The sequence below is a fragment of the Anas platyrhynchos genome, chromosome 3 (assembly GCF_047663525.1).
Source record: "Anas platyrhynchos isolate ZD024472 breed Pekin duck chromosome 3, IASCAAS_PekinDuck_T2T, whole genome shotgun sequence".
In the NCBI taxonomy this organism is placed as follows: Eukaryota; Metazoa; Chordata; class Aves; order Anseriformes; family Anatidae; genus Anas; species Anas platyrhynchos.
The window spans coordinates 48,284,622-48,356,710 of NC_092589.1; the positions used below are offsets into that span (position 1 = coordinate 48,284,622).

Consider the following 72,089-nt stretch of genomic DNA (forward strand, 5'->3'; position numbering starts at 1 on the left):
GGCTGTGAGGCTGATTGTGTGAAAAAGTCCCTCTGCATCTGTCTGATGCTTACATTAATGCTTACATTTGTTGCTGTTTCTTAGCCCCCTTCCAGCACTTTGTAGCTCTCTGGAAACTGAAAAATTGCTCTTTACAAGTGTTGCGGACTCTTTGTGGGGTCTCAAAAATAAGAGCCAAATGCACTTCTCAACAGTGTGGTGAAAAAGGGAACCATCATTGCAAAGCTTCTTTGTGCTTTTTCTGATTTCTAATAAGTATAGCCAAATATTTTGAAAATATTTTTCCGTAATTTCTTTCGTATAGATAGAAAATCCTATAGATGACTGAATTAACTTAATAGGGGTGGGGTGACTGTGTGACTAGAGTTTGGCTTCTTGAGTGTATGAAGCAGGTTGACTGTTTATTGTATCAATAATTCATTTTACAATGTTGTGTTTGGTATTTTTGTTGTTGTTGTTGTCAAATCATATATTTTCCCACATTCTTCCACCCTTGCTAATGACAAGCAGTGCATGGTCTATAATTCATGTTGGCTTGTCCTCATGAGATATTTTCTCTCTTTCACTCCCAAAAGGAATTGTTAAGATAACACGTTACTACGGAGTGTTAAAGATTTAAATTTACTAGGAGGCATGGTTTTAAATATTTCTTTTTTGTCTGTGTGTGTGCTCATCATAGAGTTGTTATAGAAGTACAGAGTTTACAGAGTTTTCTATCACTACAACATTAAAAAAAAAAAAAAAAAACCTCTGCCTGAACTAGACCAAGAAAAGTCCATCTCTAGACTACTTCAAGTCCCTTGAGGCTATATCATGGTTTCATTCATCTGCACTGTATCTGTAGTAGCATCAACTCAGCTCTAAAGCACGCAGCATATGTCAACCGCCCTAATTCTGTCTCTCTTGAGAAAATGTACTACTGAAACTGTGTCCAGTTTCATTTTAAAAGGAATTCTGTTGAAACCTTTGTAGGAGTAGAAGATGCAGTTGATGATTTCTCATTGACTCCTGTAACCTCAGTTTCCTTTTTACTAGATGGCACGAAGTGAACACAGGCTGTCTGTGATATTTACTCCTGCAAAAACAGTATGTGCACATCTCTTTTCCTCATGCACATTTATCTGGATGTCCTAAGCTTGCTATTGCTTAATGGTGATGGGAGTAAGTCCAATTTGTATAGGGCAAACGCAGAAGGCTCACTACAGGCTTTTCTCAAAACTGCCTCTAAGAGATCCTTGCTCCAATGTCTCCAAATATAGGAAATCTCAGTCTTTTGACATTACCATGAAATGTGGATGGCCTGTGATGTCAGTGAGGAACAGTATGCTCCAGCTGGATTAGGATAGTCTTGGTTAGCTCCCCGGAAAGGAAACTGGACTATCCAAAGATGGTATGGGCTTTTCTTATGAAGCAAAGTAGATATTGGAGGGTTGTAGCTCCCTTTGGCTTGCTGATGCTCCTTGGGCTTCATGTGGAGTGCTGCAGCTTTGTTTTGGTACCAGTGTGGACCTTACTGTTGCCAGAAATAAGGCTGAGTGAACAACATAAATGACCTGAGCATGTAGTAAATCCTCTAACTTGAGGATAGTGGTTTTGCTCTTGTTTTTCTCTTTGTTTTTCTCTTCTCCAAATCCCCAAACTCAGCTAGCAATAATGACTTGAAAAAGGAGCCACTAAGTAGAAGTCTGTGGACTGTGGTAAGTGGCCACCATGAACTATTTTGGCCTTAAATTCCAAAGAATTAGTTGATTGTATGCATCCAATTTATAATGCCACTCATCTGCAAAAAGAGTTCATTGCCACCCCTGCCTACCCTTTCATAATGGTCCTGATGGGTTAAATGGTTGAAGAAACCGGTTTATTTCATGAGTTCTGTAAGTGTCTACGTATTTTTACATTCATCCAAGGGAAGAATGGTTGAATAAAAGTATTGTGTTTAGAAATACATTCCTGTTTTCTCTCTTACTCTATTTAATGGCCATAACTTTGCATTAAGCTATGTTTAAGGTCTGGTATGTATCCTCCCTATTTCACACTCTCAAAAGACAGCAATCTGTATTGTTCCTTTGATTTCAGTGGAGTATGCCAATTTATATATCAATTGTATAGGGGAAGTATAATGAAGGGTATGTTCATTCAAAATCAAAATTGAATACCTTTCATTCTGTCCTTACCCTCTGTCCTCTAGAATAAACTGGAACTAATTGCATTGATTCATTTTTTTGTTTTTGTTTTTGCAGGATACTGAAAATGTACATTACTCTGGGATATATTATTTGGACTTAGCATAAATTTTGCACTGTCTGTTTGTCATTCTTCCTCATGCCTGCTGTCGGAAATGCGTCAGGAGACAAAAGCAAGCCTAATTGACAGCTCTGGGGAGGCTGAAGGTAGGCTGTGACCTGAAATGAGGACTGTTCTCATAATGAGAGACAGCTGAAAGATTATGTATAAAGAGCCACTAAAATAGATTCCCTGGCTCTTATTCATAAACCAGCAGATGGTAGCAGAGTCTACAGATCTCAGAGAAGGCAAATGTATATTAAATACTGTAACTGCCCTCATTCATTTGCCATTCATCTTTACTTGTCAGCCTCTTCGTAAGTTCCTTCTCTAGTGCTGACCCTGAAATTGCATCATTTAATCTGGAACCATATATCGCCAACATTTCCCCTTTCTATCGCATATCAACTGCATTGATTCTGCTGCACTGTGGACCACTGATAGCTGTAGGTACGTCTCTGTAGAAAAGAGAGATTCATAAAATGGAATAGAGGCAAGAGGAATGGCTGACTTGCTGGTTTGAAGGAGGTGGGGAGAAGAGGAAGCGAGAGGAAAGAGGCATTTGTCAGTCTTTTCACCCTTCTTTCATGTGTACCTCGAATTATAAATGGCCTATTACTTATACTTAGGAGTTGCCAGAGTGCTGAGCCTCTAGCATAAGAAAGCACAGAGAAGACACAGGTCCTCCTTACGGAGTCTAGTATTTCAACAGAGGTGCTCTGTATAGAAATGAGCCAGAAGAATATGTTTTCTGAGTTGAGACCAGCCAGTATAATGAATGTGTGAGAGCATTTCTAATTAAATGGGTTTCATGGTGTGTTTTTGAGATGGGATTTGAAAGGGGAGGTGGAAGGCTTTAGTTTGTGAAGGGGGGGGGGGCGGGGCGGGGAGGGTAGTATCCTTGAAGTGAAGACTCATGTATTTTTGCCTGCTCTTGAGTCTGTGCCCAAGGATGGCAGGGCTCAAAAGTTCTAATATTGTCAACAGTTAGTCATGTTGAAACTGCTGTTGAGATGGGAGCTACATGCTGTGAGCCTGTCTGCAGTGACTGGTGAAAAATGTGCTTTCAGGAGACACTGACAGACCAAAGAACCCAACATGCCAAAATGATTAAGTCAAATATACCATTTTATCTCTTGATCTGCTTTTCCTCTGAAGGGTCAGCCACAAGATAATAATAAAGCATCCTGAAAACAGTATGCATGAAAAGACAGCGTTATAAACTGCATGTCTACATAAAGGATGCAAAATGCTCAGTTCGATGTCTGTTTCCATTATATTGGACAATCACCTCTGAGGCCCTGGAAAAAATACAGGAGTGTGTTTTTTTTAGCCCATGGCCCCTAGCAAGAGTCTGGGAAGTGCTTTCTTTTTAGAGGTGTTATAACAGTCACAAGCTCTAGATGGTACTATGGAATCACTATATTGTGGCCTGCCTTTTGTAATGGTCTCTTAGTGTTTTTTGGCTTCTACAAAATGTAGGGAAAACAGAGCAGCAAAATGAAGTCAGCAAGAAACCTACCAAATAAAAAATAAAAAGGTCATAGATTTTTGTTTCAGACTCCATGTTTAGATTAGCTTTCATTTTTATATAATGGGCTAGATGTTCTAACAGTGCTTAACACATTAGGTCCTAGTATTAATGAGTTATGCTGTAGTGAGCCAATGTTTTCATTACATTTACTGGCAAGAAAAGAAAAAAATAAATGATTAATGCAAGATTCCCTAAGAGAAAAACAGTTTATTTCTTGTGGTTCTGAGTTTTTTTGCTTGTGATACGTATGCAGTGTGCATGAACATCTGTGCACATGTGTAACTTCGGAGGCATTCTGTATTGTGAGGATAAAAGTTTTCTGTCAAAGTCAGCAGACAGGGACCTATGCGCAGGTGTGGGAACATTAATTCAAATAAAATAAAATAAAACAAAATAACAACAGAAGCTGCTATCCGTACACAATTGCTCATGACCTCTTGCTCCATAATTTAGTAGTAAACGGGAACCCTTCATCATTCCTGACACCAGGAGGGATCTATGCTTTCTACAAGAGAGTGTGAGTCCCCAGCCACTTGTCTGTTCTGTTCTAAGGGCTGCCATGCTGAGCTCAAAGAGACAGTAAGATCAACAACTATATCAACAACAATAAAATATCTCTAAGTATGTAATAAATGCTGTAATATGATTTTATTTTATTTTTCAGAATGCTAAAGAAAAATAAAATACAAACTCTAATGCATTTGCTTTATTCCACAGAATCACATAGTCATCTAGGTTGGAAAAGACCTTCAAGATTACCCAATCCAACCTCTGACCTTACGCTAACAAGTCCTCCACTAAACCATATCACTAAGCTCTACATCTAAACATCTTTTAAAGACCTCCAGGGATAGCGACTGAACCGCTTCCCTGGGCAGCCTATTCCTAGACATTTTAATTCAAAAGTAAGGATTTCTTTGAAAGTCTTGTGCACATAATCATGCTAGAACTCTATAAAACTCCAGTTGAGACAATAAGTGAATCACAATTAGTGCGTTTTATTTTCCAAATGTTATTTTACCATATATCTGGTACTTGCTACTGTTACACAAACTCCTAGTCTTAATCAATGGTTATTAATATACCTGAAATTCCTGACAATCAACCGAAAGTAAAATCTCTAGGCTGATCCCAGCAAAATGAAGATAACTGAATCAAAGAAGAAAAGTCAGAGTAGTCAAATTTTGTCCTTAGAAATTCCTATGAGAAATTAAGTGTATATATTATTAGGGGAGTCTTTGAATAATCAGTAAAAAGGAATGTTTATCTGAGAGGAGGAAAGGTCTAAGATAATGTAGACATTAATGTTGTCTCTAGTTGTGGATGCCTTATTTTTTTATTTTATTTATTTTTTATTGCATGATGGCCAAGAGGCAATAGTTGCTCTCTGTCACAGATTTCTGAAGTGTGGGACATACACTTTCAGCAATGGGGAAAATTCATTATATGTATCTGAAATGTAGCCTCTTCTACCTTCATCACTTGAGCTTTCACTCTATGCCTGCATGTGCTGTCTCTGTTCTACATTGATTTTATACTTATCAGTCTCATCGGTGTAGTATTTGGGAGCCTTCCAGTACCTTTTTTGACAATGTAACTAACATCTGTCATCGTTTCTCCCAGGAATAGATTCATGTTGAGTGTAATGCTTGGGTTTCTGATGTATGCAGAGCTGTAAGTATAGTATGCAAACTTGAAGATGTCTTTTTTTATCCATTGTGTTCTGTGTTGCTTCTTTTTTTTTTCTTTTTTCTTTTTTTTTTTTTTTTTAGCTCACGTGGTCCCAAGGTTATTTCTAATATTTTTGTTTGTAATTTATGTCATTCTGAAAATTGTATATGAAAAAGCTGTACTTGGAATATATATGTGTGTGTGCATGTACTAGTTTATTAAAAATATTGTTTGAATTTTATTCTGTGATTAAAAACTTGAAAAATACTAAATTCACATGAGAGAACACATAAGAAAGATGAGATGCAAAAGCTACCCAGAAACTTAGAAGCAAATGAAGATGTTGAAGCATAAAGTGGTTATAGGTGCCAGCTTTGTACAGCAGGTTCAAGACTGCATGGCTATACACTTGGGTGTGTTTGAGCCTTCCTAAATTCTTCGTCTATATCTCTATGACCAGCTAGAATATTTTCAGCTGATACAAAACAATAACAGTTTTGGCTGCCTTCTTCCTTTTCCAGTTTTTGTTGTGGAATTCATTATGTGACTGTTTTGAGTTTGAAGTGCAGCAAATGTGAAAGCTATTGATCAGAACTTCAAATGATAATCAGTGTTCAGTGGTTGCCAAACATCAGTTTATGAATTTATTTGATTCCACATGCTTAACATTGAAGGAAATAGTAAAGAAACAGGATTAATTGAGCTGAAGGTATTAAATCTGATAATTATTCTAGGGTAAAATGTAAACATTTGCAACATCTGTTAAAAGCAAGAGAGAAAAGCCTTCCAGTCACCTTAATGTGTGGGATATCAGTTTCTTCACATTCTTGGAGATCGAAAATGTCATTGAATGAAACTTTGCCTACTGAAACAGAAGAGCAGCGCATTGTTTGATCTTTCAAGGGAGACGTGTTTGATGCTGTTGTCATCAAATCCCAGCAATAACGATTAAATCTGTGTCCCAGGCCTTTGAAGTTCAATTCAGTTAATTCAGTAACAATGTTTGTTTGTATTTGATAACAAAATAACCATGCTTTTGTGCCACGCACACAGATTTTTATCTGTAAATATACATATGTTTATAGGTGTATGTATGTGCATTATGTGTGTGTGCATGTATATATGTATCTCTGTATTTGGGAAAAAGAGTAGTTTTATTGCCACTCCTATGCTTAACATACAAAATATGAATCAAGATAATGAAGTCTTTCAAAGTGGGAGAAATGTGAAGCACTCTTCTGTGTGTTAGGAAGTATGGCAATGCTTTTCTGTAAAGATTTGCAACAGTGAAGCTGTCATACCAAATCAGATGTGCAGTCTCTCTGATCTTCCTTCCCAGGGGCAGCCAATACAAGATGCTTCAGAGAGAAGTGGACAAAACTCTATCCACACCATTTTGAAAAAAATATGCATCCTTAATATTGATGCAAAACCCTGAAGCACAGAGTCTTATTCAAAACTCTGTTTAAGAATTAACTCTTAGAAACAGGAATGGTCTCATTTACCACATAAATGTATTATTTCCACAGGATCACAGAAAATAAGGCTAGAGGAGTTGAGAGATGCTATAAGTCATCCTTTCCATCCCCAATGTAGATCAGCTAAATCCTGGGCCATTCCTCATGGTTGCCTCAACGTTCCTGAAAACAAGGTTAGCAACAACGTACACTCCACAACCTCTAAGGCCAGGCCTTATTTTGGTGCTTTACTACCTCAACAGTCTCTAGATGATGATATAATAATAATAAAATGAAAATAAACAGTAGGGCTAGTGACATAGTGTTTTGTGTGGTTATTTATTTCCACGGGCACACCAAATTGTTCTTTCTTTCATCAGCAGTCGTGTCCTTTTGTGTGGTGTAGAGGAGCAGTCTAACAGATAGGGGAGCAAAACTGCTTATGGGTGCTCCATAGTAAAAGTGACTGGAGCCATTGAAAGTGGTAGTGTTGAGGTGTTGTCTCCTGCCACATGCTCGTTGCTCCTGCTCCAGTACAGGGATGGTGAAAGGGGAGATGAGTCACATCTTGCAGGTTTCATGTTGCAGCCTGGTGAATTGGCTTAGTATGGTACATTTCCGTCCTGGTTTTGGCTGAGATAGACCTCTGTGTGTCTGGCCTGTGATGGTTGCTGAGTTCATCTTTACTCAGTACCACAATGTAAAGTGTTCAGCATATTTGCCAAGTTGATTCCTGGGTTTGAGATTAGCCCTTTACTGTGCTTTGCCAACATGTTTTATTATTATTGTTTATTTATTTATTTATTTATGCTTAATCAGTACTCGTGTTAAACTAAACCATGTAGATGTTTCCACCTTGCCATGTTACTTCCTTCAAAGTGGTAGAAGAATTAAAAATGATGGGCTGAGAGTCTTTTCTTCCTGTATTTTGTCTTGTGTAGTTTTCTCTAAACCACTACCAGCTTCTCTGGGTATTTAGAAGATGATAATGCTTGGTGTAACAACAGTGAATTAAGCTTCAGAAAAACACTTAACACCGATTTCGAAATTGTGAGGGTGTACAAATGGAGCTAGGCAGCTCTGTTTATATGACTTATATGACCTGATATTAAAATTTCATGTAGTTACTTGGTTAATTGAATTTAAATAAGTGTGTGGTTTATTAAGCTGTTTATTAAACTGGGGCACTCTTTGAAATCAAGGAATCCTAAGGTCAAAATATTTTCAGACATCTACATTTAGATACGATTCCTTAAAATGAGCTACTCAGTGCTTTGAATATGTTAGTGAAGAAAAAGATGTTGGTTGGCTTGATAGACCAGTAAGGAACTGAGATTTCCCATCTAAGCAAAAGTGCCCCATTCTCCATGGACATCCTAAGGATAGAAGCAGCTCATGGAGATGTAATTGTGTATTGCTTACCTGGAAAATAAAGACTATTCATTTTGTGTGTTAGTGTGGGAAATTATTTTTTTTAATCAAGATGGAAAAAAAAGTCATATCACCCTGTTCCTGTATTAATGGGAAAGAAGATTCAAACCCAGTGACTGTTCTGCAGGTCTGCATGGAAAAAAAAAAATAAATCTCAGCAGCCCAATAAATTGTGTGTTTTATTATTTGGTATTCCTCACATAAAAAGAACACAAATGAAAAGGCCTGACCTTTTCACGGGCAGCAGCAGAGCTCTGACAATAGTCAATACTTACAGCTAATAGTTGTGCAATTTAAGATCTGCTGTATAATGATACATTTGTAAACAATTTTTTTTTTTTCTCTTTTCCTAGAGCAATGCGAGTAGCAAACTACTGGCAGTAGGTATAAAAATAAAGTATTGCTTTCCTGATGGTTGTTATCCTCAGTCCTATAATTAGAGTTGTGGTGAAATATCCAGGGAAGATGCTGATAAGGGAGCCAAAAAATGTATAAATAGAAGGGAGCAGACAGTCATAGTCTTCCTGTTGGCCTGAGCACTGCACTAAGTAACCCCTGTGCTGTTCTTCACTGATGCTCTTTTGACAAAAAATGTAATATGGAATTTTTGGAACATATTGTGGTGCTTGGGGACCATAGGGTACATTAAAAAACAAGAACAAAAAAAAAAAAAAAGGAACCGAAATGAAACATGATGTGTTGATGTAACTATGCATCTAGCAATGTCCAGATGGACTGACAAGATTGGAGAAATTCAAAACCGCATTTTAAAATAGAAATCTTCCCCTTCCCCCTGGTTAATCCATTTTTCAATGCCTTTTTTTTTTTTTCCAAATAAGTTTTTATTTCATTTCATTTATTTATTTTCTAATGATATGACTTCCAGTTTCCCTACAGGTAGAAGTCAGCAGACACTATTTCAGGACCTACACATCTGGTGCCTCATAAAGGGATGTGCCAGAACCATCCAAAATGTTTAAAAGAGTGCTTAGACCAAACACCTGCTATCAATTCAGGTGTAGAGAGTGAAAGAACCCAATTAGAAATAACTATGGGGCCAAACTCTAGCAGATGTTCAATTACCCTTGCTACCTACCTTGTGACAGACTGAGGGTGCAGTTGGTGTTGCATACATACATTGTTTCATGACTGGTTTTGAGTTTCTATGTGTAATGCCAGCTGCACTCAATGATCCTACCTCTTGCCTACAGCTATCCTGTTTGGGATGCCTTGTTGCATAAGGTGTATTTCTGTGCATTTTTGTTTGTTTTTACTCCATAAGTTAATAATGGAACATGGTAGGGCTGGGAAAAATTTAACATGATCCTTCCAGTGTTATTCAGCTGTGTAGAAATCCTTCTTTACTTTACACACAGAAAGGCTTACATTTTACCTCCTTAAGCAATGTGGAAATGTGGTTTTGGCTCCTGACACCTGTGCTGTGAGGTACAGCTCTCTGTGTGTTACACCTGACAGGTGTAACTATTGCTTTATTAAAAATAAGAAGAGATTCTGGACAATGGCTTAGTGCACTTACCTTCTCCAGTTTGACTCCAGGTCGTTGCAAGGAATGATTTCAGTATTTTGTCATTAGCTTAATCTAGTAACAAATTAAAAAGTGTGTTCTATCCTTCCGGGGTAGAAAAATGACTTTTTTATTCCTGCACAGCTGCAATTGAGGGAAACAGAAATTAATATTGCTGCTAAATGTAGATCTAGGCTGGAAAGATGCCAAAGTCTCAGGGTAAGGGTAAAAACTTGTTTGCTTTTGACAGGAGATAGGCTTTAAATTTACTTCATAAGTTGATGGGTTATGAAATGGAGTTCTGGAAAGCTAGCAGATGGGAATTAATTTTTATTGCTAAAATTGCATGTATAATGTTGGAAAAACAACCAGTGTACAAAGGAGTGCCCTGTCACTGGAGTGGAACACTTGGTGCTGAACTGGTTACAGCATTTTCATCCTCAAAAGGCTAATGAAAAGATGACTCTTTCCTCCTAAGGAAAAGCTGTAGATTTGCAAATAAGTGAAACAAATGAGAGCCTACAAACTCTCTTTTAGGAGATGTAATATTTTAAAGTAATTTTGAAAGAAAATGCTTCATTTTTGTCATATTTTAATATTCCTTAGCCCAGGGTAATAAGATGCATCAAACTCGACTCTAACTATTGTAACCTTGGAAAAGTTTCCTTTTAGTTTTGGAGAGCTGAGGAGAATTGTAAAAGCACCTTGAGGGGGTGCAGAAGTCTCTGGGAGGCTGGAAAGGATGGCAGGTTTCTTCTTCTCATGAAAGGGCCACGTTCATTAACAATGGTTGTCAGTAGCAATTCATTCCTATGGGCTTCTCTTTTCATTGCCCACCACTGAGTCCATAGGAGAACTGATGTATGAAAAGAAGTGATTCAGCTTCACAAAGGAATGAGAAAGCTGGTTCAGTTTAAATATGAACAGTACCAAATCTTCTCCTGACCTTGTCCTTGTCCTAGCCATCTGTTTTTCCCAAATTGTTGTGCATCTCTGTATCCCTTTTCTCCGAGCAGTGTGTTTAGATGTCCCAGAATTCATTTGTGGGTTTGAGGAGACAAGCACTTGTGGCACAACTTCTAAAGTACAGCCATCATTTGACCTTATGTTTCATCGATTTTCTCTGTGCTCAGTTTTGTTCAGAACAGGGTGGTGTATCATGCTTTCACATCAGCTTTTAATTTCTTTCTTGCCTTCCCATAACTTTATAAGGGCAATAATTAGAAAAGCACATTCATATGAGAAAAATATATGTACATTTCACTGTTAGCATGTATTAAAAGTTGACTTCAATTCCTGCCACCTCTGAAGGAGATTAAAAAGGAAAATATTTGTATGCTTTTCTGAGTAGTTAATATGTGCAGCATTTCAGTGCTTTAGTTACTTTCTTACTCAGCACTCTGTCACAGTGTTTATTGGTAACAGTGGTACCAAAGATGAAACTAATGCAGCAGCAGGCAGGAAAGAGCAAAGAAAGAAATGGGAGATAGTGTCTAATGTGATGCTTCTGATGTGATGCCAGTGCCAACCTGCCCTTTCCCCCCCAGAAAACAACAACAACAACAACAAAACTAAAAGCAAACTACCCAAATAATAACAGGGGCAAGGAAAATCTTCAGTGTGTTTTTAAAAGGTTAAAGAAAAATATTCAGAAGCTGCCCTATCAGAAAATGTAATTTCAAAAATGTTATTGAGAAAACAAACAAACAAACACAAAATCCTCAAACTTGGCTTTTTTGTTGTTGTCATTTTAGTCTTAGCAAAGACTGAAGCCATGTGGTTCATATTTGTCTTTGTGTATGGGGCAGTGAGCAGGAGAGGAGGGAAATATTTTTAAGAAAAAAACAAAGCTCTTTGAAATGATTTTTTTTTTCACATGAAAAAACAAAATCAGTGATAAAAGTTGTGAAGCTGATAATTCTGGCTTAATAAGTGTCAAAGATGCCCTGAAAAGGGAAGATTGGGAAGGGAAGTGGTTGCTAGTGACATTTCAGACACAGTTTTGCTACCATTCATCACTGCTTTCTTTAATTTCATGAGCTTTTCCTGGGAAGAAAAAAAAAAAAAAAAAAAAAGATTTAGCAGTTCGCATATGCTGTTTTGCAGCTGAACTTGAAATGTGCCGAGTAACCACAGCTGAAGGTGGTGGGAGTTATGCAATCTCAGCATCTTTTGGGATCTGGCTCTGTGTACACGTTCACTATGCAAACAGCTAATCAAGTTTCAAGAGTGATAGCAAAAGAAGTTTATTCTCCTTCCTCCAAAACCTGTTAATTTCCTAGGATTTATTGAGTCAAATGTTGTATTTATGATGTTCAATTCCTCACCTAATCAAAACTAAACACTTAATTTTACACTTCATACCTCCAAAAAGGAGGGTGAATAATTTATAATGAATAATTTTATGAATTTGGCCTTTTTCTCTTTATGAATTACCCACAAGAGATCATGACTTCTCAGAGCTAGTTCCAGTCTGAATGAGTCACTGAATAATTCTTGGTCTACAACAATTTGATGTGAGGTTTGATATTTATTTTTTCAGCTGTTCTGATTGGACTCATTGACATATATTATAATTGCCAACTCAATATGTAGATGTCCTAAAATGATGCTTCCAGACTGACTCATCACAGGCTACTTCAGCACTTTCTATAACTTGACTTTTTTGTTTGCTATTTGTTTAGAAAACTACTGTCAGCAGGCTTCTTTTTAGTGTCATTGATTGAAAAAGATAAACTTAGATAAAATTATCAGTTAGTGATCTTGATGGCCCACATAATAAGGTTGAGAAGTAGCTACTGCTATGAAAGCTTGCATGCCTTTCAGATAGAGCAGTGCATTGTAACAACATCCTTGAATTTTTGAAGCTGAGGCAGAGAAGATCTTTTAGTCTCACATAGCCCTTGCTACTACCTGGATCAATATCTAGAAGGTCAATTACTGTCCCTCATCAAAGCTGTTTTCTAAATGAATTTACATCATGATAGGTTGTGGTTAGAACAAAAGCATAGCTAGTGGTTACTTTTCTTCCCATAGGTGTCCAAATACTTAGAACTGCCTCTGTTTGCTGTGTTAGCTCCTTGATGCAACCTAGTGTCAAACACTGATATACAGTGTTTGTCTGTCTCTGAGGGACTAATAAGGGCTTTGGTAGATGTCAAGCTTTCAAGATAGATGGACAGCCGTTAATCCAAATGTTTTGGCTTTTTATAGCAGAAGGAACAAATACCCAGTGCATTCTGGAGCATGTCAACATGTTTGTATTTCTACTGGCATTCTTTAAGTCTTATCCTGCAGCAAACCATCAGAATAAAACAGGTTGCCTAGTTATATAGGTAGATTTACTCTTTGGTCCTCAAACCCTTTTGTGATATGAGGATGTTTATTAACAGGACTGCCAGAGCAGCACAGTTGGTGATCTGGAAAGCTGTTAATATGAGAAGAGCCTTAATTTGTTAATAAGATCCAGAAAAAGCAGATAATTACTCATGTAGTTGCTGAAGACATAATTACATATCATTCATATCCCTTGCATAGACAAAGAATATGTTAGACTTTTTTTTTTTTTTTTTTTTCAGTTCAGTTGGTGCTTGAACTATGTGTATGTTAGCAATCAAATCCAGGAAATTTTACAGATAACTCAGTGTGTCAGGATTTGAGGGCCAAAAATGTTGACATTTGGACTTAGGTGTGTTATGTATGTGCCTTCATTTATTAATTAGCCTTTTGATAGATTATATGTTTCAGTACTATACAAAACTTCCGTATGTACTCCATATTAATCCTAACCCATATTCCAGATCATGATCATGGAAGAATCATTTATGTCCTCTCTTTTTATACATATATAAAGTTCTGTCAGGAAAACCTGTGGATATAGGTTTATGCAAAACAGTTGAGCATTGGTGTTGTGTGGACTATACAACTAAATTGTACAATTTTCTTAAACTAGTACAATTTAAGCAGAAATGTTGAGAACAAGAAATGACTTCCTGAGCTGGTACAAATCAAGGTTTCATCTAACTGGTCTCCATTTCCTGGCTGTTCTGCATAAGAAGGAAAGTTTTTTTTGTTTGTTTGTTTTTTTGTTTGTTTGGTTTTTTGTTTGTTTTTTCAAGATAAAATATCATAGATCCCCAAGTTGTGTCATTGCAAATATCATCTGTTGGACCAGATACCTTCTTCTAAATTGTAAAGGCATGGTGACTGTTTTAGTGTGATCATCCGTGTTCAGATCATAGGATTTCCTGGGATGAGACCTATATGAAAGCACAGGGGTATGTGTCTGTTTGTGCACGTGCATGCATGCTTGGAAATGGGAAGGACAGGATGAATGAATTTATTTTGTCCATAGGGCAAAAAATACAGTTTGAAATTCAAAGAGAAAAGATGTTTTACCAGTATGAGACAACAAGTGTGACAAAGTTAATAAATCTTTTATAAATCAGGACGATTGGTATTTAGACATTATCTTGAATGCAAAGCTAATGGAAAGTAACATGGACAGGCTGTCAGTAGACTCTTCACTTCAAATACATGCACTCATATGCATAGATGTGCACACACATCAAACAAAGACAGAAAACATGACTGCAACTACTGCATTTTGAGTTGCACCCATGGAAATAATGAAGCTTGTCTATTTTATGTGAAAATTTGTAGTTTTTCCAAAGTATATGAATGGAATAGACCTGTCTTCCAAAACATCTAAGAGAACCATCTCTACAGAGCTATTATTTCTCCTTTTTATTATCTGCAGACAATTTCCACTGTGCATAAAATAGCCTGAGTCAGGAGCATCAGATCAGAGATCACCTTTTTGCACCCAGCTGCTGAAGCTGTCATCGTACTCTGGGTACATTTATTTAACCAAAGTAACAGGGCAGTGATCGCTGCAGAGAACTGGAACTTCCTTTCTTCATTCAAAGAACTAAAGTTGCTATTGTTGTAAAAATATCGAACTAATTCTTTTCCACCAAAGGAACACTAGGTAAGATAAATAATGTTATTTCTCCTTTTTCAGAAGGGTCTAATCCAAAGTAGTTCAATAAATTTGTTAAGTGGCTATGACTTCAACAAACGTGAAAGGTCTGAGAGTGCCTGAATCATCTCAGGGAAGTGTGTAATATGGCCTGGCAGCAGTCATTTTTCATTGTTTACAAGCTCTAATAAAACATGGAAAGCAAATGTCAGAAACATAAATAATATCATATCCAAATGTTTTGGAGATATTAACACTTGAAGAATAGCACTTTAAATGTTCAAGCAGTTAGTTAGACACTGACTAATTCTTATAACACATCAGTGCATTGGGAGAGTAAAGGTATCTGTTGGAGATGAGAAAACTGAATCAGAGAACATAGATGACTGGAGTAGAGGGTGGGATGTGAAGTTTATCTGTTACTAACCCTTTGTCTGTTCTTGGTCATGCTGTGTAATGCTGGCTGCATGTTGGAAAATTACCTTGACAAAAGCATTTTTTTCAGACAGCTGTACAAGCTCAGGTTGTGATGGGTGAGTTGTATAGTAATATTCCAGGGCATAATTTTTCTGTGTCTTTGGTGGTATCAAGTAATCATGGGATGTTCTAGTGTAGACTTATGACTGTTGCTTCAACATTTAGTAGTCTGACATGCATTGAAATTATTACCAAGTAGAAGTACTTATTAAATATACAACTGCCATATCAGATGGGCCCATGAAACCCTCTAGTTAGGTCTTTCTGTCCTGATGAATGAAATCATATCCTTTGCCTAGGTGAAGCCTGGGTGAAACTTCTGTGATGAGTTCAGCATGACATGATTCTGGCCTGTGTTTGAAGCTTAACTATCTCATTTATAAAAATTAAGAAGGCAACTAGGGTTGCTTTTCATCCCTAAAGTCTTGCTGCAGAGTTGGAAATTAGCAGATGTACTGGGGTTGATGCCTAGCTGCAGATATTTGAGAGGGCTTTGGAGGAAGGTATTCTGTTAGCTTGGGCAAGAATCATAGAGGCTCAGGAATTTGGAGGTTCATACAGGCTTTCTGACTGAAAACCTCCACTTTTCAAGCATGAAGCATTCTCATATCATAGCTGCCATTTTGAATGTTCAATTAACAAATTATTACTGCTCTTAACCATGGAGTGACTTGGAAGAGCAGTGAAAGTCTTGGTCAAATGTTGAGCCATGACTAGTGTGAGCTGGCAGAAAATGCCACCATGACCACTGGTAGTCCATAAGGTTGTTTATATCCACATATCAATATGCTGTCTCCCTGGGGCCTAAGCCTCATTAGATGCTCTGTAGATTTGCTAAAAAGAAGCCACCTGAGCAGCTAATAATAATAATAATAAATTAACTTACTCTAGCAGTATCAGCTACATATTTCTAAGCCTTTAAAGTTGGGAAACCTGTTACTGTAGCCTTGATTCTCAAGACTATGTCCTTCTGACAACCTTGCCCAGGGAGAAATCCTTGTGTTAAGAAACAGGAAGGGAAACTGGGACTCATTCATGTATAATTGTTGTTTTTGGCATGGTTAGAAGAAAATAAACTGCTAAGCAGATTCCCATTTAGAGATGCCAAGGATATTAAGTATCTATAATATACACATTAAGTCCTGAGTTGGAGTAGCTTTCAAATTCAAATTTTGTTTTAATATTGTAATGATTTCTGGTGAATACAGACAAGTACATTAAAGGAGTATTTGGGTGAAGACACTATGTATTTTGATTCACTCAGGTGATGACTGACCTTTACATGAAACAATGTGAATATGTGAAAGATGGCACAAGAGCAGAGGAAAGAGAAGTGCTGAAGTGGTAAGTGGCATTGTGTGGTGCATGAGACAAAGCTTATGAACTCTTTGTAAAGTGGAATTTAATCAGTACAGGGATTAAAAATGAGGAAGAAATATAGCACTTTCCAAGACAAATAAAACGTAGAAAGGCCTGAAATAAGGAAACTGTAATCATCAAGATCACAGAATCATCTAGGTTGGAAGAGACCTCCAAGATCACCGAGTCCAACCTCTGACCAAACACTAACAAGTCCTCTACTAAACCATATCACTAAGCTCTAAATCTTGATCAAGCATTCCAGCAGAAAGAAGAGAACAGGAAAAAAATCATTTTCAGTGCTGCAAAGAAAAACAACATGATATTGACTGAATAAACCTTTTCTGAACAACAATGTGCCCTGCTGTTACAGGTTTATTTTACAGTGAATACCTGTTCAAAATAACCTACTGTATTTCTACCTCTTTTTTACCTCTGATTTACCATGAATGCCAACCATGTCTACTTAAGATCATCTCCTAGAATGTTCCAGCAAAACATCTTATTTTGTTTATTTCTTATTTTTCCTACTTTTCTTCCCCAAATCTCTCATTGGCCAATTATGCTAATAGATATGTCTCTATATATCCCTGTCTCTACAGATATCTTTGGCACTCGGTGCCATGAATGAATTTCAAAATATATATGTAATGAATATATTACAATATATATTGTATATATGTATATATGTAACATAGTGAATATGTTACAATATATATTGTAATGAATTTCAAAATATATATCACAGAACAGTTTGTGAGAAGTAGGGTTAGACATTGCATGGGATTAGCAGGTATGAATATTTTTCCTAGTTGAGTGAATGTGGAGTCTTGACCTAGAGTACAGGCAGAAATAATGGTTTGATGAACTCTACTTGCCTGGTAAGTGGTCACTGACTTCTTTTTCTTACATCTGTTGTAATGTTCCATCAAAATGGCAGTTGGCAAAATCCCCTTCTCTATTTGCAAGAAATAAAAAAATGATGTCAAAGCTGGTTAAGGTCATTGAGCAAAACTATGTGGATTTTAGGATTATATAGCTATAAGTATTATGGAATTATTAATTTAAAAATCTATATATGAATAAAGCATCTGGTGAATGAATAAGAGTAATTTCTCTCACATGGATAATTTAAATACCAGCTGTCTCCATCCTAAACCATATTTCCTCATAAAAGCTTTTACAGAGTCTGTCTGATGGTTGTGAAATTCCAGAATTTATGGACAGTGTAAGGTCTGTCTATACAAGGATCTGAATTCCAGCTCATAATTGAAAGCCAACTCCAATGAATGGTTCAAAACAAGAACAAAAGACACCCAAGAGAAAACAAACAATTAAGCTTTACAGACTAACTCCTCTTAAATGTCTTGTCAGAACTGTAAGAGCTGCATTTCAATGTGGGGGATAAACTTGAAAGAAAGAAAAGAAAATGTGAAAATATTCCTTTAATTATCTGCTGGACAGGTGGAAGAATCTGCCAGTCTCTGAGACAGTATCCTTATAATAAACCAATATATTTTATAAATTACCTTGTTCTTTCTTTATCTGTACTCTGCATCCTTACACATTTTCCTTCTGAAATAAGTGACAGTACATAAAACTGACCATAAGCAACTTTTGTAAGGTAGTCTGACCTTTCTTAGCTACTTTTTAATATACATCAATGGTGCTTTCTTGTTTTATTCTAATATACAAATTTCTATTTCCCATATTGATTGTTTTTCTCTATTTGGTTGTTTTTATGTAATATTTAAAAGAAATATATTAGCATTAAAATGTGCAATGAAATTACTAATTGATATATGTGTTGTTTTTTTTTTTTTCCTAGAATTTTTCTTTGCAGTACATGTAGAAATTTTCCATTCTCAGTCAGAACAAAGATGAAACTTGCAATCACAAAAATCTGCTTTGAATTTGTAAGTACTATATAACATTAAAAAAATTTAATTCAGTGTGCTTTCAGTAACATGCAAATTTATATCTTATTTTTCTTATTTGTCTTCTAATTCAGAATGGGAAATGGGGGAAAACAAACCAAAACAAAACACAAGACCAGAGGGACTTTGAAATGATTCTGAAGATTTTCTTTGTGTTATGTATGTTACAGCAGCATTGAGTTTCTGCCTTGAAAAACTGATTTGATATTTTAGCTTGTTATTCCAAGTGTCAGTACCAATGATAGGAAAGAAAATAAACTGATTTTCTTAAAATGCAGTGTTTTAATTGAATGCACTGAAATATTATGAACCATAATTCCATTGAATTTTTCTAAGTGCTTTCTGTGAAACATAGTATAATGACATTTGCATTTTACAAGAAAAGTGCATTAGCTACTTTTATATGAGAAAGAGAGGTTAATTCAATTCTGGACCGTAATGGAGGTTAAACGTAAAGCTTTAATGTTCTGGAGTTCATCCCAAAATAATAATTCTGCTAATGAAATAACTCATTTGTAATTCAACCAGACAAAATGGAAGCATTTTTGAAGCTGTGTCTACAAGAATTGATTGCTTAACACTTATGCATCAGCTTAAATCTCAGCCCTATTTGGACAATGAAGCATGTTTTAGAATTGTGAGGGTGTTTAGATGTCCTCCTAAACACCATATATTTAAAAGCATGTCCTAAATTACTTTATAGCGCTGAATTATCTTTTTTTTTTTTTTTTTTTTTTTATGGACCACTTACAAGTATATGTTCCCTAAAAGTACATGATATGATGAGTAGCTAATGCTGAACAATCTTTCCAGAAGTAATTCTGATTGAGTGGGTTATTATAAAAAATATATATTGCAGATTTAGCTCTTTTCTGTTCACAAATCATTTGTGAACAATTTCTGAGCACAGGAGCATGTACATTATTCATAAATGCTTATTGGATAGCCTGGATTTAAAAAAAAATAAATAAAATAAATACAATATATTGTGATCAGTTGAGCTATTCAATAGCTAGGTTTTGTGTCATGTGTATCTTGATGGCATATCTAAATAGTGTAAGAAATAGTGCAAGACAAGTAGTAGGTAGCAAATCCTATTGTTCATGTACAGAAGCCCTGGCTTTTATGCTGTTATAGGTGTTTGGTTAGAAAACTGTCCTTCCTCAGAAATGTTTGTGAACAGAAAGTTGGAAACAACTGCTAGGTTTTGGAGATAGTGTAAACATACTTGAATTTGACAGCTTCTTGGCACAAAAAGAATGCTTAAAAATAAAAAATGTGTATGTGCATTGTCTCTTCAAAAAGCAAAACCCAAATCCAAAAATCACAGAATGGTTGAGGTTGGAAGGGACCTCCAGAGGTCATCTAATCCAATCCCCCCTGCTCAAGCAGGGTTGCCTAGAGCATGTTACACAGGATCACATACAGGTGGGTTTTGATTATCTTCAAAGGAGACTCCACAACCTCTCCAGGCAGCCTGTTCTAGTGTTCTGTCACCTGCACCATAAACTTCCCCATATGGCGATGAAACCTCCTGTGGTTCAATTTATACCTGTTACCCCTTGCCCTATCAGTGGTGACCACTGAGAAAAGTTTGGCCCTATCCTCTTTACATTGTCCCCTCCTCTATTTATAGAGGTTGATAAGATCTCCTCTCAATCTCCTCTTCTCTAGGCTAAATAGGCCCAGCTCGTTTAAGTCTTTCCTCATAAGACAGATGCTCCAATCCCTTAATCATTTTTGTAGCTCTACACTGGACCCTCTCAAGACGTTCTATGTCCCTCTTGTACTGGAGAGCCCAGAACTGCACACAGTATTCCAGGTGTGGCCTTACCAGAGCTGAGTAGAGGGGGAGGATCACCTCTCTTGACCTGCTGTTCACACTCCTCCTGATACAGGCTAGGATCCCATTTGCCTTCTTGGCCACAAAGGCATACTGCTGGCTCATGGTTAACTTGTTGTCCACCATGACCCCAGGTCCCCCCAAGATAAGCCCCCAACCTGTACTGGTGCCTGGGGCTGTTCCTCCCCAGGTGCAGGACCCTGCACTTGCTCTTGTTGAACCTCATGAGGTTCCTCTCTGCCCAACTCCTGAGCCAGTTCAGGTCCCTCTGAATGGCTGCACATGCCTCGGGTGTGTCAGCCACTCCACCTAGCTTTGTATTGTCTTTAAACTTGCTGAGGGTGTACTCTGTCCCTTTCACTCTTTCAGTAGTTAGTACTATTGGTGATATATCTGTGATACATCACTTAGTCTGGTAAATTAAAATTTTATTGTTCCCTATAAGCATTGCCTCACCTCATTTGAATGATATTCACAGTCTTAGGTTTTAAGGGTAGGAGATCTTAGGTGATTCAACCTTCAGATGAGATTTTTTGTACATAATTTGAATCTAACTTGTGCCTACACATTTTAGAATGTCTGGCAAATCAACTTTCTAAATTTAATGTCTTAAGTACTCTGCTTAGTCAATGGAGAGCAACGGAAGCTTATCTCCAGAGATGGGTCCTCTGTGCCTAGCTGTAGATACTTAGATTAGCTGGACAAGCCCTTTCCAAGAGTCTTTCAAAAAGGGTTAGCTTGTTAGCTTTTTTTTTTTTTTTTCCCTTTAATAAATGAGGTACCCACATTTCCTATGTTAGGAAATCTGCTTTCTTAGGCTTGATTTTATGCATAAATTCAGGCATGAACTAAAATACCTGTGCTAGAGTGTTCTGAAGTTCAATAATTAATAGAGGTAATGCAAGGAGGTCTGACCTTAGTAGCCCCAGGACAATGCAAGGTTTCAGGCCTCTTCCTCCTCCTGACAGCAGCAAGGATCTTTCTTCCCCCTCCCTGCATATTGGCTGATCAACTGGCACCTTCCATGAGGAGCAGAAGCAGATGGCAGAAATCTCTCTCCTGCAGTAACAAAGCTGAGCTGGGCTTCTGCCACTGGAGAAGCAGGGGAATAAAAGCATGGACAAGAAAGTCAATACCCAAGCCAGATAGCCATCCTTTTGTAAGAAAAGAGCTGCAGGCCAAATAGAAATTTCCTATGGATCTAATTCCCAGGCTGGCTATTAACTGAATACATTAATTTAAAAAATAACTTCTCTGTCAAAGCAATGTGTTTCACAAAGGCATCTACTCATGATCTGAAGACATCATAAAATGAAGATGGACTCTCCTTTAGACTTTTTTCACAGTGTCTAATCACTCTTGCATTTACAAATTGATGCCTCTTTTCATATTTGGCTTCATTTCTAGCTTTGGTTCTTGTTATATCTATTTTTGCTAAATTAAAGAATCCTTTAGAGCTTCCTATTTTCTCTTTAAAAGTATTTAGATACTGTAATCAAGTCTCTCAGTTGGCCCTCTAAAGCTAAACAGCTTGAGCTGCTAAAGTTTTTCACTTCACTGCATTTTTTTTCAGCTCTCAAAGTCAACTTTTTGTGACCTTTTTCCTCACAGTCTTTAGTTTTCTAATGTTTTCCTCAAAATTTGGTCATGAAAACCTGCTGGCAACATGCCAATATCAGTCCTACTTATTCTGTTTACATGTCCAGAAGTTATAATAGCCTTTTCTCCTTACAATATTACCAAAGGAGTATTTATTGAATAGCATGTTGGCTGTCCCTTCAGAAGCTATTTTGGAGCCACTTCTGTCCTTGTTCTCCACCACAATATGGGTGGCATATGTATTCTTTGTTTTTCCACATTTTGTGGAATTTCATATATTTAAGCATATTTTTTTGAGTAGTCCTAAGACAAATTATTTTCCTGTCATCCCGCTTCTGATTGCTGTTAATCATTCCACCAATCTTTGTCTTGGATGCAGATTTAATCAAGTGTCACTGATTTTGTTCATTCTAGTCCATTCATCAATGAAAATGTTGAATAGGATCAAAGCTATTGCCAGTCATAGCAAGACTCCTTTGAAAAAAAACCTCCCATCAGCAAATATTCACCATCTGACAAGTACTTCTTGGCCCAAGCTAGCTGTTATCTCATCTAATGTGTGGCATATTCTGCAGTGATCATTTTAATAAGAATGTTTTATAGTGCTACAAAAAATGCTACAAAAAAATCCAAGAATGTTAGTCTCTGAACCTACCTTCACTGACAAAACATAGCCTGTTTTCCTCCTTTAGATAGATTGCCTTGATGTGATTTATTTTCTGTAAAGTGATTTTTATTGTCTTTAATTCTTTATTTTTTTTCCTATTCTATATTAGTTGAATTCATTTTTCTACAATTTTACATGGGGTTGATGTTTGGCTAGCCAGTCTATCCAGGTCAGCACTACTGAATGTTTTTCTTCTTGAATATTGGTGAGCGGTGTTCTTCCAACTTTCTGGTGTTGAAAACATTCTAAAATTGCATTGAATTAGAGGAAAACAAAAACAAAAAACAAACACGTGGTATGGAGTGTTCTTTTGATGAGTTTTGTATGTATTTATAGGCATGTATGAAAATAATAAAATTAAGATCCAGTATTTTTTCTTTTTTTAAGTAGGTACTGTTTAACATTCCTCTTGGTTACTAGTTGGTTACAGTGTACTGCTTTCTTTCCAAATTCAGAACAGCAATATTTTGAGCAACTCCATATTTCTGACAAGCGATGCTACCATTTTCACCCAGGAGCTCCTACCACCTGTTTGTGGCGCTTCTTGTGAGCACAGACTGTCATTGGCTGCTGAACCCTAATTTGCGCGTACATGCACACAAGTGGATGGGTCTCTCTGGCAGCTGGCTCAGACCTCCTGGTTCCCTCCCGTAGCCAACACACGGACCCACTGCTCTCTCCCCTGCCTATCCTGGTCTCTCAGCAGACCCAGCTCTGCTGTCTGGCTGCTCTGACTCGAGGCCTGCAGCAGCTGTGCATGGAGTTGGGCCCAATGCAGCCATGCATGGGCCTCTCCAGCTGCAGGCTGCAGGCAGGCAGGCACTGCAGCCCCTGGTGCCAGGCTGGTGGCCACACTCAGACCCACACCCAGAGAAGAAGGGTCTATGTAAGTCCCCCAGCCTCTGAGGTGGCCCAAGGGACAGATTCTCCCAAGGGCTCAGCAGGGGGACGGTGGGATGGCAACTCTCCTGTGTCAGCCCTGAGAGGAGATGTGGAAGGGGGATTGGGGGTCTTCAGTTCAGTATTGAGGCCACCCTGTCATTGCTCCTTGATACTCATGGAGGTGAGCATTAATCTTGTTACCTGACACAACGTACTTCTGATTGCATTAATGAATATCTTCAAACAATATTACCATTTTTTTTTATCATTACCTGCTTTCTGAGGCTACAAGCTTGATAACAACTGGTGTTTATTTGCCTATCTATTGTCAATTGCTATGTTTTGGTCTCATATATATAAAACACAAATTTGGGGGCAAGTTTACTGTGGAAATGAAGTTTCTAAGTATTTTTCAGGAGCTTAGATTCTCACTTGTGTTTCTGGAGCTCCTTTTAGTTCTGTTCACACTTTTCCTCAGCTTTTAGAAATTCATACTTCTGAAGTACAGCCTGTCTATCTGTCTATCTATAAAGCCCTTTGAGACTGTCCTCTCTTTGTCCACGTTGAATGTAATTGGATTGCTACCATTGATCTTTAGATAAATGCCAACTTCCAGTCTAATGATTCAGTCATCAGATTTGTTATAAAATAGTTGCCTTATGTTGAGTAGAGCATACTTTGGTTTAGAATATAGATAAGTGCTGTATCAGAAGCTCTAATGATTATTTACCGTTAGCTAGTTGAAACCTGCAGCACGCATCTGCGAAACAGAAACCTCCAAAAAAAGATATCTCTTTCCCCATGTTACTGAGAAGTATTTAAGGATTAATTCATCCTATTCTCTAGTCTGGTTTTGCGGTCTGCAACAACCTCTCATCAGAACCTCCTCTTGGGTTTTGTTAGTAAGCTCATTGATCCATATATGTTCAAGGTCCTGCTGTTCTGAGTTATCAATAACTCTAAAGCAAGTAATTGTCTTCTAACATGAGCACACTTTCAAACTCTTTTTCTTACATTGTCTTTCCCAAATAGGTTATAGGCTGTGATTTTAACATTCTAGACATGAGAATGGTCCCACCAGTTTTCAGTAATGCCGATTATATTGAATTTCTTCTTGTCAACGGCAATTTTAAATTCCTTTTGCTTACTGTCTGGGTTTCTAGTGATGGTATAAATGTAAAAGAAAATTTTATTCTTTTCCTTTTCTTTGCCACATTACTTCAAAATGTTTGGAATACACTGAACACAAACTGTATGAATTTAATTATATTCTGAATATCTTCCCTTGCATGTCTAGTTTTCTTCTTCTGGATAGTTTCTAACAAAGAAAATCATTTTACCCTACTGATGTGATACAGGGCATTTCATTAGTATGGCTTATTCTTCCAGGAGAATGCATTCTACTACTCCATAAAATCCAAACCATTTGATTCATACTTTCTGTGCACCTAACATCCTTGTCAAGTATTTTCTACTTTTTTTTTTTCTTTTTAAACTCCTGGGACTACAAATAGAGATGACTGCTTGAGTGTATGTGTTTATCATCTCTTTTCCAAGACTTAGACAACTTTCCTAATAATAGGTTAAATTGGATTGATGCTAGCAAATTCTGAACTTCTAGTCCTCCTTAGCTTTGAATGAGATGGTTGCTTTTCTCAATATGATGATACTAATGAGGTCTGTTTTCATTTCAGAGTAACTAGCACAAAACAAGTACAGTCAAGGTACTTCAGTGGAAATGTTCTCATGTTCTGTCTCCTCATTAAGGTGCCTATCTAGTTTGGTTCAGAACATTTGATAATCTTACAATGTTTATGAATTAGTTTGAATGCTTCCTTTGAATCTTTCTCAATTACAGGGCCAGTAACGTGCTCTTGCTTTCTATAGTTTGCCCTAAAAATATGTAATGTCTCATATGAGATAATAGCCAATTTGGAAAGAACAAGAACACGTATGCAGTTAAAAGGGCCACAAGAAATTTCACAGTACAGAAGATTATAGAAGACAGAGGGACTAAGTGGGAGGGTGTTGTAGTTTAACCTGGCAGACAGCTAAGCATCACATAGCAACACTCACTCATTTCTGTCTTCTTCCCCGTCCACCCTCTGTTCCGCCCCCCCCGCCCATGGGATGGAGGAGAAAATTGACAAGTGAAAGAACTTGTGGGCTGTGATAAGGACAGTTCAATAGCAAATAATATAATAATAATAATAAAAAAGAAAGAATAAACAAAGCAAGTGATGCATAATGCAATTGTTCACCACTAGCCGTCCAATGCCCAGTCAGTCCCTGAGCAAGGGCTGCCCCTCTGGCTCCCTTTCCCAGTTTTCTTGCAGGGCATGACACCGTATGGTATGGAATATGTCCTTGGTCAGCCTGGGCCAGCTGTCCTGGCTGCAACTCCCAGCCCCTGGTGTACCCCCAGTCTTCTCTTTGGAGGGCAGCACAAGAAGCTGAAAAGCCTTTGACTTGGTGTAAACACTGCTCTACAACAACTAACGTATTAGTTTATCAGCATTAGTTTCATCCTAAATCCAAAACACAGCACTATACCAGCTACTAGGAAGAAAATTAACTCTATCCCTGCTGAAACCAGGACAGAAAGGGAGTGATATTTCTCATGACACTGGAAGAAAACAGGAAAGATCTGATGCATACAGTTATTCATTTCTGGTCAGTGGAGGTATGATTAATATGATCCCCATGCAGTTTTCTACATGGGCATCCATGATTGTCTACATGTGCCTCCAAATCAGAAATCCTAGGCTCCCTCTGTGTCAGTGGAGATAAATATGTACTTCTAGTACTTGATTGCTCTCATCCTAAAGGAAAAGTCTATCTTTTATCAGATGAGCTGAGTCTTAAAAGCACACATTTCTCTTCATGATTACATTAGTTATGAACGCTTGAGTTCTAAAAGTGGATGAGATTAAGCAGATTAATATCAAAACCCTCAATTTTGGGAAACAATGGTGATAACTAAACACATCTTCCATGGAACTTAAATGCTTAAAGGACTTTTCCAAGAGCAAAACTTCACAAAAGTAAAGGTTTTCCAACAAGTCCAGTTAGGCAAGGAATACTTATCTGCTAAATGTAAGATTTGTTAATGCTATAGTATGTCTTTGCTTTTTTTTTTTTTTTTTTTTTCCTAAATGATAATAAAATTCCTGACTTAAAATCATAAACCATGTGATTATCTCATGCATAGCTTATATTTAATTGATTTTTATAATGTGAATTGCAGGTTTAGATTATTAATAAATTTGTGGTTTGTTTTGATTGCATTTATTTTTATAAGTGAATAAAAGATGTCTATAGGAGAGTCTTCAGAATTAGATTCCTCTAAAAATTTTATAGTGCTTAATTTTACTGTAACTTAAATTTTAGTTTCTGAATTTTACCTGTTTCTAGTAGTGAACGATGTTTTGTGCCAGCTTACTTATTAATTTATAAGCACGAAACGGGCAATGTAGCAGAGACAAAGAGCGCACATTAAAGTAATGTCTCACAGCAGTATCACTTCCAGCTGGGGAATTCAGTGTTAGAGTTGTTACAACTTCTTTCTGCAAAACTCTCAGAGCTCTTTCTCTAGAATCAGCTTTCTTCACCTGGTACTGTATGAAATACTGCCTGTTTTATAAGTCACTAAGTCCCTCTTCTTTTCCAAGCATTAAAAAAAAAAAAAAAAAAGACCCTTAGCCTGGGTTAGGCAACTCAGTTTAAATACGGGACAAAGGTCAATTGCCTGAGGAGATCAGTTGCTTAGTTCTCTAAGGCATCTCAGGAGGAAAAAGAATGCAGCAGCTGCCACCAGCTTGACATGCCGCAAGCATGGATTGGGAAAAGGGTCTTAGTAATACTGAGACAACAAAATGAATATATAAATGCCAGCAAAGATGGTTCATAATATTAGGCTTCCCTCAAGCAAGGCATACCCCATTGGCTTTCTATGTTTATATTTTTCTGCTGGGTCATCCCTGGGGGCTACCCTGGCCGCAATGCTTCACAATGGGGAAAAGAAAAAAAAAAAAAAAAAGCATAAAAGCATCTGCTTATCAGCTTCAGGGAATCCTTCCTGAATACCCAAACAAAGACTGACCATAATGATATAGTGCTTACAACTTCAGGCTCACCACCTCTTGCTTATCTCCTGGATTCACATACCTGGCAGACCACACAGGGCTGGAAAGCTCTGTCTATTCATAACTTTAGTTTCCTGAGTATGGAATGCATGCCTCCTTTTGGATTTCTGGATTCCAACAAGCCAGTAAACCTCAATGATGAAACTCATCATTGAAACCTCAGTGATGGCTTGGTTTTCTCTTGGAAAAAATCAGGAGGAAGGAAAGGAAGTACAGAGTAGGGGTTGGGACAAAAGTGGAGGGAGAGAGAGGTCTTAGAATAGGTACTACCAAAACTAATGATGGTCTCTTCTTTTCCTTTTAAGTTCTTCTCATCCTCCATTCTTAAGAATTAATCCTCATACAGGAATTATTGAAGCACTAAAGAGGAACTGTTGTCTGGTATTGAATGCAAGGAATGAAGGTAAGGTCAAATTTACTGTGAACTTTCTATACAAAGTGATTCCTGCCTCACTACTGGCTAAAATGTGGCTCTGCGTGTCTCTAATATTTTGCTTCACTGCACAATACTGTAATTAAACAAAAGAGGCCATGAGGGGCCTGTTTTACAGATAACCCAGCATGGAAGTGACAGGTTTATCTCATCTTAGGAGTACTGTGATGCCAGAGAGTCCTGAGAAAGTGACTTGTTGGACCTATGAAAAAAGACTGAGAGAGCTGGGGATATTCAGCCTGGAGTAGAGAAGGTCCTGGGGAGACCTTACAACAGCCTTTCAGTGCTTAAGGGAAGCTTATAAAAAAGATGGAGAGTGACTTTACCGTGGCCGATAGTGATAAGACAAGGGAGAATGTTTTTTAAATAGAAGAGGGTATATTTAGATTAAATATCAGGAGGAAATTCTTTACTCAGAGGGTGGTGAGGCACTGGAACGGGCTGCCCAGAGAGGCTGTGGATGCCCCATCTCTGGAGGTGTTCAAGGCCAGGCTGGATGGGGCATTGGGCAACCTGACCTAGTGGGTGGCATTCCTGCCTGCAGCAGGGACATTGGAACTACATGATATTTCCCTTCCAACCCAAGTCATACTGTGATGATGGTGGCCTTGGTTTGACACCAGTATGTGATATTGTGGAACGGTCAGTCTTTCTCATCATGAGCACTGTATTGAGACTCCCTTTCCTTGCTTTGGTCATCATTTGTCTGCCCGAAACTCAAAAGACACAGCAGATGTCAAACAGAAATTCCTTCTGTATCAGGGCAGTGTGAGCTCATCTGCACTTTCATTCTTGGAAAAAGGATGTTTCATGAGGTGGGTGCACACATAAGCCAGGCTGAGATGCAGGTGAGTTGGCTTTTGGTGGGTGTGATGGGAAGAAAAAGGAGTATTGAGAGAGTCTGTAGTGTGAGCAGAGCACAGAGGATCCATGTATTTCCTAGTGAGTATTACTCCAGTTAGACTCTTTTCTGCTTGTTTATGTGACAGTTCAGAAACAGCTCAGCTGGCATCAGGTGCTCCTTTAGGCGTGACCCTGAGAGCAGCAAGGCTAGTTTAGACAGTAGTTGTGTGTGTCAGGATGGGTGGAGGGAGCTTTGCCACAGCCTGCATCCCTGAATCCGTTTGGGCTCTCTGCCACCCTTGCAGACTCCCTGGGCCCTGTCTGTGCCAGGCGGCCAAAGTAAGTTCAGTGATCAGCTCTCCTGTAAGCCTCAGTTTCTGCACAGAGTATGAGATGCTCTCATTCTTCCAGGGTGTCATGCCCTGTGATTTCCCTTTGTCATCTGTGCTATGTGTGACTGCAAACCTAATTGTCCTTTCCCTTGAGAGACACTACAGATATGGTCTAGAGGCAGCATACCTCAGCAGATCTCATGACTCTGTCCTTGGTTAGGAGAGGGATCCAGACAGGGATGAGTACATTAAATATGAAGAGCTGAGGGTTTTATTCCTTGACAGCATCAGATCAGGAAACAACATACAATTCTTCTCAGATGCAAAATATCTTTATTACAGTCCACCACATTGATTTTTTTCCTTCCACAAAACAAACAAACAAAAGACAATGGGGAAAAAAGTAAGCTTTCACAGTTAGCCTACAAAGAGCAGTTCTAGCGCCTGTTTGTAAAACTCTAATGGATCAACCAAACTTCTGGGGCCACTCAGCAGTGCTCTAATGTAGTCATTTCATGGGGAGCATGGCTTAGCATAGCTGTGCATGAGCTGGAGAGTGGAAAAGCAGCAAACAACCTAAACAGGAGCTGTTTCTACCGCAGCTTTTAAAGTAAATTTGCAGATTTTACGGTCCTAACGTTAGTGGCTTGTGGCTATATGTGTTCGATCAGTATGTTTGACTGCTCTGTGATGTGAATATCAGATCTATGGGAGGGAAAGAGAAAAAAAATCTGCTTTGGCTGTCTGCAGCTCAGGATACAGGATTGTTTGTGGAGTTTTCCAAAATATGTTTCTGATGATGTCATTAGGATAAAAAAACTTGGTTACACCATGCAGACTTCTTGAACAGATGCTGTTTGACTAAAGTACACATATTTGCAAATGTATGTCATCAGGACTAAATGGTAGAGTCAGGTCTGAGGAGCTGCATCCAGTGTATCAGCTGGAACATATGCCAAGCATCCCTGTGGCTGGGTGGCTCCTAAGCCAGAAGGCCTGGGAGGTACATGACGAGGTAAATGCCACCTGAGCAGATTGAGAAAGACAGTGCATATGTAAATATAGATATTATATAATGTATAGGTGTGGGGGTGTGTGCGTGCACAATAGCATCTGCAGTCTGTGCATGACTTTTTCAGGTTTTTCAACTGTGTTACTCTCCTGGCTGCAAGAGACCCTTTGGACTGTGAATTTTGTTTTATGGGTTTTAGTAGGGAATTTTAGATGCTAGCTCTGATAAGAGAAGAAGGAAAAACATTCTGCTTGATATAGGAGAAATATGAAGTAGGTATCTATCAGTGAAGAATTCAAGGTGAGCTGAGCATGTACGGATCATAAGCATGTATGGTACATAAGACTGAAAGGGACTCATTGATGCCAGTCCTTTGCAATTGCAAGCAATCGTGTAATATCTGTGAAACAGTCATTCTGTTTTATATCAGAGGTCACAGTTTCCTACAACAAACTTAAATCATTCAGAAACCACGAACTGCCACAGGATTCATATGTACCACAAAATAAGTGTGAGAAAAATAAATATTTCATCCTCCTTTGTCCCTTTCAGCCATGGGAAACTGTTTTTAAGATTTCCTCTTCATTCTTGCCTTCACCTACCTTCCTTCCTCCCTCCCTCTGTCCCACGTACAGCAGCATTTCCTCACTGCAGTTCTTTGGCTGTTATCTTTATGAAGTATGAAAAGAGAACTGCTGCTGGTGCAGTGAAATGGAAATTTCACCCTGAACAGCAATGCTCATTGGAGGGACATCTCTGGGTCACTGAAATTGAGCAGAAAAAGAAATGTAGACTTGGTTGGATAGTAGCTTGTGGAGAGCACTGTTAAGATTCTTATCTCCAAATGGGACTTTCTTTTTTCTGCACTGTGCTGAAATGCATGGAAGAAAGATGAGGTGTGGTCTGTCAGCTCTGCAACAAAGTAGAAAGGAAACAGATGGACAATGTGGTGATTTGAGGATATAATTACAGACAATTAGTTATCACAGTGGATACACTAAGTATGGATTTGTGCACAAGGATCTGTATGGCTAAGAACATTCCAATTCTGCTTCTTCACATATCTGAGACTCAGGGTTTTGGTGTGTTGGGCTAACCTAACACAGAATTAAATGCAGTAATGTGAAGGCATACAAAACACAGTGCCTTAATGTGGAGGTACAGAAATTAATGTAAATATCTTTAATTTTTAGAGAACTGCAATGAAAGATGCTTGTTTGTGGTACAATGAATTTTACCTGTACTTCATTTGTTCCTTGACATTCCTTTGTACAGACTGCAGACAACAAGCTGATTTGGGGAGAGGAAACAATCCTACCCATTTTTCAGCTTGTTCCTGCTTGCTTCTGCAATGTATAGTATACATGCAGAAGAGTGAAGCTTTTGTTTGGTTGGACAAATTCTGCTATAGACCTTCACATAAGTCACTGGAGGCTTACTTATCTCTGTGTAACAGCGAGCACAGTTTGAAGCATTGGATGTTTTTTACTGAGACCAATTAGTTAACTAAAAACCTTTCCTAAGTACAGAGTTTTTTTGAACTTCAATTTTTACCTAGTGGTGATAAGCTGTTCTCTTTTTAAGAGGTTCTGTTCAAATTGCATTTTTTTTCATTGGATGATCACAAAATTAATAGCACAAGAATGACACTTTAGGTTTTCATATACAAGTAGCTCAGATCTGGTTTTAACTACCTGTTGTTTTACTGCAGGTTGTTACTGGGTAACAACGGTTCAGAGGGCTAAGGTAAAATAATTAAAAGGTTGATCTCTGTCTCTTTTCTTCAAGGACATATACCCATGTTGTGAGAGCCAGCATTACAAGTGTATTCATTAGAAGACAAAGCCAGATTTAATAAGTATAGAAACTCCTGTGGCTGGAGATAACATTCCAGATTAGGATTTAGGAGCAAATAAAAAACAATGAAAAGGGCAGTGTTTTTACTGTTAGAAAAAAAAAAAAAAAGAAAAGAAAAAAAAAGAAAAAAAAGGTAAAACATCATCAGTGCTCTGAATTCTGTTGTTGAATGCTGCTGCTAAGGAGTGAAACAGAAACAGTATCTCATTTCTGGAACAGCCCATGCAAAAACTCTCCAGCCCTGCCAACTAGGAGGTTGAACACTAATGTTCCCTGGCTGATTGATGCTCATTTACTCCAAATAAAAGAACTGGTGCTGTCACTACCTATGTTTTCCTGCATGACCAGTGATCTGGCTCTTGCAGATGCTGCATTCATTTAACTGAAACTGTATGCAAGAACGTGTCTTTCCTTTAGGGTGAGCTGTTCTTGCATTTAAGAGACGTGGTTTGTCTGGGGTGAGTTTCACAGAGAATGGGACAAGCCAGGAATATCCCAAGCCAGGCCAGGGATCAGGATAAGATAGATGAGAAGTTCAGGGGAGCATCTGCTGGCGTAGTGTCCCAAGGGATGGGGAAGAGCTGGTATCACACAGAGTCTTTGGCTGAGATTTTCTTCGATATCGGGTAAGCTCTGGGAGAAGCTTTGTGTCTGCCTACTCACTCTGAAGTAGAGTGTGAATAGGAAATTTAGAGAAACCCAAAATAACTCTTAGGACCATCAGTATTACCTGCGTGTTAGAGAGCACCAATGTCTTCAGCGAGCAAGGATTAACATGAGGTGTTACCTGAAAAGGTGCTAACTGCGAGACTTGGAGTTTAGTACAAAATGTCTTGGCTAGCTCTGTACAGCGAATTGAGCTTTTCCGTGCTGCACATAAATACTTTGCTAAGGAAGTTTTGATTTCTGACTAATATTCCCCATTGAGCTCTGACTAATATGCTACATACAGACTTATTCTTTGTTGATCAAATTTTATCATTACCAGAGGCAGGTACAGATTATACGGTGTCTGTTTTTATCTCTACACTTAATTCATCATATACTGTATTAGTTTCTTATATTTGCCATTTATATTCTATTGTGTGTGGTAACTCAAGCTTTCTTTTATATAACATGAATAGCTGTGAATGTAGGCTCTATGGACTTCTGCAGAGCAAGAGTAAAACCTAATTTCATTTCTATATACAGCATGCCCTTTCTGAATTTCACATGAGAAATACTTGCTCTTGAGCTATCCAAATGAGAATACTTAAGTTCGGGCCACTGCGGCAGGTCACTTACTCACACTAGTTGTCAGCAACACATTGATATAAGCCGAAATGCATTGCCTTCTCATTTGTTTTTAACCTTAATGAAAGCTTGTGTAGAAAAGGTATGCTGGCATAGCAATGAGGAATGAGTCACTACCATCCTCTGCTATCCAGAAACGAAATGTCAGTGCAGCTGCTCAATCTTCATTTCTTTACATAACCAAAGGCCAGTCAGGTCTTAAAATTTTCTTTTCTATAGAACCTTTACCTCTCCAGAGCCTCCTTTTTATATGCATGGGTGTGTGGGGATTATGTGTCTCGAATTTCAGCAGAACTGCACAAAACTTTAATTCTTGCTCCCCTTTCTCCCCCTTACTTCCTCTCTGAGTCACACAGGCTAATTTATTATTGTGAAGGTAAGTGGGCTGTTTTCACCCGACTATTCATAAGAGCATATTATGCCAAAAGGAACACAGTCAGCTATATAAGAAATAACCAGCCTTTCCATTGCTGCATAAATACAGGTGCTCATGTTGAAGCAAAGAGGGCATAAGTCATAGTGGCAGTTGAGACATGTAATGTACTGCGTGCGCCTATTGACAAAAGTATTTATTAAAAAAAAAGAAAAAAACAAAACACACACACACAAAAAATGCTTTTCATAGCAACTGCCACGCAACATAATTCTAAGGCCAAAGTAACCTGCATTTACCAAGACAGGACAGCTGAAGTACTGCATGTACTCTTAATACAAGTGTTGCGGATATGTACCTCCCCTTTTCAAGTGTGGATCTCAAAGTACTACACAGAAACCTGCTGTCAAAGCTAAGTTGTGGTGTCACATTGGCAGCCTCAGCCTCCTCTGCCTGGGGGTGTGGACTGGGTATGGCTGTGTCCCCATAAGAATTTTCTTGCTTAGATCTACCACTCTGTGCTTCAGAAAAATGCAACAAAGATCTCTGGCTTCTTTATGTCTTTCTTAAGCATCTTGAGTTCTTAGGGTGACAGGCTTTGGGGATCTGGTGACACTTTTGAGTTTTTATCCTAGATCTGCATTAATTTGTGGGGATGGGAAATGGACTGTAGGTTTAGAGACCAGGTGTATTTTTATGAATTGTAAAAATAACTAAGTTTCAGATCCCTCCCAAATTCCCAGTACAGGTAACAGATTAAAGTTTGTTTAACCAGTGAAGCAGGCTGCAGCACAGAGGTGTTAATTGCTCCCTCTCATGCGGTGAATCACTTGTTGACAAAATCTTCACAAGTCCCAAAGCAAAGTTCTGTGCTCTAACTTTTGAATACCTCTTGCTTATTGTCAATTTTCCATTTTTTTTCCTTCAGCACGTTAGACCTCCAGACTTCAGGGCTTTACAAGAGCATTAGTTATGGAAAGCGTATGTCAACCAAGCTAGATTCTGTAATTCAGAAATCTTCAGCAGTTCATTTTCAGTTGTATTTCATCTTTGGTGTTCCATGCAAAATCTAAATTATATTACACAAAAGTGGAAAAAAATAGATTTTGATAACAAAAACAGGTACCTTGCCTGTTCAGAATGATTCTGTTATTGTGAACTAGCAATGAGAGGTTTTTTCCTTAACTGGAAAAAAAAAAAAAAAAAAAAAAAAAAAAGAAGAAGAAAAAAATAAAGAGATAGAGAGAGAAACACTCTAAGTAAACAAAAACCTGATTTAAAGTCTGTTAAAGTCTGTTGCAACTAAAAAAAAAAAAATTACTTCAAAGAGTTTGGATTAGGCCCATTGAATTCTTTTTATTCCTCAAAAGTTGCATATGAAATGGCTAACTGAAGATGTGACCCAGGGGTTTAAGTAGCTTTTATTTTGTTCTTGAGCAAAAAGGGCTGTAGGTATTGAAAGTCAGATGCTGGATGCCTCTTGAAGATTGTACTACTTTTCTGCATATAGGAAAAAATATGCATATGTCTGTGCAGAAATGTTTTTCATATTAAAACAGATCCTCCAGGCCAAATCATTTCAAGCTTTTTGGAATAAATCTTTAAATATTTCTTCCCTCTCCCTTAATGTTGTAAGATTTATTTATTTATTTTATACTGTTAGCATTGCTTGGGAGAAATAAGCCTGCAGACAGTACCCTTAATTTAGAAAATATTTTAAAGCTAGCAAGCACTGCTAATGTGATAGGGTTAAATAATGAAATACAACTCACAAATATAGTGATGTGCTTAGGTTTTCAAATGCTTTCAAATAAAGTTATTTGGTGGCCATCAGAGCAATAGGACTAGCAAATGGCCACTCTGGTAATGGAAAGAGATTAATAACAGAATTGAGTGAGGAAACTTTTTGGCAAAAATCCATCTAGTTAGAAAATGAAAATGTATTAAAACCATGTTGGGTTTTTTTTGTTTGTTTTGTTTTGTTTTGTTTTCAGGAAGATAGTAGTTCTGGTGACAATTCTATTGGGAAAACATTAACCCTGGATTTGCTAAACTTTCTAGTTGGAGACAACAAGACAGTTGGCCCTCAAATGGGTCTAGAGAAACTCAGGTTTAGGTCAGGGCACTGCCTATTTCAAGGTGCTTCACATCACTAAGATATTTTGGATGGTTTCTTTCCAGCTATTCACAGGAGAAAACCAGGTCCTCAAAATCAGTTTTGTCAGCATTAAAATGAAAATGCTTGTCACCTTAACATTTTTTTAAGATATCAAACTTATTTTCTATGAGTACTAGGATAACTGACTCTGAAGTCAGTGCCAGTGCTGGTCGGGTTGAGCGCCCAGGAGATCGGGGTGAGTACTGACTGACTAGTGCATCATCACTAGGAATTTCATTACCCAGGGAGAATATATCACACCCCTCTATGAATTTCTTCTTTCTAAATGGCTAATGTCTTATATTTCACTGGAATAATGATATATCAGGAATAGCTTATGTCCTACTCTTTCAAATAAATGCCAAATATTCCCCACTGACACCAAAGAGATCATGGAATGATACTCTTCTGCCTTTACTTTTATCTATAAAAATATGGGGGCTGATGATGTCTGAAATATAAAATAGGCCTATGGCCTCATTCTCACCAGACTAGAAGTAAGATTTTAAAATATCTGACTTCAGTTTTGCTGTAAAACAAAACAAAAACCTATATAGTAGGCTATAATGACAAACCAACTTTGATGTGATACTGCAGCAACAGTATATTCAAAAATTAGGCCTGGCTGGAGGAGGGATGGGGTTGGGGGGGGGTTAATTGCATATGAATACACACGTTTGCATCTGGATATATGGAAGCTGGGAAAAGTGTGGTCGGTGGTACTTATGGGAGGATATCTGTTTAAGCAGATGTGTGGCTGTGGTGGGACGGGAAAGATAAAGCGAAGACTTGTTGGATGAATCTCATGAAACACAACAGGTGGAAACTAAATCATCAAACAACCTGTGGCTGCATTACACTGCTCCAAAGGGAGAGTCAAAACACTTTTTTCTGATTTAACAAGAAAAAAAAAGCATTTAAAAGAGAAATGGCTTACTCCTGCTACTTTGATATAAAAATGATAGAAACGTGAGGTTGAGGTGTTCTCTGTCTTACTGTAGGAAGTATTTAGCCTTAGAAGTATGCACATTGTTAGACAAAGCTATGTTAAAATAGTACTTAAGAGGAATGTATGTAATATTTTGAATAAATATATACTACAGAGGCACTCCAATTATTCTCAAGTCAAGCATTCCAAATCTAAGACATTTTAAGAGTGAAAGTAACCTTAAAAAGAAATCCACATGTGTGAAATTAGAGCACACAAATAGCTTTAATAATGCTACAAGGGAAGATTGTGTGCATTTTAGTAAGGGAAAGAAAAGGATCATAAATAAAGCTGGAGAGAAAGGGAAGTAATGTCTTTGAAACATCATTTTTCTCTTATCTGCATCCTAAGCACTCAACTGTCTCAATTATATTCATGCTTGTTTCATGATGTCACAACCTTGCCATATGCACACATTAGCACATATCTGAAGAATATGGAATAGCAAATAAACGCTAATTAGCAAGTGAGTTAATCAGTAATGAATATGTAATTGTCCAATTTAACTCATGCTGCTTATAAATAATCAGAATTTATTTTGAACAGAGTTTTTGCTTGGAAGCACTCAGAAACTTAATACAAGCACATTTTAGCCCATGGGGTGTTTCTAGGCAATTTCCCTGGACTGTCATCAGCTATTTGTTCATGAGTGATTGACCTTTTTAAATTGTATTCTACTGCTTTTGCTTCATGGTTAAATGACAAGAGGGCTCAGAAAAAGAAGGCAAATCAGATTTCATTGTGACCCCTTCAGTGGGTTTGGTATAAATGTTTTTGTAAGCAAATATTGTTGTAAGTGTGCAAGCCTTCTATTCCCTGTGAATGCATCAGTTATACAAGGTATTTGTTGAAATCAGAGGCTATCTAGTTTTTATTTAAATGACAATTAGTTTGTTGTTGTTGTTTTTGTTTTTAATATCTTTGCCCTTTTGCATAACAGTTCAAAAAAATTTTGATACGCTATTTTCAAGTTCTGCAACTGTCTAGTATATAATTTAGAAATTTTATTTTAATGGAAGGGGTCATGTATCTGTATTTCTAAGGGAGCAGCTTTACAGTTCAACATAAAATGTGAGTTGACATCTTGTAACTTTTAATGGTTCCATTTATCAGAGCCATTGTTCTCAAATATTTAAGCATGTGCCTCTCCTTGAGGAGGCACTGGAAAAAAAAAAAAAAAAAAAAAAAAAAAAAAACAGAATTGTTGACTAGAGATGATTTTTTTTGGAGTGGTAAAAGGCTCATGAGTTTAGAGAAAGTCTTATGGAGAGCTGAATTCTAGGAAGACAAGATTCAAAACTTGGAAGAAAAACCTGAACTGTGATTAGGAAGAAATCTGTGGAAGAAATAGATTTCCTACACTTGAGATTGTGAAGAGAGCACTTTTAGATGAATGAAATTGGGCTTTTAATTTCCGTGATAAACTAGGAGGTCACAAACAAAGTATTTTGGGAGCTAGTTTATACAGAAGCCTCGCAAAAGCATCTATCCTAGTTATCCATGGGGTTACTGGGAGAAAGAGGAACGCTGTGAAGGGGCAGAAGAAGAGAAGAAGGGAAGACTTGTGTTGCCAGGGGCTCATGCAGAGCAGTAGGAATCCCAGCCAAGTAATGTTCCTGTAGACGTTGATACGAACCAACACTAAGATAAGGTATGCTTTCAGGCATTGTACTTAAACTGAGCTATGGGCAACATTTTGCATGGCATGAAAGATCTGTGTGCATGATCTGATGAGAGAAAAAGACAGGAGGCTGATTTAATTTCTCTGCTTTTAGCTTGGAAAGTGCCCAAGAATTAGTTGCTTTTTTTCTTCAAAAAATGAGTGCAATGAAGTTGATATGCAAGTACCTGTGTGAATTTAAGAGTATTTTTTTTTTTTATTATCACTGTCTTTACTGCAAGCTTATGATTCTCTGTTGACAAAAAACTTCCACATGGGCCGCTTGTGAGCAGATGACAAGGTTTGGTCTCATCAGGCTTTGTCTCAGTGTTCTGTGTCTGAAAGGATTCAAATACTGCACGTCATGTGCCTGTGTTTGCTGTCAGAATTGGACCCATTGTCGTCATCTACATTTTAACTTCCCTATTACCACAGCAGTTTGTGTGGAGGCTTTCTTCTTTTTAAAGAGGGCACATGTTGGAAGCAGAAGGACAGTTCAGCAAAATTGAAAGCAGGAGATTGAGTACTCTGGCTGATGTGAATGTACACAAGTATAATGGTCAATCTAAAATCAGTATTAAGCCTATGAAGCAGTGAAGCCAGCAGTACCTGTATGAAATTACACAGCACGCTTTTCAATATTGGAATTGATCTGTAATGTAATTAAAGCTACTGCTGTAGGAACTCAGCAAACGAGCTGGGTTTCTTTTATTTCCTTGGTAACACCTTGCATTATTTAATTGTCAGTTATGACTGACAACAAGAGGGATAAACATTGCAAGTTGTATACCAATCTGTTTGTATTGTGTCTCAGAAACAAAGACATGACCTTTTTAACTGATCTAAGTCAAACTCAGCTCATCATTCTGCTGGGTAGAGGAGAGAGGGGAACGAAATATTATCTTGGTTCAGTTTCATAAGAGATACAGACTATCGCCAATGTTCTCTCAATTGAAATTTGGCTTTTGTTTGGAAGTAATGAAGGTTTGGTCACATTTGTCCTCAACAAAATCAGAGAAATTTAATATGACCCTTTAGATATCACTTTTCCTCCAGAAAAATCACAGCTACCATGGACTTTTGCAATGTGACATAGTACATGCCAGTAGAGCTGTGTCTCAGTAGTATAGCTGTGCATAAACAACTGCTTTAAAATAAGCAGACACTAATGGATGCTGGTTTTAAATACTACTAAAATTCCTATGGAAAGACTAATTATGTGCATGTGAATGACAAAATTGTTCCTCTTGATGGATGGAAGAACTATGAGTATTAAGGAAACAATAGTGTTTTGCTCCTATTGTACAAAGTACTGGGCAACAGTCACAACTGTTTTCTGTGTCAGCTTTTTCTAGATACCTGTTCCTGAACAGCAGCAATTTGTTATGACAGCCTTCTCTATTCAGCAGGACTACAAAGAATCAGTCATTTGTCAATATGCATTCATACAATTACATACTGTTGCATTCACTTAAAGTAAACTGCATGATGTAACTGACAATTAAGCTGGTATTTGATACACTAAGTACTCCACTCAGAGCTGATTGCTGCTGCGCCCTGAATTTAAAAAAAAAAAAATATATATATATATATTTTTTTTGGAGTAGCACACATACACTTTGCTTCTCCTTCTAGTCTGTATTTCAGAAAATGGTATTGTAAATAATTGGCATTGCTATTTAGATACCTGTTACTGTCAGCTGCTGTTTTGGAGGGAGTAGCTGTAAGAAGATGGCCAGTCTGGGAAAGAAGATACAGAAGCAGTCTCCATTATTTACTGTTACTCACTGAGAAACCTTGACCTCAAGGTTGACAAGTGTTTGTTCTATTTTGTGTGTTTCCTCTTCAAAAAGAGCTCCTATTTTTTCAGGGAACAAAAGGTTTGTGCACAGTGTTCTTGCTTCAACAAGTTCAGGACAGGGCTTACAAATGAACAGCTTGACAGAACACATATGTGCCTGGTTAGACATAAATACAAGACTGAAAATTTTGAGACTCGCACAGCATACAAGTGTGTCTTTTTAGCACAGGTGTAAAACTATTTTACTGAACTGAATTTCTCAGTGCATTTGAATCCATTTCTGCCTTGTTATCATGACACAGCTATAGACATGTAACCCCTGCTGATTTAGACATCATTTAAAAATGACCAGATCTTAGAATATTTTTTTTGCATTGTGGAGGATTGAATGTATGTACAATCCTAACACAAGTGCAGTGACTAGGAAAAGCATAGTGGAGCATCAAGTAACCCTTTCATTTTTTCATTCATTACTGTAGTATAATCTTCATGGAAAAACTTCACCTGCTTAAACTCACTGAACATTTTACAGTGTACTTTAGTAGTACCATTGGAATGTCTTTTCTGTGTTGTGCAGTTAATGCTGCAGGTCAAATAGAGTTGGCCTTGCACAGTTGGCTTTGCAGTTGTGTTTAATGTAAAAGCACATTATATATGTAATTTCAAATCCTCAGCATTATTACAGATTACTAGAAGCATGCATCTGTGGAATGGAGAGGAACAGCTTCATATAGGAAGGATTATAGGTAGAGTTGCAGCATATGCAGCATGGCATTAATCAAAATTCTTTAAAGGTGGAGGCTATACAAAGGTTATATGAAAGTTATCACACCGTCTTTAATAGCACTTTCCTAGTAAAGCTTCTGTACAATCAAAGAGATGGCTATAGGACAATAGTAGCACTATATAATAAAGAAAAGCATATAATAGGAGCAAGAAGAACTGCATGCCAGAGCCAGTGCCAGTGCCTTTTTGATAGGGTTCTTAAGGTAGTTGAGAGCACAGATGTTCATTCAGAAAATGCATGTCATGAAGTTCTTGTGGCTTCATCCATCCACAAGATTTTGGAAGTCAGTTAAGTTTTCTAGGGAGAAGAAAAAATACAAAAATGGGGAGATAATGCCAAAGTTGGGAAGCACTGAGGTAATGCCAAAAGCACACAAATACATCACACTGCCAGCTGTTCACTAAAGCTGAACATAAAGAAATATGGTATGGTGTATAATGCATTACCAACCTTCAGCTTATAGCCAAGAACTTGTCAAGTTCTAGTGGTGGTTATATCAAATGACAGCCTATAGTGAAATGACCCATTCTTCTTTAGTATATCTATGGTTGGCCTTTGATCTTAATGCTCTTTCTGTGGTCCTAGGTCTAGGTGGAAGTTATTTTTTTCACTGTGAACTGGTTGATAATTTCATTCCCTGTTCAATTTGATAAGGAGTTATCATTTATTATATTCCTGGAAACTGAGTTAACAGGAAAACAGCTAATAGCTAAAAGCAGATGACCAGCAGGGCTACATCAGGGAGACAGATACTGGGTCTCCAAAGTGTTGTGTTTTCAGCAGGCCACAAGCATATGTGAATTCAGATAGCTTAATTCTGTGCTCTCCTGTGGATTTGGGAAAATGGAAATGTGAAGAGTGCATATGTACTTTTCTGAAGGTTTTAAACCATAACCTCCAGTCAAATAGTGAGAAGCACATGATTCTTGAGATTCCTGACATTTGTTTGAGGCTTCCTATGTACAAGAGAAAGAAGCTATTAGGGCTGAGCAGAGAAAACAGCTGAGGGGGGAAAATCCTCCTCACTCCCTTCTCCTCAGGGAGTTTAGTTTGTAGATGTGAATCTATTAAAAATGCATATGCTGTACAATCTGGTACAAAAGATACCATGAGAGCACTTTAACTGCAACAAGTAAACTGTTCACACATTGAACTGCTTTCTTCCTTTATTTTTATAGAATCAGTGGTTCATCACTGAGGGTGAACAATGCTAAAATAGAACCTCTTGCAAGGTTTCCTATAACCAGTGGGCTCTTTTACAGGTTCAGTAAGACCTTGTCTGTTTCTTGGTCAACGTGCAGATCTTAATAATGTGTGTTTCAGGCACTATTGATTGTTTCTTGGTTATATTTAGTAATAAGCACTGAATGAGTGTCATCTTCACAAGAAATAGACTCCTATGTAAAGGAAGAAGGAAGTTTTATTCAGGATGTTAGGTAATAAATTTATTCCACAAGGAAAAAAAAAAATTTCCAAGGTTTTCTCATAAATGGAATCAGTTAAATAGTAAGTAATAAACCACTCTGCGCTGTTGAGCTATCTGTATTACACAGTTATTTATCAGTCACAGTCTATTTCAGTTAAGATCACAAAACAGTTTCCCTTCTAAGCCTTTGTGTTCCAGTGTTTATTTTTTCACCCTGTTGTAGATTATCAGAAAGTTGCTTCTTTCTGAGTAACTTTCTTCATGTGTTGCAAGAGGTTCAGAAGAGTCACTTGGCACAAGCCATGCTGAATGCTCCTTGAAATCTTGAACATATCCAGCTTGGTCAGGATTTATTTCAAAATGTTATAGGAAAACCTGTGAACGGGGAAGAGGGACATACTTCCTTTATTCTTGCAGCAAAATGTTCTATTAAAGAGTGTGTAGAAGGGGTGAAGAGCACATATGTATCTTCTGAATATTGTTTGTTGCTCTCCTCTGAATGACTGTGAAGGCATCTAGTGACCTCAGGATGCTTTGTGAAGTTAAGGTATACTGTCTTCAAAAGAAAAAGCAAGAGCCAGGCTGCAGAGACCGTCTGCCATCCAGTTAAAGTTAACAATTTTGTTGTTGTTGTTGTTAAGCAAACCTGTTAAAAGGCTCTCCAAGCAAAGAAAGCAGAACAAAAATAACAGCCCACCCCCAACACAAAACAAACAAGCAATCAAAAATATCTTCAAAGCATATACTTTTTTAAAGGATTTCACATAAATATTTTTATTGATGTAAATTTCAAAATAATGTTAAGAATATCATGGGAATAAGGGAGATGTGTGTTATGTTATTTACATTTGAAATTTTCTCTAATGTCAACTGTAAAACAATTTAATTTATGAACTCTATTTCAGCTTTCTAAATTTTTAGTTGTTTGGGACTTAGTATGTCATGGATTCTTTGTCCAGCTTCTGTTCAGACTGATAGAATTCAAAGGTTATTTTCCTAAAACTCCTGCGAAGATCTGGTTTTTGTTTGTTTCTTTTATCAAACACAGAAGAGCTTCTTGTGTAAAGTAGTAGTACATTGAAGATTGTAACAAAGCAATGAAATAATTTAAATTTTATTGGAGTATTTTTTTTTCTTTTTTTTTCTCCAGAATTGGCAACTGTATTTCAGCTTTGGGGTGACTGCAGGATGGCCTACACTTGTGCTGGTTTTAGTTGTGTCTCTGGGCAATGACTATGGATCACATTTCTTTTTGATCTAATTTACTTTAGTTCAGTGGCTTTATATCAGGTGTTCGTGGATTTACTATGGTACTCTGCACATTTATGTGACTCATTTTTCCAGAGTCCGTTGTGCCTGATTTTTGCCAACTCCTAGACAAGTATGAAGTCCTTTTGCTTATGGTTATATAACGTTATATTAGGGACTAGTTTTTATATATATATATATATATATATATATATATGTACATATATACATATATGTGTGACAAAACATTTCCTTATTGAAGACAAAAAATTTTAGATGTTGGTGGAAGATCCTATATTGTTTAAAGAAAAATGTACGTTATTGAATAACAAGGTTCTGCCAAATATCATAGAAACAGGATAGGAAAATTGTTATCCTACTTAAATGCAAATTTGGAATGTGTTTTCTGATTCTAAGGCTTTCTGATCACGTCTGTGAAAGACAAAACTGTGGAAGAAAGTGCTGATTCTTGAACTTCTGGCATTATTTTCAGTTTGGCTGGGGTCTTGCAATGCTGTGTGATAAACTAAGAGCTGGTAAGAAAAAAAAAATGAGTTGATGTTTTATAAGTAGACATTAATTGTGGGCACAAATTTGAGTGCTTCTTTTTGACATAATAGTAACTCTGAGTATATACACTAAGTGTAGGCTTCCCCATATTACCAGTTGCTGATTATGGTTCCAGAATTTATGGCGCTGATTCATTTCTGTAGCATAGTGAATAGAAATCACATCCACCTGCAATAGATTATGTTGATTGGTTTTGCTGGCAGATGTAGGAGAGCATCATAGCTCATTAGATGGTAAGCTTAATTGGTTTTCTCCAGAATTACGTAGACAATATTCTCTTAATCTGTTCACATACAGGGTATTTAATTTCAAAATCCCTGAATTATTGTTTAATTGTTAACATTTTTCAGATAGTGGTTGTTCTCTGGGGTTGATTTATAATAAAAACGCTGCTTTGTCCTTTATGTGGAAAGGAATTATGGATGAAATGTTTGTATGGGAAATACAGACTTTGACCTGCCTCCTCCACTTGAAGTCAGTACATTTTTTGCCTGAGAACTGAGATTTTGTAGGCAAGCAATTGATGAGAAAATTCAAGAAAGAAGGGAGGAGACAGAGAGAAGGACCAAACTCAGGTCCAAAGCATTCGATAATGGACAACTAGAATCTGGGATATGAGCGTTCATGACTCAGTTGCTTGGACTTGTAAAATGCTAAACCCTATGGCTTCCTGCCCCTGTTGGGGTTAGCTTCTCACATTTTACAGGCTATAGGTGGAGTAAAGACTTTGGATGCTCAGGTCCCTTGCTTCCCCCTCTGAAAAGCTGATGCATGGTGGAAGGGCTCCATTTGCTGCTGGTTGAAGGCAGGGAGGCAAACCCACACTGATGTGCCATATGAGGTGCTAAACAGACAGTGTCACAGCTGTAGGGCTCAAAGGCAATTGCTGTGGTCCAGGTCTGTCTGACCTTGCCCACTCTGATCCTGCTCACTTCTTCTCTTAGCTGATATAGCAGCACATCACTTACTTGCTCCACATCCCATTCCATGGAGCAGCTCAGGAGTGGCACTGTGGAGGGCCATGCCAGGATGATGTCCTCCAACATCAGTGAGAGGGAAGAGTGTCTTACAGATGGTATATGCCTTCCTGTCTCAGCCCTGTGTTAACAATAAGAACTCAGGAAGGCATTCTCCTGACACCTAAGTACTTTGCTACATCATCTCAAACAAACTGATTGAGCTACTGCTTAAACCAATGACACAAGTTGCTCTTGCTGTGCTTAATAAGATCTTTTAGAACCCTACTACCTGCGTCAGTATTCCTTGATATGCCGGTTAAAGTGTATTCTATGTGACTGGGTAGCCTGTGTCTCTGCTGTTAGTGATGACTGATCTTACCACTGCCTCTTCTCTTTTCAAATTACTTGATATACTCTTAGAAGACTATTTTCTCAAGAAATACAGCCTATGTCATGTTTCTCATGGAGATGAGAGCCCAATTCTTACTTTTTCAAGGGGAGCATTAAAGCAGTATAATTTTCATCTGCTTGCATTTTGTTCCTCCATATTTCTAGTGATGGCACAATACAGTAGGCACAAGTTTCTTCTGTTGTCTGTTGGGTATTTTTTTGAAGCAATAGATGGAGTGTGTCACCAAAATGACAAGATTCTCCCAATGGTTTTTTAATATTTTATATTAATTCCATATCACTAGGGAAACTTCTTTAAAATATGGTTTTCCAAAAAGAATTCCTTGGCAGAGCTTTCCAAAGCAAGTCCTGAGAAATTTCAACTCTGTTGTGTGCTGGTCGTGGCTCTAATAGAAGACTTGCTTTTAAATCCCCAAGGCTGCTTTGAACATGTATCTCTGACCTCCCTTGCTTCTCCCCTCCCACAAACCATGTGTCTCTGGCAAGAAAAAAAATAGCTCCAATTTAGGTAGCAAGTCTACATTTATCATGGGACTATTTCCTTGATTCTCTGACACCAAGCTGGGGAAAAAAAAAAAAAAGAAAAAAAAAAAAAAAAAAAACTTCTAAACTGGAGAGAGATATGAAGACATTTTTGATTAGAGAGTTTTTCCAAACACAAATAGACAACTGCTGTAATGCGAATGAACTGATACTGTAGTTAGCTTTTTAAAGCAAGGAATCATTTAGTCTCTTCTATTTGGCTTGTTCCCTGGAAGATGAATTTGGCAATGGCTGAAATGTAAAAAGAGGAAAGAAAAAAAGGAACATTTTTGCTCCCTTAAAAAATTGGGATCAGAGATTTGGATCATATATAGAAACACACATCCATGTTTTTTCACAGTTTATCATTTTATGATCTGACTAGGTCAGAGACTATTGGCGGGCAGATTAGGAAACATGTAGTGTTGTCAAGAACAAAGGAGACAGGTAATTAAAAATGTCACAATCCTTAGGAGGAGTAATCCTGGAAAAATACATCTGGTGTTCACTGGAGGGAGAGAGGTGTCCTAAGCTATTTTCAAAGCTTCATAGCAAGGCTTTTATCATGGTCTCCTGTATTATTCTTGTAGACAAACTGGTAAAATACATATTCATCGAGTAGACTGTAGAGTGGCTGGAAAACTAGCTGGATGATTGGCCTCAAAGTGTTGTGATCAGCAGTAAAAAGTCTCACTGACAGCCAATTGCTAATAGAGACTCGGGGGTTGATACTGGGGACAATATTGTTTTATGGTTTTAATTGCCAGCTGAAATGAGGAAATGGCATGCACCCTCAACAAGTTCCCAGATGATAACAATCCTGGGGGAATGCCTGTATGCTGAAGGGTAGGGCTGCCACTGAGGTTTCTTGAAAGAAATGGGCTGACGGGAACCCCATGAGGTTGGGTCATAACATCCCCATGCAGGGGTATAGGCTTGGGGAGGAATGGGTGGAAAGTTACCCAACAGAGAAGGATATCGGGGTGCTGATTAACAGACAGTTGAACATGAGCCAGCAGTGTTCCCAGGTGGCCAAGAAGGCCAGTGGCATCCTGGCCTGCAGCAGAAAGATTGTGGCCAGCAGGACAAAGGAGATGATTGACATGTGGATGTGGCACTAAGGGATATGGTTTAGAGATGGGTCTTGGTAGGTCAGGTTGATGGTTAGACCTGATGATCTTGGAGGTCTTTTCCAACCTAAATGATTCTGTGATTGAACCCTACTGAAATGCCAGAAGTTTGTCATAATACAGTCCAAAGCTGTCTTTAAAAAAGGATAATGAAACAATATCCAAATCAGAATTGTGCCACTACTGTAAAAGGATATTGGCTGTAATGCAGTCCAAGCTGATGCTTAAAAAAGAAATGGATAAATCTCAGAAGAGAGACAACACATTTTGAGTGAGCAAAAACAGGCTCTTTAACTTATCAAAGTCTAAGGAGTTATGACTGTCTCAAAAAGACAAGACGGTGTGAAAAGGTCCAGAAAGCATTTTAATTTTCTTATGTTGCAGACCTGCAAATAAAGATTGGTACTAGAAAATGCCTGAGTAATTTAATTGGTTAGACTACTGCCTTTCCACCAGCTGGCCTGGCAGGATAGAGAATTTTTTAGAACAGCTTACTGTGCTATTTACAGAACTGCTCTTCTACAGATATCAACACCTTAGGTAACTTCAATGTGTAAGTATAGGAAATGGGTAACATGTATGCATATTGTCTGACCATAAAGGAATCCAAAGGAAATCTAAAACTTTTTGGAATGATCATAGTTACAGAAATAAGGGACATGGACATGCCTCCATGATGATGGAGAACAACATGGTAGCAGACATGGGCCAGTCTACATAATGTATAACCTACATAACACAGCACTTGCAGTGTTACTGGGAAATAGAATAGTTTTGTAAATGGTAACAGCTGTTTGGGGTTCTGAGCATTTGAGGTGTGTCTTCTCCCCATACTAAGTTTTCTGATCCTAATGTGGGCATAACTTGTTCAGTTAGGCCTGTCCCTCCTCCAAGTGGAGATGCTCTTTGTGAACTCCCAAGTGAAAGCAGAAGAGTTTCCACCATTGCATAATCAGTATTCTCCCTGAGAAAACTGGCAGAGAAAACAAGTGGTTAACTGGCTTACTGTTCTCTAACAACAAGTTATCTAAAGTCACTCATACTTGTGTAACTTAAACCAACCCTCCCCTGCTTGCTTTCTGTCTAAAATTATATTCATATCCACGTGGAGAGGAAGGGCTCTGCCCAGATTACTGTATTGGTTTGGAGCACCAATGTGGGTACCCTTGTTATCCCTGTTCCCCAGGAGCTCCAGGTGTGTGGCAAATGCTGTATAGCACCTGATGAGGAAGTACAGATCAGAGGAATATGGAAAATACATATTAAACCAGATCATTTCTGAGACTGTTCAGTCCAGGGAACCAGACTAGGGTTAGTCTGATATACTGCTTTTAACAAGGGGGGCTCGGAACTGACAGCTTTCATTTACAAATCTGTCAAATACTATGCCAAGGTATTTGATAATGTAGATATAGACAGAGATGATCAGTGCAAACTTTTGTGAAATACAGATATTAGGTTGCACTAATAACCTACTGGCAGGGAAACAGATTTCTGAGGTCACATACTCCTTTACCTTGTTCTAAGAGACTACACTGTCTTGAGGTTATTAATGGTTGAATTTGAGGATATGTTAATCATTTGGATAACATTTATAACTGTGTAACTGAAGCTAATTGCTAAGTCTTGGTGAATAAACCTTGCAAAAACCTTTTTCTAAAAAAAAAAAAAACAAAAAACAAAACATCTAAACAGAGTACTGTAGCTTACTGAGATGACTTGTTAATTAGTATCAAGGAAAAAAAAATCACAGCCATATAACAGACAAAACACTGCCAATCTGAAGTATGAGGGTTTTCTAGGTACTTTGTAAGATTAACTGAAAACAGTGAAACATCGTTGGATCTTGATGTGTGTTTTCCTGCTGCTATGTCATTAGGGTCCACTAGCTTCACAGTTACTGTCTTTTCTGTACAGTTATGTGGCTTAACATTCTTTTAAGAAAAAAAAAAAAAAAAAGAGAGATCTCAAAATCAGTCATTTCTGTCTTCATGAGAAGCGATAATGAAAACGCCAAAACCCTGATGGCACTGGAGACAAATCAACAGTATCATGTGATGTCTTCCCAGCGACTCAGACTTGACCAGTGCCCTGGTCTGATATTGCAGATTTAGCAAGTTACTGTAACCAAAATACTCTCTTCAGTGCATGTAACAAGATTTTCAAGCCAGTGACTCCTGCTGACTGCTTCTGAAGGAAGAGGGGCAGATTGTATCAATTTTCTTCTCTAGGTAAAGCCTGGAAGACTTCTTTGTGTGGGAGCAGATTTCATGGACTGAAGTCAAGATCAGTGCTTGCAGTAGACAAGAGCAAGGAGATCTATTGGAAAGACAGGCTGCAGTCACACAGCTAAGACATGAAGATTTCTTGGGATCGAGAATTAGTTCTAATTTAGAATAATTTCTATTACCACCCAGCTGCTGCTACATGAAGCCTCCTGCTGTCTCTTTCTTATGCAAAGGTTCAGACAGAATTATCCTTGTGTTTTCAAACCCCCAGAGCTGTCTGCAGGGCTTTGGTGAAGATGTTCTTGCTGTTTGCATTGGTACAGGGGTGGTGAAGGCTGCCCTGCTACCCCAGCAGGCTTCATTAAGACCAATTGCTCTCTCCAGGGCATTTTGAGTTAAACACAAGTGTGGGATGATGTACCAGTGAACAAGCCCATGCTCCTACATGGCCCTCCTCATTATGGGGATTGGGAGCAGTTGACATCTCACCAATCATTTTTCAAAGCTGATATTTGGAGGAGCAGCAAACTTAGCCCACTATATCCCACCTCCCCAGCTTTACCAGGGAGCTTGCCCTCTGGGACAAGTTCCTTGCACAGCTGAGGGTGGTCAGAGTATTTAAAACCTGGAGGAAGCACCTCCCTCTTGCTGTAGAAAGTTGTGTGTCAAAGAGAGATCCCTCTCTTAGAAGACGGAAGTCAGCAAGAGATTGCATGGTAAGTTACTCATTTTGACTCCTTTCCTTATAGGTGTGCGATATATGCTGTATTTATTTTAACTGGAAGAGCGGTGTTCCCCCTAAAGTTGAGCTGTGATTTTTGCTCAACAGCAAAATAGGAGAAAAAGTATCATGTCAGGTTTAAGGGTATTAAAACCCTGGAATTACCTGAAATAACCATGGTAACAAGCTCTGAAGTAATGGCAGTTGCTCATATTACCATAGAAACAGGACTTAAAAAGTGGAAATTACCTATAATTTATCTCTGTTGCTTACAGTAACAATAATATAACATGTATTTTGTGAAAAATACACACATATTTTGGCTATAGTAACTGTCAAGAAGTTATTCAAAATTATTTAAAGATATTCAAAAGGTACCATTTATTACTTTGTTGCCATGGTTATTTCTTGTTATTAGTCCCCACAAGAGTGACAAACAAAAAATGGACAATTTTAATAAAATCTAAAACTTTGTAGGTATTGATATAAAACCAACAAAAGATAAAGTCAGTTTGTGTTAGTCAAATAGGCTACAAATATATGTTGTCATTTTTGATAAATAATAATTTATTATCCAAGCAGCTGTGTATTTATACTGCACATTTGGAGAAATGGCAGTAGGTGTACTTGACCGTGAGCTTGTGATGCCAGTCCCAGGGAGGTATAGGCCCTTGGCCTATGGACATAAGTGGGTAGAGAGGGGAAGAGAGTGCAGGACATGGAGAAACTGGAGAAGTGAAAATGAAGCACAAAGCTTCTTAGCTCTGGCTAAGATCAGGCATCTCCTTGATTCTATGGTTTTTGTAGAAGCAGCTGCTGAAAACTAGAAATGAAGATGTAGCGATGGCTTGTCTGGCAGCTCAAAGTTGTGCTCTGTGTCTGTCTCTATAGCCTGTGATGGCAGAAGGATACTAAGACCCCATCAGCTACAGTCATTCAGATATTAGGCTGATTTAGAAAACTGGAAGAGTGATTTTGACCTATTGGTCTGTTCTTGTGTTTCTCTTACCTCTTTCCAAGTGTAGACTATTGCTTCTTGGTAGGTTGAGAAGCTGTAGACAATTTCTTGGTGTTGTTTGACTTGGGTTAGGTGCCCTGCAAGGCAGAGGTTTAAATTGGAAACATATTTTTTTTTCTAAACTTCTCATGCATGTGGATTAGCAATTTCAGTAAACTGTCTCTAGTTTCATTTATGGTAGATATGGTGAGATCTTCTGTTTGTATTGGTAGAGGATAAACTTGGCATTGCCCTTGCTTCTGTTGGCTGAATTGAGAGCAAACCGAGTGTGTGCAAGCCTAGCAAGGTGGGATGGCAATCGACCAGGTGGGCAGAGGACGTCACGGACAGTGAAGAGAGAGGATCAGTGTGTATATGTGTGTGCTTGTAAAATGATATGTTCTCAGCTCAGGGAACTGGTGATTTGCTTCTCTGTCAGCAGAGTTCTGTTCTACAGTGCAACTCCTAATTGAAAAATCTGAACACAGACCATGCCTCTGGACTGTTGCAACAATGTCTGTGACAGCAGAAATGGAGGGTGGGTGATGAGCGAAGAAAGTGGATTCTTGTCATGCAGTTTTGGACGTATAAAGAATTGGACTTGATAAACATCATGTCATACATGAGGTCTCTATAGTATGGAGAGATCTTTTTTATTATTTTATTATTAAAAATACAACTCATCAGGTATTGAGCAAACAGGGTCCCAAGGATCGTGTACAGCAAGGTGCTTCTTGTTAGCTATGCCAATGCTGAGATTACAGCACTGAAAACCGTATAATAAGGGACTACTGATAATTAACACTGTATAAATCTTAATAACAATAGCTACTTGGAACAGCAAGATTTCACTATTTCTATTAATGTCTGCAGACCTGGGGTTAGATTTAATTGAATTCCTAAGGAAAGGAGCATTGGCAATTATAAAAATCATTTAAACACAAATAATGCCATTAAATAACTATATGGCAGCAGACAGTAGGAGAAAATAGTGACCCAAACACACTCCCATGTTAGAATGATAGATTCAGCTTTGATAATTCCTTGAGCATTTTATAAACTGCTTGTATTTATATAGTAATGAAAAAATATAAACCTGCACATATTTCATTGCAAAAGAAACAAATGAAGCCAAGTCTGAGGAGGCTTGTATTTAATCATGAAATGTGCAGCATTTGGCTGTAGTGAATTAGCCATTTGTCTTACTAATGCAAAGCCTCAAGAGAGCTTGAGGCACAGTGGACAAATTTGGTGTTTTTGTCTGTGTGTGACCTCTAGGGACCTTAGTAAAAACTCTTCAGGAATATGAAAAAAAAAAAAAAACTGGTTTCAGATCCCCTCCTCCTTGTGTCTTAGTCACTGTATGTAATCCTGAAGTTTCAATGTTGCGCTTCCCCTGTATCATTAGCATATCAGTCAAAGAGCAATGTATGATTTGGGTCAGAAGAAAATGAATAAGGCATGCTAAAGTTTTGTTGTAGGGTGATTTGTCATATGGCTTCCACAGATAAGAAATCCAATGTAGTACTTACCCAAGTAGCAGTGTATCTCATAACAGTCTTTCCTCTGTGTGTTTATCAGGGCTTGCTTTGCTGTATGGCTTGTCTTTGTGTAAAAAAGTGGGGTAAGGGAGGGAACATTTGATTGGCTTCAGTATCTGAATGCTTACAAAACTTTTTTTTCTTCTGATAGTGAAAGTTTTGATTAACTCATTTCTTCTTTCATTAATACAAATTGTGTCAATCAAATCACTTCTTAAAAAGGCATTAATATTTGAAGCCTTCTAGATAGGAGAGGGCAGCAATGATATTAATCTTTTCATTTGTATAATGCCAGCAAAATTATCAGAATTCTGCTCCATCAGACATTCTAGAAACCCTCCCGTTCTGTTCATGTGTTCAAGCAGTACTAGTTCATTTCTGAGTGAATTAAGATACTGTGAATTCTGTTTTTTCTTACCTGATCTTTAATTTCTATTTCTGGGCATTTCTTCCCAGATGTGTGTCCCTGTCTTTCTCTGTTGCAGCAGCTGTGTCAGACAGGATTGCAGATTGCCTTTGGATTTAAATAAAAATGTTAATTTAGAGAGCAGGTATCTCTTAGGATGGAAATACAGTCATTATGAACTCTTTAGTGTCATAACTCTTTAGTGCCTTTGCTATGGCTAGTGAGAGTAGAGGGATCTGGTGCCCAGATGAGATTTGAACTTCAGAGTTGCTAATGTTTCAAGTGCACAAGCTACGAAATGTTCAAGCTTTTGTCCATGGAGCCTTTTTCTGGCAGTTTGAGTCAAGTTTCTGAAGAGCTGTTAGTCTTAAGGACTGAGATCTGGTGGTCTGTGTAAGGGAGCTTCTTATTCATGAGGTTGCAGGCATGGTGCAACCAATAGGTGCTGGGCCATAGGTACAAGCCACCTTCACCTTTGTTGAATGGTCACATTCTGTAGAATCAATGAATGTTTTAGGTCCTGAAATAACCCATCAAATGTATTCCCTCTTTATGCTTGCATTGAAGAAACTACCTGTTAATTTTACAGTAGGTCTTGTGGCTTGTTGAAGGAGGCACTTCTAAGTTTTTGGATGTTGCAGCCTTATAGTGTTGTAATACAACATTGACATCAAGGTATGAGCTTTATACTGAATTTGCAAGGCCTCAGGATTGACATTTGTCAGACTTGCCTACCCTGAACTTTTGATCTGCCTGGAGCTTTACTTTACTTGGCTTAGCTATGAAAGGATTCCTTTAACTGACGTGACCACGTATCTGTTTTTTTCCCCTCTTCTGTCATCTTTGTATGGTACAATCATTTGTATAGATAGTAATAAATGGTTATTCTATTAGAATGAGACATCTGCAACTGTAGTGGAATGATGTAGTATAAAGAGGTCTTGAGAACAGAAGACACTGAATGTGGCACAGAAGGGTACTGGCATGATATGATGAGACAGGTGGCTTGTCATGGGAGAAACCACAGATTAAAGCAATTAATGATTGGATAAATAAATGAAGGCTTGAAGCTGGACAAAACGGGTATCAGGAGAAACAAAGAATGTTAAGTAGTGGTGTCTAAAATAGGTAAAGAGCCCAATTTGGAGTAAATCTAGATATGACATTGAGCTGTGTACTGAGAGAGAGAGAGTGAAGGAGTAAAAGCATGTTACCATACATATAAAAAAGGACACAAAGTGGATTCTGAAGTCAAATTTAAAAACCACCAACCTGAACTCTGCAATCCTCCTTCTGAAAGACTACAGATGTTGGGGATGGTCATAACCCTTTTCCCCCAGTTTGATTCATAGCCCAAGGTGAAATAGCCAACCTTAGGGCTCAGAGGAACATTGGAAAGGTTAGCATAAAACCAGAAAATGGGGAACTAACAAAAAACTTGGCATAAAATTTTAAATTCTGTTATGATTGTTAATGAGCTTTCTTTATGTGGCTTTTTTCTATGCTGTAACAGTATTGTTATTCTTTTTCTTTAGCAACTAGTTCTGGACTGATAATGAGTAGATTTTTAAGATTTCAAATATATTAACAACTAATTGCCTCTAAATCTAGGATGTATTTCCTCATTTTCCTCATTATCCATAGAAAAAGACTTTGAGCATAACAGTATGTCCTTCTTGTTTTTAGAAGTGTGGGTAAAAAGACTAACTTTAAAACTGAATATATTTTTTGAATATATGGGGGTGCTTGTGTCTTACTGTGGGTATTCAGAACATCTATTCCTTACTAAACCTCCTGAAGGTGACTTTAATTGTTTCAGTTCAAAACCTGCAGCTGTCAAACTAGTTTCCTTACTTAGGCACCTAACTTAGATAGTACAGCTTCATGCCTCCCAAAGGGCATATTCACACTATAGACATATGCATGAATATCTGTTTAAAAAAAAAAAAATCTGTAATTTGTGAGTGTATTTTTCATGTTATCTGCTTAAAAATTATTTCTTTAGGTCAATGACTCAGAGTACTCGTTTATATTATTTCCAGTGCTGATGACTGACAGGAGTCTTACATGCAATCACAGTGCAAATACGTTAATCTGAATAAGGATAACTTTTGTTTGTTGGAAGGAAAAGACACAATAGCTACAACTTGTTAATACTGTCTCATAGCTAATGATACCAATCTTTGTTACAAAATAATCTCTTAAAATGTAATGTAATTAAATCTGAGTGGGTATTTTAAATAATCCACCCTGCTTAAAGGTCTATTAAAATACTAGTGATTATAAGGTTAATTAGTTTTTTAAAAATTGATTTTTTTTATCGTCACCTTTGAGAAGCTGTAGTAATCTTTATTGGACAAGTTTTGTTCTCATGGGAGACCAGGAAGAGAAGAAAACAAGTTCTTCACAGATGAAGGAACAGACTGACCACCCTCATTCATCAGATGCTATGACCTGACTGGGACTAACACTGATATCCCAAACAGTATCCCAGTGTTTTAAATAAGTTTCTAGCCTCTCTGTTCTGAAAATCTTGTGACCCATTAGGCACACACATCTTCTGACTTACCTCCAAAAGATCACAGTCTGTCAAAACTCTTGGACTGATATTTGGGTTGTTGGGAACAAGCTTTAGGAAAAATCTGAATGAAGTCTGGAGGTTTAAGATTCCCTGTCTGGCTGGGGCTAAGGCTTGTGTGAGCCAGCCTTCAACATTAGAGCCCTGGGGATCTTGGTGCCAGAATATCATGTGGATAGACTGACTGGTGTAGTGCAGATCTTCTGTCACTAGAAACCTAGGCCTGCACTTGAGAAAAGAAATAGACACAATTAGAATGATAGAAAGAAAGTAGCCAGAAATTCATGGTGAAAGGAAAGATAAATGGAATGCAAAATGATAAGAATATGAAAAGACCTGGACATCTTCTTCCATAAATTAATAAAGAGGTAGCACAGCTGCCTCATTAGGTAATGTATCTAATTCAAATTCAAAATGTGGATCATGATAAAGTAATGTCTCAGAAGGACGTATCTTCAGTGTCTCAGCTTGATCTTATTTAACTCCAGTTGCCTTGCATAAAGGAAAGAAAACATCTGGATGAGAGTTAAAATAGCAGAGCAAAGTGGAAGCATACACTTCCCTGAACTAATCCTTGCTTCTGTAATAAAGGCTTCTTCCAGATGAGCAACAAACACTGTGCAGATGGATACACAGCAGTCTAGTGGAACTCCATGGCCCTAGTGAGAGGCAAGATAGGTGTTTGAATTATATGCATGCGTGATATAACCATTTTCCCTTGTATTCTGTAAAGACATTTTGAGATGGTAATAGTTGCTCTTGGACACAGCAAAGACTGCCCAGAACTGAGAGCTTCCACTTGTGCTTACATCTGTCTAGTGTTTGCCACCTGGGTGGTGAAAACTGGGCCTGCATGATGTAGGACATCTGAAGTGTTTTCTATATTCAGTGTTGTTCTTTGTTTTGTTTGTTTTTCTGGAGAGGCTCTTACCTGAGAGGTTTGGGAATTTCTAGGTGTCTTCAGTTCTGTCCTCAGGGTACTAAATAATATACTGTACCTTATTTTGGGAATGAGTAACTGCCTTTTGTAGCTAACTCAAAGCAAAGGCATATCCTTTTTTTTAACCAGGCCCTCTGTCTCTGTTTCTGCATGTATTTTTGGATAAACCGAAGTCATTGCAAGCTTCCCCAAATAAAATTGTCAATATCTTGTGTGTTACAGTATAACATGCTGTTGAAATATGTTAACAGTCTTACTAAGTTTTTAAGACTGTAAATTATTTTGGTTTTTTTTGAGTTGCTAAAAATAATTACTTTGAAAGAGATTTCGCTAGACAGTCATTCCATATAACATTTTTGTTCTTTTCCATGTTTGAAGCTAAAAAAATATTTTTTGTGTTACTTTCCTTGTGTTTGCCTTTTTTTAAATCTCCTTGGAGAGCAGAGGGAGGACATTCAGATTTATTTTTTTTGTGGAGGAAAAAAAAGACATTTTTTTTCCAGTCCAGTTGCCTCTATTCAGGACAACTGTAATCATGAGTAAGTGCACTGGTTTGCAAGGAAGAAGCAGAGTCTTGGCTGGCATCACTTCTGGTGTTGCAGGTTAGGAGTGGGAAGCCTGAACTTACTTGCTAGTTGTTTTGGATCAGCTTTCTTCTAAATGTGAAAGTTTCCTCAACACACCTTAAGTGGAGCTTTCTTCTAGCAAGGAAAAAGAGGAAGTGAGGTATGAAAAAGTCAAATCAAAAGTAGTGGTAGTAGCCTTAGTGTTTGCATTTTCCAGCAACAAAGGATGATGGCTCCTGATGAACAGGTGGCAAATATGAAATGGTTGAAAGGTCTTTATCCACAAATGTCAAGTGAACATGTTTCTGTGGGATAGTTTTCAGATGGAAGTTCTGCTGTATACTTCAATTTTAGGGTTTTGTGTTTTGCGTTTGAGTTTGTGTTTTCCTACTGGATGGGGCTGGGCCAAAAGCCTGTAAAAAGAATAAGGCATCAGAAATTCCTGATCAATGTGAGAAATAAATTATTGTTTCTAGATTTAACTTCAACCAAACTGTCACAGGGTGATATCTTGTTCAAAATTTTTCTCCTGATTTCCATCTGTGTCAGTGGAGTCTGTAGGAGACATTTAGTGGGCCTCACTATGGCACAACTTCTTCCCCTCACCTCCCCCCCCAGTGAAACCCTAAAGCTGCTGTGGCATAGCTGTGTCAACATCCCAGTTTACAATCTGGTTGCTAATAAGTACAGGGAAAAAATGTTTTTCTCTACTTGGAAAGATATCTGGTGTCATACAGTTTCCTGGGAACTACTTCTGCTACTTGGAGGCAAATAAGTGCCTCGTTTGGTTCTCTGTATTCCAGCACTTTCTGTCAGAGTCGAGAGAGCACTGGAAATCCTGTTGGGCATTATCTGGTAAAGCTGAAAGCACAACTTTAAGTTGAAGGAGTTCATCCAGAATGCTTTTCACTTTGAGACAGAACTTGAGATTTAAAAAATGACTAAAAGTCCATTTCCATTTTAGAGGCTTTAAAATAATTCCGCTCTTCTTATTTATATCTCTGAGCTTGTAAGCCTTCCCTGATGCCCTTGGTCACAGAATTTATTGTGGTCATCCGTTTATGGACAGTATTTAGGCAATGCTGAACTAAAGAAAGTGATACCCCAAGTGACTGGCTGACCTCAGCACTTGTGGCAGCTCTGGGACAAGCCCTGGGGACATGACAGCCCTTCAGCAGTTGTTACCTTCCAGCCCTTTGCACCTACTTGCTTTGTTTTCAGAGCTTGCTTTGACCAGAGCTTGCCTTACGCTTTAAATGGGTGATTCACTGCTGGTATCCCCATATGTCCATAGTCATTCTCTCAGCTGACTTTTTAAGCAGCAGATGGTTTACATGCTTGCTGCATCCGTATACCAGATTTTTTACTACCTTAATGTTGCACATTGTCTGTGGAAATCTGGTAAGTGAAGATGATGATCCCTAGTGATAATTGAAATTGAACTTTTGTGACTCTCACTTCATTTGTGGTATGTATCTAACTTCCAGATTACTCTTGCAGTATGTTGTTTTCTGTCCCTATCTTATTTCACCAGAAACATGGAATTTTAAAACAGATTTTACTGACTGCTGTTTCTGTGACTTCAGCTGGAGCAACACCAAAAAAATAAAAATAAAAAATATCTTTTTTTTTTGTTTGCAAAAAGTAAAATAAAGGACTGTAGAATTCAAGTAACAGGCACCACAGTGCTGAGAACATGGACATCTTATTGGATAGTCCATTTCCTGTACTTTTAGTTATGGGTGAGTTATCAGCTGTATAGCATAGTGGGGGAATGGGGAACATCACCTAGTTCTCATGCTTCCTTTGTAGTTAAATATCATGAAGAATGGCCCGTGCTTGTATTTAACTTGATGCATGCATCAAACTTGTATTACAATATGGAATTAGACTGGTCTCAAAACTTAAAAATGTATTAAATGAGAGCGTGAACACTAATTTCCTGCTTGTACAATACATTGTGAAATTCACTGCAGATATGAAGCTTGCAGTCTTGGCTATGTATGTAAGTGCTAAAACAAACCACGCAAACACAAAACACTGAAACTTTTAAAGGAGCTTGGACGTTTGTACTTCCTGCCCTTGCTAGTCCATACACTTCTGCTTCAAAATCACTGTTCTCTCCCATGAGATTCTTTTACCAGCATAGGCTGCTAGACAAACAGATTGAAAATGACTTCCACCTCCTGGGGCATTTAAAAGTAGTGTCCCCTGTTAGGTACTAAGCATAAATGCAGAGATACGATTATCTTTTACAATACTTAGCTTTGCTCTAATAGAAACAGTCTGTTAGATGGTGTTTTGACTGATTATAAAATTACTTGAAATATTTGTTTTGATATTTCTCAAAATAAAAGTTCAGAGATTGGATATGTTTCTCAAAAACATTTTAAATTTTGTGAATCAATATTTTCTGATGTTCCCTTGGAAAATAGTGCTTGGTTGGCACAGTTTTCTTTAACTCTGTTTTGGCTAATAGAGCTATGTATGGCTTGTCAGTGTGTCAGATTCAGGTGTCTCTGTGCATTTCTTCATAAATTTACTAGATGCTGTAATATTGTGTAGTTCCACTTGGTTTTTCTTATAGGGTGACCTGTTTAACCAGCTACCTCTTATACCCTTTAATGTAAAAGCAAATTTGTTTTAAGAGACATGTTAAGTATAGAGTTATAGCTTCCTTTCAGATTGCACTATTTTTAGTGATTTTCTATTTAGTATATCCCTTAGGTACAACGCATCATGATTAAAAACATGGTGAAATACTATTAAGCATTCTGAGCAACTGAATTGCTGCAGAGTTTTTACATTTTAGTGAGGCTGAATTTGGCTTTGCAGCAGTGAGTTTGAAGCCCTCTGAAATTCAAAGGTGGTTAAGCAGATCAGTGGGAGTCAACATGATGATAGGCTGGAGCTGGTGGAGGTCAAGTAGATGACTGAAGCCCTTCTGCTACAGAGTTTGAACAAACTGATGGATTTCTATAAGGGTACTTTTGGGGTGAGGACAGGGTGATAGCTAGCAGAGCTAAGTCTATATATGCTGATCCCAGAACTTTGTTCATTCTTGTGCACAGTCTCCGAAACAGTGGTATCCCTTGCTCTTCTCCCACTCAGCCTCACAAAAACAAAACCTGCTACCACATACAGGCTTCTGACTGTTGTTTTCAAGGTCTGAGAGAGTAAAAAGGTATGTTCTTATGTTCTAACAGGCATTAAAGATGGTACCATTCAAGTATGGGATAACTGAGTGTTGTTTTAATCTCTGCATTCCACTAATGGTTTTTTGTTGTTGTTGTTTTTACTATTTTATCACTGCATTGGTGAAGCAGTAGTCTGTAATGAAGAATGGAATTGGGGGATCAAAAGGAGTCACGTGAAGAGACAAGGTTTTTTTTGTTCTTCCAGATTTCTGTGGAAAGGGTGTTGAACAATAATTGAGAGTATTTAATCAGTGAAGTACATCTGAGAACAGTTTCTTCTTAGACTCTGATACTGTGGTTACAATTTTATTTAACATTTTCCATTTGGCATCTAGATTTTAGAGGGCCAAAACCAGTGTCTTTGTCCCAGGTCAGCTAGGAGTGCTGTTGCTAGTGTGATTTATTTTTTTTAAATACCTTGTTTCCTCTGATTTTTAAAGAAAATACAGATCAAACTAATCTCAGCTGTACAATTATATATTTGAAGCAGGTAGTTCCCTTGTGGTCTGTTCTGTGTTGTTGTTTTTTTTGCTTTATTGATACTATTTGTATTCTTCCGTTAAAAAATACTACACTTTACAAGAAAGTAATAGGTGTTTCATTCTGATGACTGCCACTACACATTCAATGCAAACTCATGAGAAAAAAGTAAATCATGAACTTTTCTTTCACTTAATGTTAATTCATTCCTTAAGTGTCTATGAAAAGGTCTACTGGAAAAAGTTAAATTTTGAAGCTCTAACAAATTACAAATTGTGGTCAAAACAAATTCTTAGATATTTCAACTCAAATATTTTCTTATATTATCAACTCAAATATTTTATTTTCTGTGAGCTGCCTTAAACAATTCTATTTTCTATTTCTGTTTTTTTTCTGTACTTTTGTTCTTTCTATATACTACCATAGCTAAGACTCATTAGCTGTCTTGTTTCTCTGCTCCTTACATAGAAATTGCTGCGCTGCTCAGATCAAATAAATACTAGAGTCTCATTCATGTGGGAAGTAGTCCATGGTATTTCCACTTGTAATAAATGGCTCAGTCTTCAAAATAGGATTACAATCAAAGTTTTACAATTTATTAAATGAATAGAGGTAAGCAAACAGCGCTGGGTGCGCCGTGAGTCTCTGCTCCATCAAGACGCACACCAGTTACATCAGGCAGCTGATTTTTATGCTCCTAGGCTTCTACATATTCATTATTACTTCTAGAAAAGGCAGGGTTATTATAATTAGTTGCTGGAATCCAAACCCTCCTACTGGAGCATGCGTATCAGTCTCCAGTGGTCCCTCTGGGGGTCTCCCATGCTGAAAGCTTGTAGTCTTCCTCCCAGGCTTTTTTTCTTGTCCTTCTCCTTTGTCCATGTTGGCTGTATGTCAGAGACTTGCGCAGCGTCCCCTGCAAGCTTTGTCTTCTAGTCATCCTTCGTCTTTCCCCTTCTCCTTTATCTCTTGGCCAGATATCAGAGACTTGCATAGTGTCCCATGCAATAGTCATAATAGTTAGCAGTTATTCTGAAACCCCGTTGTTCTCTTATGCCCTATTGACACGAATTGCTGGACCATTCCTTTGCAAGATACAAGAACTATATACATTAACCACTCTGTTTTTCTTAGACTTGTAGTTATACAAGGGTGTGTAAGACAGAAGGTCACATTTCATCATACCACGTGGCCCTAGCATTTTTCCATATTAACACAAATCAGATGAAGACATTTCACACACTGATGAAATTGTAGTCTTGTAGATAAGCTGATGTCATGTCATGAATTCATTGAAATGTATTTTTGAAAAATTGACTTTCTAAACAGCAGGAATTTAAGTAATATTTATGAGAAATTTAACCATACTGGACATGTAATATTGATTGATATATATGACATAATTCTGGTTGTGAGTGTTTACAGAAGTTTATCTTTATCATCAAATACCCTTAATTTTTTTAATGAATAAAATCTTGAAATGAGTGTTCTTTGAATGCAACCATATATAGACAACTTCTTTTGGTCTTTGTTAACAGAATGATGTTGACCATTTGAAACGGCATTTCCATCTGGATTTCCATCCAGATTAATGCTATTTTATAGTTATTTATTACCATGGATTTTTTTTCAGGCAGCAATACATTGATGAAATTAAGTTTTAATGTATAGAGAATTTATTTGTGAAGTATTCCTAGCCCAAAACTTTTACTGTGGTTGCTTCAAAATGTTTAAATGTCTGTGCCTGCTGCTTGAATGGGTTCCAGCTTCTGGAGTCTTTTAGGTCATCAGCCCTTATTTCCAGAGAGTGACATATGTTACAAACCTAACAGGCAGAAGCTATGATCCTTCTGCATATTATTCCGAATTTTATGTTTTCAGTAAAAAGTATGTGCTGTCTTCTGTTCAGATATGGTGCTGTTCATGTGTAGCTGTACATGTAGCCTTAATGCAAATCTTGTTGCTTTATTTTCTAGGCATTTTTTTTCTTTTACTTCCTTTAGAGGTTCTCAGACTCAGGTTTGGCAAGCAAAACCCTGTCTAAGGTGACAGTACTTAGTAGTAACATGTTCTATCTTTGGCCACCTGCCTTGCATTTCCAAAACACAGGAAGGGAAGAGCTGAAGTGCCTTTTATAGAAAGCTGCTAAAGCTAAGGCCTGAGAAATCTGAGGTACAAAATGAACTGCATAATGAAAGGTTTTTTCTACTACTTCTTTAATGAGCTCTATAATCCTGAAGTCTATAGAAATAAGAACTTGAGTCTGACTTTGGCCTAATTAGTCACAGAAGAGTGCTAATGATGATGTAAAGGGTCATGACTAGCAGGAAAAGTCTGCACCAATTAGAAATTTGCCTAATTTAATACTCCTGATTGCAGTTCTGAGGAATTGACTGGATAGAGAAGGTTGTATGTTTGGTTTGCCAAGTCACTAACTTGTGCTGAGATGCATCAACAGATCTTGCTTGTATTGATGGCTGTTGAAGTTTAATTTTAAAGTGGAAAGGAAACAAAACCAGAGAGCAAATGTTTTTAATGGACCAAGGTGATAGCATTGTGTTAGCTTCCTGTGATGATTAAGACAAAAATCAATGATTATCATGTCTAGATAAAATTCTTTATATAGGAAAAAAAAAACTCTCCCCCAGCATTCCTCCTTGCTCCTTTCTCGAAGGAAGAGGTCACTTGTTTCCAATGGCTGACAAATTTTGCACAATGACAACTCAGTCAATGTCTAGTAATCCAGGACATTACAAAACAACAAGAAGCTTGTCTCTGGAGAGATCTCTACATGGAGTACTTACAGTCAGTAAGTAAGGGTGACTGAAAATGAAATGGAACAGCCACTCCATACTGTTGTTTCTAGCATCTCCAAACCCCAAAACACACTGCAGTCTATTCCTTGAGTCAGAAAATATTTTCACTTCCCTACACAAATTCCCTTCTCTCTTCCTTTTTTTCTGTTAATATGCTTTCACAGGAAGGCCTAATATCTACTCTTCTGTCAGTAAAACTGAAAGGGAAAATTGACTTTTTGTGCTTTCTCTGTGTCTCCAAAGACCTTTCCCAGTCTGAAAATTAATCTATGGGACAGCCTAGGGTTGTCTGGGGGGATGGTGCTGCAATCTATTACCCTCAGTTTGCAAGTAAAGGTGACTCTATTTCCTTACAGGGGGATGAAGGGAAGACGTGTGTTGTATCCCTAGTTAGAGATGAATGAGGAAATAATTTGGTGTTCATAAATAACATGTCCTTTATTTTAAAACAAACAAACAAAAAAAGCTGAGCTGACAAAAGTTGAAGAAGAAATCTTAAAGTAGAAAAGGGCTCAGCAACTAGCAACTTGTACTAGCCAAAGGAGGAAAGAGGTGTTATAGCCTATCCTTTTGACCTCATTGGAAAATTAATGCCTGAGAGCTTTCTAAAATTAATTTGTTGCATTTGTTGCAACTTAGCTAACAGAGTATGGATAAGGCGGCATTACTGTATAAAAAAAAAAAAAAAAAAAAAAAAATTGCAGTTAATCTGCACCCCTCTCTCTCTCTCACTATGCTGTAAGGAAGTCTGTTTCTCCAGGCCAAGAAGGTAAGAAAAATGTTGCTGCCTATGGCATGCTACTTGCTTGTTATTTTTGCCTGTAAGCCATTGAAGTGCTTGATCAGGGAGTTAGTGGATCTTAAAGTAGAAGCTGGGGGAGTGGAGTATTTCTCATGTGCATGAAGTCCTTACTTGGTATCTGTGGCATAGCATATGGTCATGCCAAACTAGACTGCTCACACAGAGAATAAGATACATGGAAAAAATCAGTATTTCAATGTCAAAATGTCATGAATGTTTCTTTTGGTTAAAATGGCTTTATTTGATAAATTGTCACGTTCTGTCTGAAAGAAGGCATGGTTCTGACATGAAGTGACTAGAGACTTTGTATAGGTTTAATTAGACCTTCAAGCATTAAAAAAAATATATAAAATTAAACACATCTGGCTACTGGTAAGTAAAAATAAATAATTTGATCAATGGAAATAAGTAATTAATACTGTCCACTAGGAGTTATAGGTACTCTAACTTACCTTGTTGCATTTTTTAGTAACTTTCTGCTTAGGGAGACAATCTCTACTATTGTGTCCTAAGACAGTTTGGGGTCAAAACCTCTCCGTTAGTTTAAACTCAGGATCAGTGAGTACACTTAAGGTCTTCCAAGATACCCGAGAAACCTGCACGACTAATAGTCTCTTTCTGACAGTGTCTTCTGGTACAAGTGCTTGCAAATGAAGTGTGTGGCAGTAAATAGTTCCAAAGCAATAAAAGGCACATCCCATAGTTCAGTAGGAAGGATAATTACATCCATTTTAGGAACTGCCTGAATGTTTCAGAATGGTGACTCATCTGTAGGTTCTCCTGCAGAGCTGGTATAGTTTTTCAACACAGTTACCTTGCAAACAGGACATTATAATTCTGTTTATATTTGTGTATGTCTATCCCTTGTATGGCTTAGCCTGCCTTAACAGTGTGTAAATACTGCTGAGTAAATAACAAATGAAAGGTGAGCCTGAAAAGACACTGTTCTATTAGTCATTAAAAAGCTCAGACATCTGGGGTAGAATTTTCATGAATCTCTTTTCCAAGAGACTTTTGGTGAAGGGTGAATGTCAGTCACCTCACATACTGATTTGATAATAGCTTGGATGCATTTCAGATACTTGTCTGTAAACTAGGATGGATATGCTGAATTTGGAAGGAAGGGGAATGGATTATTTCAGGAGGTTTATAAGTGCCTCTGGTTATATTCAAGTTTAATCCTAACATAAATCAGTACTCTCTTCTGACAATGACACCTCCCCCTCTTTCTTACCAAATATACCAGATTTGACAAGAAAAGGGAATCCACTGAATATATTGATTTCTCCAAAATGAATTTTATTGCCAAGAGAAAGTTGTAAGCATGTGTATATGTGTATATATGTGTATTTCCGCCCCAGTCTTCAAGCAATCTCAAATGACTTTCACCATACAGCACTAGACTTAAGTAGGTATAGTTTGATTTCCTTTCCTCTTTCTTCTGAATTGCTGGAGAAGAGGGTTGAATGTTAGTATTTGCTGATTTGAAGTACTTGGTTTCGTATTCTGGTTCAAAGTGAACTGACTGCTGATGTAGGCATCTATTGCCAGTTGTATTTCCTCAGCATCTCCTTAAGTGGTTTGTCCAATGCTTCCCTTCAATGTTAATTTGTTCAGTATTCTCTGAGCAGGACCCCTCTACTCCATTTTTACAGTCCCTGTACAGCAAACCTGGACTTTCTTAACTTTCAGTTGCTACAAATGCTTCAGAGTAAGCATAAAAATAGACCAGACCCTTCATTTGCCTGAACAAAACTCTAGCTACAGGTGGAGATGATCCTGTTTTGTCAGTGTTGAAACATTGATTTATTTTATTTTATTTTTTTCAAGTAAGCCTTACTGCGTTGTTTAATATCTAGTTACAAATTCAGGAGGTGATTTGTAAAAAAAAAAAAAAAAAAAAAAATAAAATAAAAAAATTGTAAATGTCCCTTGACATGACTGTGACATTATGTGAGATTAATTTGACATGTTTATATTTTCTTTTTCCGTCCATGTTTTTGGAGCAAAACTGAAGTTCCATAGCAAAAAGGTCTGGGAGGATCAGCTTGCTGTTCACACTGAAATCATTTGATAAATAGAGTGATAGAGGGCTTCAGGGGAGTGATTTGTCACTTTCAAGAGGAATAAAGTACGTTTAATTAAAGTAATCTCTGTTTAGATTAAAATAAATCATTTTAATACCAAGGGTGTTTTTTTAATGACTATGGGTTGTCATTCAGAGGAACAGGCAGGAACCTGATAGAGTACTTAGAACTCTATTTCCTGGACTCTTATGATCGATCACTTAAAAGATGTGCTCTGCGAAGAAAATTATGTTTATTAAGCAGTATTCCACAGCACACCAGTAATTGATAGGAGATGTGACACTAGGGAAAGAGCAACAACTTGGGACCAGAGAGGTTCAGAGATGAAAACTCTTCAGTGCATCAGAAGACTCATTGTTCTTGGTGACTGCCCATGGACTGTTGGTAGCCAAGTCCAGTCAGCATTCTAACAGTAGCCAGGAAACATGTCCTGTGTTTAGCCTCAAAATGTTAGGTCTACAGATTATATTTAGGAGTATATCTGCTCTAAATAAGTTTAGAAAAGATTAATGACTCTGCCTACAGTTGTAAGGGTAATTTTACTGGCACTTCAGTCTTGTTTATTTCCTTCTTTCCTGTTTTGTTTTTTTTTTTTTTTTCTTTGAAAAAGTAGCCTGGCCCTAGTATGTTCTGATAAGCCTATTTATTTGTATGCATTGCCTTACACAGGAAGACCTAAGAGTATCTAATCCTTCAGTGCCTGTAGCAGTGAGAATACCTACTGTCTCCAAGCCTTCTCCCATATATACTTAATATCTGCACTGAAATGTAGTGCGAAACAGTTGAACAGCTCCACAGAGCTGGTGAGGTGGTATGTGCTGTTGGGGGTGGGGAAGGTGTAGTACTGTTTGTAGCATAAACAAACCATGAAGGACTTTTTTGTGGTGGTGGTTTTTGTTTTGTTTTCCTGGGAAGTGTGGTGATCTGGCAGGGAATGCTGTCATGCAGTGCACTGAGGAGCTGCAACTGCAGTTTCTACAGAAATATGCAGCTGGGAGTTAGGAGCCTTACCTTCCTGTGTTAAAGGCATGAAGACACCAAGAAAAAAGGATTGCCACCTTATGGTAATACTTACTATGACTCACCAGAAAGGTGTAATTCCTGGTTCAGTGATTAGAGGTCATTTTTCTCTGTTCCAAGCAAGACTTAATACACTAATTATCTGTAATATGCCCTAGAAGGTTCCATCTAACCAATGAACTAAGAGGGTTTCTCATCTAATTAATGTCCCTGGTGAGGCTGGGTCCTGTTCAGCTCTCCACTGCTATGGTGGAATAAATATAGAGCTGCTTGTTATGTAATATGAACGTAGCTTCTATGTCAGGTACTGCTTTATAAGGGTTTGGCCGATTTCCCTGGCTTCATACAGCACTGAAGAAGCCATTTTCCTCTTGGCACATGCAGCATCCCCTGGCAAAATGTCATGGTGAACAAAGTTGAACTGTTGGGACAAACGTCCTCCACACTGAGGTATGCATTCTGCTAATTTCTAATGCACGATTTGGAAATGCAACACCTAAATCTCCAGCTGAATTTGGATGGGATCCTACTCTGTGTAATATCTTCGTTACTACATGCCAAATACTTGCATTTTATTTTAAATGCTCTTTGTCATGGTGTGGGGATGTTTTTGGTGGTATTTGTAGAAAAAGTTGTGTGGTTGGTTTTTTTGTTTGTTTGTTTTTGTTGCTGTTTAAACAAAGAGGGTAGGACAGCAGTGCTAGGATTATATTCCTATGGAGACTATTTTGGCTGTGTTTTCCCTTTTCCCTCAAGGCTGCCCAATGGGTAAGATAGGGGAAGCACAGAAGTACCTGAAAGAATTAGTCACACTTTCCTTAGCATCTGTGGCTAGGTCTTCTTGGTGATAGAAATACCTAAATGTATGCTCTGAGGAGCCACTCTAATGCTGGGTCAACTGGTGTCCCCTTGACTCTGAATGATATACAACAGCCAGAAGTCTCCAAGGAGTTATGTATTGTTATTTGGCAGGTTCTGCAGAAATGGATTAGAGAAACTTGCTTGTCTCCTGTGCATAATAATATGTGGAAAATCCTTCCTCTTCTAGTGGATAACTGTGAAGTCTAGTGATCCTCTCTACTAATTCTGACTATAGTAATGAGCTGCAAAGTTCACAACTATTTCCTCAGACAGGAATAACTCATATTTACAGTAAAAGTATTCTTTATAGGGATATAGGAATGGCTTATCTACAGTAGGATAATATAAGAATATTTTTTTTAATATTCTGTTTAGCATAAAATACTGGCAGTTCTGATAGTCCAGTGTTAAGACCAAAACGTCAAATGTGGTGCTTGACGGTTTTCATATGAAGTTCTCTCTGTTTTTTGACTTTATAGTCAAAACCTGTAAGATGATGAATGTGATTTGTTTTCTGCAGATTGGTCTACTATTTTCCAAGGATTTGAAGCTGTGTTTTGTTTTTTTGGTGTTTGCATTTTTATATAAATATAAAAATACATATGTTCATATATATGTGTGCTGGATGTTTCTATATTGCTGCCCTCAGGACGTTCCTTGGTATCACTTGGGAAACAAGTGTCATGGTAACTGGGAAAAAAAAAAACTCTTGAAGCTGCTAACCCAGCATGCTTCTCCATGTGTGGCTCTTGCTACTCTGAACTGCCGTTAAGTGTGTTCCTTTTTACTTTCCCTTTCCCTCCACTGCAGCAGTCTTCAGAGGCTTTCATTGATCCCTGCTACACACTCACTCCCAAGTCACAACAATCTAAGTCTTTAAAAAAAAAAAAAAAAGGCAAAATGAGAGTTCCAAGTACATCTTAAAAAACTTAGTACATTTTAAAAAATTTTCTATGGTGGAGGGTAGAGGGGAGTAAGCATTTTATGAAATTATCAGGGAATACTCTTCTCAAAATGAAAATATTAGGAATCTTCACGTTGGATAGCTTACATGGTCTAGAAACTTTTTTTTAAGTACAAATGAACTCTTTACATCCTATATAGGGGGTAGTTGAGCCAGCATTAAAGGGCATGTTTTTAAGCAAATCAAGAGAATTAATGTGAATCTTTGTGTTGTTTTTATGGAGTGCCAATCCATTCGTCTTTTAGTTTCCTCTGCTGTTTTGCATGAAAACATTCAGACACCAGACTTGAAAGTGGGACTCTACAACAAGTAAACGTAGACCATCTTAACCAGTGATTGCAACAACACTGAATTAATGGGATAATACCAACCTAGCATGGCAGCAGCTATTAGTTTTTTGGATCTGTCTTTATTGTAATATTTGAGTTGCCTACTACACAACTGAGGTCTATAGCAGAAGTGCATGTTCGCATGCATTAAATATGTCTTGAAAAACAGTCACATTCAAAGCAACCTTACTAATGTGATGAGTTCATTGGAGTTTCACATCTGCTTTCCTCCTAGCTCTAATGTTAACCTGAGTGCAATGAATTCTGAGTTCAAAGAGTAAACAAGAAGGCTAGAAGCACAATGAAAAACTTGTTGCTTGATCATGCAGTTCTGCTGAGTTTGAAGCTACGTTGCAGTGCTGTTTACGGTCACAGGAGACTGATGGAAAATTTGTTTCATTCAGCATGGTTGCAAGCAGCTGCAAGCACTTCACAGAATAGACTGCTGAATTGGAGTGTCTTCATCTTGTCAGCAAAATATTTGGATGCTTCCACAACTTCAAGACCTGCCTGCTGCAAGTCTGCACACTTCCAGCTAAAAATTCTTGTAATAATGTACAGGGATAAGATAAACTGAGCTTCTGTTTTGATATTCAGCAGCTGATAACCTTCAGACTGTTCCCTTTCTACTCATCTTCTGTAATTCACCTTCGGGAAGAATCACAGTCCTTGAGATGGGAAGGCACTTTTGGAAACTCTCTAGTTCATAGTCTACTTCTTCCAACCCCACCAGCCCAGAGCAGGGTTAACTATAGCAGGTTGCTCAAGGCTGTGTCCAGTCAGGTTTTGAATATATCTGAGGATGGACGTCTGCAGTTTATTTCCACAAATTGTTCTAGTATTTGATTACCCTTGCAGTAAAATAATTTTTTTCTTAGGTTTAAGCAGGATTTCCTGATATAAAAAGTACAAAAAGCTTGCAGTACAGTGGTGCACACCTGTAACCCCAGCTGCATGGGAGGCTGAGCCTGCTGGATTGCTTGTGCCCAGGAGTCCTGGGCTGCAGTGTGCTATGATGAGCGGGTGTCTGGGCTAAGGCTGGCACCAATATGGTGGGCCCCGGGGAGCCAGGGCACACCAGGTTGCCTAAGGAGGAGTGGGGTGGGCTCTATTGTGAAAGTCTGTCCTCCTGAACAATGTCTACGTGTGTTGAGGCCTTGTTTCAAGGACATGGTCAAGCATTGCTCATTGGAGGGAAGTAGAGAGTAATTTCTTTCCTCTGCACTTACACGTGGCCTTTGCTTATTGTTTTTTTTTTTTTCCCCTCTCCCTTTCCCTTTTTTCCTTTAAATTATTTAATTATTTCCCTTAATTATTTGCTTCAATTAAATTGTTCTTATCTCAACCTGTGAGTTGTTTCTTTCCTTTTCTTCCCCTCCTCTTCTGAGGAGGAGGAGTGAGAGCAGTTGTGGTGGAGCTCAGCAGCCTAGCAAGGTAAAACCACCACATATGTCCAGCTTGTTTAAACATTCCCAAACTTGATCCTTCTCCACCAAGGTTAAGTCTGTCTTGCTCCAGGCTATCCCAGTTATTTCAGGGGCATGAAGTTCCATCAGGGAGGTTCAGATTGGATATTAGGATTAAGATTCTTTGCTGAGAGGATTGTCAGACACTGGAAGTGATTCTCTGGGGGCAGTGGTCACAGCAGCAATACATTTGGAGCTCAAGAAGTATTTGGACAATGCTCAGAAATGTTTGAGGGTGTTGTTTTTTTTTTTGGGGGGGGGAGGGAGGGGGAGGTCCTGTATGGAGCCAGGAGTTGAGCTTGATGATCCTTGTGGATCCCTTCCAACTCAGGACATTCTATGAGGTCCCCAGAATTCCTTGGGTTTACCATAGGCACTTATGTATCATTGTCTCTCTGTAACAGCATTTATTTCTCTCAGGCTTTGAAAAAAATGTATCCTGGCCTCCACTGAAAAGTACCCTGATCCATAAGAAAGCTCTTAGAGCACTATATTC

General features: G+C 37.9%; 2 long non-coding RNA genes across 2 annotated transcripts; both read left to right on the forward strand.

Annotated features, from left to right (window-relative positions):
* Window positions 1-2,244: 2,244 nt before the first annotated feature.
* Window positions 2,245-19,065, forward strand: LOC110353699 (uncharacterized). Its single transcript, XR_002404488.4, has 6 exons — window positions 2,245-2,390; window positions 7,018-7,139; window positions 14,661-14,891; window positions 16,624-16,703; window positions 18,547-18,634; window positions 18,730-19,065. It is a non-coding gene; the product is annotated as an uncharacterized lncRNA (long non-coding RNA).
* A 31,031-nt stretch (window positions 19,066-50,096) lies between these two features.
* On the forward strand, window positions 50,097-71,341 carry LOC140002169 (uncharacterized). Its single transcript, XR_011808303.1, has 2 exons — window positions 50,097-50,538; window positions 70,363-71,341. It is a non-coding gene; the product is annotated as an uncharacterized lncRNA (long non-coding RNA).
* Window positions 71,342-72,089: the final 748 nt, after the last annotated feature.